This window comes from Procambarus clarkii, chromosome 17 (genome assembly GCF_040958095.1).
Source record: "Procambarus clarkii isolate CNS0578487 chromosome 17, FALCON_Pclarkii_2.0, whole genome shotgun sequence".
NCBI lineage: Eukaryota > Metazoa > Arthropoda > Malacostraca > Decapoda > Cambaridae > Procambarus > Procambarus clarkii.
Genome location: NC_091166.1, coordinates 4,244,494 through 4,316,582, shown reverse-complemented (window position 1 = coordinate 4,316,582; position 72,089 = coordinate 4,244,494). Strand labels below are relative to the sequence as shown.

The 72,089-nt window shown below is 41.0% G+C and overlaps 2 long non-coding RNA genes across 2 annotated transcripts; one reads left to right on the top strand and one right to left on the bottom strand.

Annotated features, from left to right (window-relative positions):
* Positions 1-33,885: 33,885 nt before the first annotated feature.
* On the top strand, positions 33,886-49,220 carry LOC138365727 (uncharacterized). The gene is made up of 3 exons (XR_011228958.1): positions 33,886-34,028; positions 44,149-44,265; positions 48,954-49,220. It is a non-coding gene; the product is annotated as an uncharacterized lncRNA (long non-coding RNA).
* A 6,224-nt stretch (positions 49,221-55,444) lies between these two features.
* LOC138365726 (uncharacterized) lies at positions 55,445-63,545 on the bottom strand. Its single transcript, XR_011228957.1, has 3 exons — positions 63,410-63,545; positions 60,408-60,524; positions 55,445-55,710 (listed from the first exon to the last, which is right to left on the bottom strand). It is a non-coding gene; the product is annotated as an uncharacterized lncRNA (long non-coding RNA).
* Between the last annotated feature and the right edge of the window lie 8,544 nt (positions 63,546-72,089).

Sequence of the window (72,089 nt, the reverse complement as noted above, 5' to 3'; positions counted from 1 at the left end):
ATTAGGTGGGTTGGTTAGGTTAGGTTGGTTAGGGTAGGTTGGTTAGGTTGGTTGATTAGGGGTGGTTGATTAGATTGGTTGGTTGGTTGGTTAGGTTGGTTGGGTTGGTTGGATTAATTGGATTGGTTGGTTGGATTGGTTGGTTAGGTTAGGTTGGTTAGGTTAGGTTGGTTGATTAGGGGTGGTTGATTAGGTGGGTTGGTTAGGTTAGGTCAGTTAGGTTAGGTTGGTTAGGTTGGTTGATTAGGGGTGGTTGATTAGATTGGTTGGTTGGTTAGGTTGGTTGGTTAAGTTAGATAGCTTAGGTTGGTTGGTTAGGTTGGTTGGTTAAGTTAGATAGCTTAGGTTGGTTGGTTAGGTTGGTTGGTTTGGTTAGATAGCTTAGGTTGGTTGGTTGGGTTGGTTGGTTAGCCTGGTTGGTTGGTTAGATTAGGTTGCCTAGGTTGGTTGGTTGATTAGATTGGTTAGTTAGGTGGGTTGGTTAGGTTAGGTTGGTTAGGTTGGTTGGTTAGGTTGGTTAGGTTGGTTGGTTGGTTAGGTTGGTTGGTTAAGTTAGATAGCTTAGGTTCGTTGGTTAGGTTGGTTGGTTGGTTGGGTTGGTTGGTTAAGTTAGATAGCTTTGGTTGGTTGGTTAGGTTGGTTGGTTTGGTTAGGTTGGTTGTTTGGGTTGGTTGGTTGGGTTGGTTGGTTGGGTAGTTGGATAGATTAGGTTGCCTAGGTTGGTTGGTTGGTTAGGTTGGTTAGGTGGGTTGGTTAGGTTGGGTTGGTTAGGTTAGGTTGGTTGGGTTGGTTAGGTTGGTTGGTTAGGTAGGTTACTTAGGTTGGTTGGTTGGTTAGGTTAGGTTTAAACAAGCTGTTTAAATCATAGCATAAGTAAGAACTCTGTTTAGTGTTTGTAGGTAATAGTTGTGTGTGTGTACATACACATACAACTCTTTGAAAATGTAATAAGTTATTACGAAACGCGTTCAAGTGTCACGTCAGACTAGTGAATAAAAATAAATAAAAATAAAAATATATAAAAATAAAAATAAAAGAATAAAAATGAATTTTGGAGAATGGATTTTTCAATTACCATCAACAGTGAAAAGAAACAAGATCGAGAAAATTCGTGTTAGAATTATTTATCTTACTTATTCGGTCATATTAAATAAAATAATATAATTATATATATATGTACACATATATATACATATATATATATGTCGAACCTAGTAGCCAGAACGCACTTCTTGGCCAACTATGCAAGGCCCGATTTGCCTAATAAGCCAAGTTTTCATGAATTAATGTTTTTTCGTCTACCTAACCTACCTAACCTAACCTAACCTAGCTTTTTTTGGCTACCTAACCTAACCTTTACCTATATATATAGGTTAGGTTTGGTTAGGTATGGTTGGTTAGGTTCGGTCATATAGCTACGTTAATTCTAACTCCAATAAAAAAAAATTGACCTCATACATAGTGAAAAGGGTAGCTTTATCATTTCATAAGAAAAAAATTATAGTAAATATATTAATTCATGAAAACTTGGCTTATTAGGCAAATCGGGCTTTGAATAGTAGGCTGAGAAGTGAGTTCTGGCTACTAGGTACGACATATATATATATGTATATATATATATATATATATGTCGTACCTAGTAGCCAGAACTCACTTCTCAGCCTACTATTCAAGGCCCGATTTGCCTAATAAGCCAAGTTTTCCTGAATTAATATATTTACTATAATTTTTTTCTTATGAAATGATAAAGCAACCCTTTCCTCTATGTATGAGGTCAATTTTTTTTATTGGAGTTAAAATTAACGTAGATATATGACCGAACCTAACCAACCTTACCTAACCTAACCTAACCTATATTTATAGGTAAGGTTAGGTTAGGTACCCATAAAAGCTAGGTTAGGTTAGGTTAGGTAGGTTAGGTAGACGAAAAAACATTAATTCATGAAAACTTGGCTTATTAGGCAAATCGGGCCTTGAATAGTAGGCTGAGAAGTGCGTTCTGGCTATTAGGTACGACATATATATATATATATATATATATATATATATATATATATATATATATATATATATATATATATATATATATATATATGTACACATATATATCTATATATATATATATGTACACATATATATATATATATATATATATATATATATATATATATATATATATATGTCGTACCTAATAGCCAGAACGCACTTCTCAGCCTACTATTCAAGGCCCGATTTGCCTAATAAGCCAAGTTTTCATGAATTAATGTTTTTTCGTCTACCTAACCTACCTAACCTAACCTAACCTAGCTTTTTTTGGCTACCTAACCTAACCTTACCTATAAATATAGGTTAGGTTAGGTTAGGTAGGGTTGGTTAGGTTCGGTCATATATCTACGTTAATTTTAACTCAAATAACAAAAAATTGACCTCATACATAGAGAAAAGGGTTGCTTTATCATTTCATAAGAAAAAAATTATAGTAAATATATTAATTCAGGAAAACTTGGCTTATTAGGCAAATCGGGCCTTGAATAGTAGGCTGAGAAGTGAGTTCTGGCTACTAGGTACGACATATATATATATATATATATATATATATATATATATATATATATATATATATATATATATATATATATATATTGTGACGGTAACGCGTTGGTGTTCGGCTGTTCAAAGCTAGGGGTATGGCCTCGTCACATAGAATTCAAAAAAATAGAAAATCTGGAACTTCGTCTGTGGTAAGGTAAGGAGAAGACACACAAAACACAAGTAAATTTTAACAATGGAATTTTAATTACGTTAGATAAACAAAACATGAATAAAATGGACATACAAATTCATATAATAAAATCAATCAAACAAAATAATAAGAATAATTAAATGACAAAATGAGAAGTTACGTTAAGACAAGTGAGCAATAACAAGCTGTGCAATATACAATAAAATGAGAGGTGCAGGAATATTGGCTTTAAGCTATCACCTCTCTTAGTACACGTAAGCCAAAGCTTAGTCTACCAGGAAGACGTGTTAACCATATGAAAACACTGAATATTCTGAAGACTGAGGTCGTGGCGGCCCCAGACTTCAAGTAGTATGGTGGGTGGAGTGCAGTTGCAGCCAGACCGGCGGCCAATCAGCGAGAAGCCGGCAACAAGACAGGTAGTTTGGCGGTTTGAGGTGAAGCAGGTGTTCCTGGCTGCATACGTTTTGCGCTCTGGCAAACCTTGGAGATGTTGTTGTCGTTGTTGGATTTTTCTTCCATAGTAGTTTTATATAGATGTATCGACGTATTTTTGGAGGGAAGAGCAGGCTCAATCTCTTGAAGGAGATTATCGTCACAATATATATATATATATATATATATATATATATATATATATATATATATATATATATATATATATATATATATATATATATATATATATATATACATATATAGGAAGGGAGTACCACCTCTAGCTGGAAGGGGGACCCATAGCCTCGGAGGAAACCACGCATAACGCATTAGAGGGAATGTTTAGATCCCCTCCAATACACACATATATATATATATATATATATATATATATATATATATATATATATATATATATATAAATATGTACATATATATATATATATATATATATATATATATATATATATATATATATATATATATATATATATATATATATATGTACACATATATATATATATATATATATATATATATATATATTAGTATATTTTGGTAGCAGTCTTTCCTGTAGACATATATTATTAAATATGACCGAAAAAGTAAGATTAATAATTCTAACACGAATTTTCTCAATCTTTCGTACATTACGCTTCACTGTTGGAGGTAAATAAAAAATCACTTCTCCAAAATTCATTTTTATTTCTAGTCTGACGCGACACGGGCGCGTTTCGTAAAACTTATTACATTTTCAAAGACTTCACAAATACACAACTGATTAGAACTTACGTCTCTCTGATATTATATCTACATTTGAGTGAGGTGGGAAGGGTGATGTGGCATTAACACAAGACAGAACAGGAGGGGATATTAATAGGGTATTAAAAGTATCAACACAAGACAGAACAGAAACAATGGGTATTGAATAGAAGTGTTTGTAGAAAGCCTATTGGTCCATATTTCTTGATGCTTCTATATTGGAGCGGAGTCTTGAGGTGGGTAGAATATAGTTGTGCAATAATTGGCTTTTGATTGCTGGTGTTGACTTCTTGATGTGTAGTGCCTCCGGACTCCACCTGCCAAAGATCATTGGGGAATATAAACCTGGATATGCGTATGGAAATGTCAAGACGCACAAGCCTGGAAACCCACTTCGGCCAATCATTAGCCAGATACCCACACCCACGTACAGACTGGCGAAGCGACTCAACGGCCTGCTGACTCCTTATGTTCCTTGCGCCTTCAGCCTGAAGTCTCCAAAGGAATTTGTGGACTTACTGCGGGGCACACGGGCCACAGGGATAAGAGCCTCGTTGGACGTAGAATCGCTGTTTACCAACGTACCTGTGGACGAGACAATCGGAATGATAGCCGACAGAGTGTATCGTGATCCAGCCTGTACTCCTCTTGACATGCCAGAAAGTATTCTGAGGAAACTACTCCAAGCTTGTACTAAAGAGGCACCCTTCTTGAGCCCGGATGGGCACATGTATAAGCAAGTAGATGGGGTCGCCATGGGTTCTCCCCTAGGTGTCCTGTTTGCAAACTTCTACATGGGTACCATCGAGCAAAAAGTCTTAGTCGACATGAACTTGAAACCGGCCATATACTGCAGGTATGTTGACGACATTTTTACACAGGTACCTGATGTCAGACATCTGCAGGAGCTGAAGGAGGCATTTGAGCAGAGTTCCGTGCTGCGTTTCACTTACGAGACGGAAAAGGATGGGAAGCTGCCTTTTCTAGATGTAACAGTCATGGAAAAGGGCGGAGGTTTCCACACTGCAGTCTACACTAAGGAAACAAACATAGGAATGTGCCTAAATGCCAACAGCGACTGCCCCGACAGGTACAAGAGGAGTGTTGTTAACGCATACTTCGACCGTGCTCTCAGCCACAGCTCAGAATGGAAGCAAGTCGACGAAGAACTCTGTAGGGTAAGGCAGGTCCTAGTCAATAACGGCTTCTCCAATGGTTTCATCGAAGACATCATAAGAAGGAAAGTGAAAAGCCAAGCAACCTCTGAAGAGACAACTAACACAACACCTATACCCCCTATTAGACTATTTTACAGGAACTTCTTTTCCACAGCTCATAAAACGGAGGAAAGGGTCCTGAAAGATATTATTAATAGAAACGTTATCCCTACAGACAAAAATCAGAGGATACAACTGACGATTTACTATAAAACCAGAAAAACGGCCAGCCTACTCATGAGAAACTCTCCAGACACAAAACAGAACGCTTTAAAAGAGACTAACGTCGTCTATGCCTTCAAATGCCCACTTGGGGACTGTAAGCTCCAAAAAACCCAGTATATAGGCAAGACAACAACATCTCTTTCTAGGCGTTTAACGATGCATAAGCAACAGGGCTCCATTAAGGAACATATAATCTCTTCCCATAACCAAACCATCGCCAGAGAAATCCTAGTAAACAACACAGAAATCATCGATAGATACAGCGATAGCAGGCGGCTTGACGTTTGTGAGGCACTACACATCAAGAAGTCAACACCAGCAATCAACAGCCAATTATTGCACAACTATATTCTACCCACCTCAAGACTCCGCTCCAATATAGAAGCATCAAGAAATATGGACCAATAGGCTTTCTACAAACACTTCTATTCAATACCCATTGTTTCTGTTCTGTCTTGTGTTGATACTTTTAATACCCTATTAATATCCCCTCCTGTTCTGTCTTGTGTTAATGCCACATCACCCTTCCCACCTCACTCAAATGTAGATATAATATCAGAGAGACGTAAGTTCTAATCAGTTGTGTATTTGTGAAGTCTTTGAAAATGTAATAAGTTTTACGAAACGCGCCCGTGTCGCGTCAGACTAGAAATAAAAATGAATTTTGGAGAAGTGATTTTTGATTTACCTCCAACAGTGAAGCGTAATGTACGAAAGATTGAGAAAATTCGTGTTAGAATTATTAATCTTACTTTTTCGGTCATATTTAATAATATATATATATATATATATATATATATATATATATATATATATATATATATATATATATATATATATATATATATATATATATATATATATATATATATATATATATACTATACTGGCAGCAGGTGTATACTGGCAGCAGGTTTTCTTTCAAACATGTTTCATTGAATATGACCGCATATTCTGTATTTATTATTTTCTGGTTTAGGGCTTCTATCCCTCTAACTATTTTCTTAGCATCAGGGCTTAATTGAAATAGGAGTTCTCCAAAACTCATTTTCGTACTTTTAAGGTGAAGAAAAGAAGTGATTTACTATAGAGTGTATTACACTTATTTGTATAATTTGCACGACGTTTCGAACCTCCATGGTTCATTCTCAAGTGAACAGATCTTACAATACTAGTTGATTTTATACCCGCATTAGGTCAGGTGATAATACAATGAAGGTGAAAACATGGGGGGATACATAAGGGATAAACATAGGGTCCGCAGAAGGCTTATTGGCCCATACGAGGCATCTCCTATCTAAACACAAAGATTAATAATATATATATATATATATATATATATATATATATATATATATATATATATATATATATATATATATATATATATATATATATATATATATATATATATATATATATATATATATATATATATATGTACACACATATATATATATATATACAGTCGGGGCACTCAGGTTGATCACAAGTGAGGACAAAATTTTGCCCAGGGATGAGACCACAGCCCAAGCACTGAGAGAAAAACACCCCCTCAGTGCCGTAGGTGAACCTCCCCCACAGGTCAGGCTCGCCCCTAACCAGGAACCTCTCGTCCTCCGGGAGTCAGAGGTTTATAAAGCTATCGTTTCATTTCCCCCGGGCTCCTCAGGAGGCTACACAGGGGTAAGACCTCAACATGTGAAGGAAATGGTGAACCCTGTTCTTGGCCCAGCTGCAGAAGCGCTCCTGACAGAAATCACAACGTTTGTCAACAACTGCCTCGCCGGGTTAATCCCTGATGAAATCAAACCATTCTTCTTTGGTGCATCCCTATGTGCCCTGAAAAAGAAGGGGGGAGGGATCAGACCCATTGCCGTTGGTAATACCCTTCGCCGCCTAGTTGCAAGGGCTGCTGTCAGAAGTATCCGAACGGAAGCAGCCACCATGCTGCAACCCAACCAGCTGGGGTTTGGAGTCCCCCAAGGCTGTGAAGCAGCGGCTCATGCTGCACGAGCCTACATTAGCTCTCTTACTGAAGACCAGGCAGTAGTAAAATTAGATTTTAAAAACGCTTTCAACACGGTCAAAAGGGAAGCAATCCTCACTGCAGTCCAGGAACATTGCCCAAGCATTCTCCCGTTTGTGTCAGCAGGCTACAGCAAAGACTCAACCCTCCTGTTTGGCAAACATGAAGTCACCTCAGCAGAGGGAATTCAACAGGGTGACCCACTTGCACCGTTCCTCTTTTGCATAGCGGTTCGAGAAATTACAACCAGACTGTCCAGCGAGCTCAACATCTGGTTCCTGGATGATGGCACTCTGGCAGGCACACAAGATTCCCTGCTAGAAGACCTACAGCTGGTGAAGACACGGGGGGAGTCCATGGGTCTCGTTCTTAACCCCTCCAAGTGCGAAATTATTGCATCTAGTGAAGTAATCATTAGAGCAGTGAAATCAGTTCTACCAGAAGCCTCAGTCGTTAAACCTACCGACAGTACACTACTCGGAGCACCTCTGGGCCACAATGCTATTGCTGCGGTCCTTGACGAAAAGTTTAGAGACCTAAAGAGGATGGAAGAGAGAATTGGGGACTTGGACTCCCACGATGCCCTCTACCTTCTCACAAAGTGCCTTACCTTGCCCAGGCTAACATACTTCTTAAGGTGTGCACCAACTTTTGGCAACCCACTTCTAAATCAATATGATGAGCTCCTCAGGTTAATATTCAGGAAGGCGCTCAACCTAGATTTAGATGACAGTCAGTGGGACCAAGCAACACTACCAGTGAGATTTGGAGGGATAGGCATACGAAAGGCAACTGAGGTAGCACTTCCAGCATTCTTATCCTCATGTACAGCAGCCAACGAATTGGTAGGGCAGATCCTACCAGAGCGTATGAGAGAGACAGCGGGAACTCATGATCAAACGTTCATCGAAGCAGCCAGACAATGGGACACCATTGCACACCCTCAACCCCGACCACAAGTCCCAAAAGACCACAAGCAGGCCCACTGGGATAGCCCCATAATGGAAAAGACTGTCACAGCAATGATTGACAACGCTGATGCTGAAAACAAAGCCCGCCTCCTAGCAGTAACAGCACCCCACGCCGGGGATTTCTTATTTGCTGTGCCCAATGCAGCCCTGGGAACTCGCCTCAGTCATGACGCTCTCCGCATTGGAGTTGCTCTTCGCCTTGCCGCCCCCATCCTCACCGAACATAGGTGTATCTGCGGAACTGCGATGGCAGACCAATATGGTCGTCATGGTCTGGTATGTCGTAAATCACAGGGTAAAATTGCAAGACATGAAGAAGACAACGACATCATCAAGAGGAGCCACGCCACAGCCCGCTGCCCGACACAAAGAGAACCACACTTATCCAGACCTAACGACCCTCAGAAGCGCCATGATGGGGTCACCTTGCTACCTTGGAAGGATGGTAAGCAAGTGGTATGGGACTACACGTGCGCTGCCACACTGGCCAGTACCTACCTCCACTACAGCACACGTGAAAGCGGTGGTGCTGCTTCTTTCAGGGAATCGCAGAAAATTATTAAATATAGAGGTCTAGCACACTGCTACAGCTTTGTTCCGATCGGCTCGGAGACCCTCGGTTCGTGGGGAAAATGTGCATTGAAGTTCCTGAAGGAATTGGGGGACAAATTGATCAGCGCTGCAAAAGACCAGAGAGCAAAAAGTTTCTTGTTCCAGCGCCTCAGTGTTGCGATTCAGAGGGAAAATGCCTGTTGCGTCTTGGGCACTAGTCCAACTTCAGAGGAATTCGAAGAAGTGTTTGACTTGCAACAATGATCGAACCCGTCTGTGACATATATCAATGTTTCCCAGTGTTGTGTTTTTCAAGAGATCCATAACCTTTAAGCACCTTTTTGCATTATTATTTTTGTATCAACCCATGTATATCTTGTAACCATCAAATGCATAATAAAGCACAAAAAATATATGTGCATATATATATATATATATATATATATATATATATATATATATATATATATGTGTGTACATATATATGTACACATATATATATATATATATATATATATATATATATATATATATATATATATATATATATATATATATATATATATATATGTACACATATATGTGTACACATATATATGTACACATATATATATGTGTACATATATATATATATGTGTACATATATATATATGTGTGTACATATATATGTATATATATATATATATATATATATATATATATATATATATATATATATATATATATATATATATATATATATATATATTAGTATATTTTGGTAGCAGTCTTTCCTGTAGACATATATTATTAAATATGACCGAAAAAGTAAGATTAATAATTCTAACACGAATTTTCTCAATCTTTCGTACATTACGCTTCACTGTTGGAGGTAAATCAAAAATCAATTCTCCAAAATTCATTTTTATTTCTAGTCTGACGCGACACGGGCGCGTTTCGTAAAACTTATTACATTTTCAAAGACTTTAGTTCACAAATACACAACTGAATAGAACTTACGTATCTCCGATTTTATATCTACATTTGAGTGAGGTGGAAGGGGTGATGTGGCATTAACACAAGACAGAACAAAATGTGGTATTAATAGGGTATTAATTTCATCAACACAAGACAGAACAAGGGTATTAATAGGATATTAATTTCATCAACACAAGACAGAACACGAAACAATGGATATTGAATAGAAGTGTTTGTAGAAAGCCTATTGGTCCATATTTCTTGATGCTTCTATATTGGAGTGGAGTCTTGAGGTGGGTAAAATATAGTTGTGCAATAATTGGCTATTGATTGCTGGCCTATTAATACCACATTTTGTTCTGTCTTGTAGGTAACCTACCTAATCTAACCTAGATTAGGTAGGTTAGGTTGTCGATAAACAATTATTTCATGAAACTTGGTTTATTAGGCAAATCGGGCCTTGCATAGTAGGCTGAGAAGTGCGTTCTGGCTACTAGGTACGACATATATATATATATATATATATATATATATATATATATATATATATATATATATATATATATATATATATATATATATATATATATATATATGCACAAATTTAAATAGCTTAAATTTTATATTTTGATTACTTTGGGCTCGACAGCCCTCGTCTTAACTACTTTCATTGTTTTTTAGAGGGTTAGTGTTTTTGGTAAGAATTAAATAGGATTCCAAAAAGCTAAACTGTGACTATTTAAGATTTATGTGGTGTAAACATTAGGATTTATGTGGTGTACACATTAGGATTTATGTGGAGTAAACATTAGGATTCATGTGGTGTAAACATTAGGATTTATGTGGTGTACACATTAGGATTTATGTGGTGTACACATTAGGATTTATGTGGTGTAAACATTAGGATTTATGTGGTGTAAACATTAGGATTTATGTGGTGTAAACATTAGGATTTATGTGGTGTAAACATTAGGATTTATATGGTGTAAACATTAGGATTTATGTGGTGTAAACATTAGGATTTATGTGGTGTAAACATTAGGATTTATGTGGTGTAAACATTAGGATTTATGTGGTGTAAACATTAGGATTTATGTGGTGTAAACATTAGGATTTATGTGGTGTAAACATTAGCATTTATGTGGTGTAAACATTAGGATTTATGTGGTGTAAACATTAGGATTGATGTGGTGTAAACATTAGGATTTATGTGGTGTAAACAGAGACGGGACTGGTGGCGACAGTGAAGGCGTCAATATAGGCTTGATGCATTGCGTTTATGCTTTTTGTTGTCACTGCTTCTCCTCTTCTCTATTATTATAAACAATCCTACACCTTAATAACAATAACGAGGCACAAGCACTTGTTACAAAATTAATATTAATAGTTTCTGGCTTATAAACTTCCGTTTAAGCACAAGGGACGTCTTCGCTTGGCAATGTTTACAATCTCTCTGGCTAGCGTCGTCTCCCCCGGTGTTCGTGAGACAAGTAGCCGTCTACACCTCTGGCTAGCGTCGTCTCCCCCGGTGTTCGTGAGACAAGTAGCCGTCTACACCTCTGGCTAGCGTCGTCTCCCCCGGTGTTCGTGAAACAAGTAGCCGTCTACACCTCTGGCTAGCGTCGTCTCCCCCGGTGTTCGTGAGACAAGTAGCCGTCTACACCTCTGGCTAGCGTCGTCTCCCCCGGTGTTCGTGAGACAAGTAGCCGTCTACACCTCTGGCTAGCGTCGTCTCCCCCGGTGTTCGTGAGACAAGTAGCCGTCTACACCTCTGCCTAGCGTCGTCTCCCCCGGTGTTCGTGAGACAAGTAGCCGTCTACACCTCTGGCTAGCGTCGTCTCCCCCGGTGTTCGTGAGACAAGTAGCCGTCTACACCGGATTCACGAAATATTTATATTTTCGACACGCTATTCTTAATTTTTATAGATAATATTTAGCGGTATGCAGTTATTATTCCTTTCTTTAGGATCATGTTGTCTTTCTTGAATAGTGGTTATATCTTAGTGTTCTTATGAGAATGTGGATTTTCTCATGTTTGGATTCAGACGCCTATAGTGTCGAAAACGGCTCGGATTGCAGTTGTTGTTGTTGTTAGAGGAGGAAGCCTCGTGGATCTGTTCTATATATACAGCTTAGGTCTACTGCTAGCAGCCGTGGAGTGAGGACGTTTACCGACCCTCCGTGGCTGTTGGAGTTGTTTGCTGTTTTGGTCGCCAGGTGTTGTGGGCGTCTCTGCCCTACCAGTTTTGTTGCCTGCCTGGCTGCGTTGACGTGGCAGTTCTGACATGGGGGGCCATCTTCCACCTGTTCAGCATGTGAACTCCGTGGGCCTGGAGTTCACTTGTAAGGCTGGTTATCCGACCATCGAGATGGTGATGTGTGACATGCTTCGTGTCCCGGTGGAAGCTGTTTACGGTGTGGAGCTAGTTATGGCCCATCGGGTTGTTATTAAGTTCGTGGGGGAGGAAGAGTACCGGGACTTCCTCCGTCGGTACGGGGGGGCGTACGTTGCCGTTGCCAGATGATGCCGACTCTGTGGCGATTTCGGACCGCAGTGGTGCCCTGACTTATGTCAGTGTCCATGGTGCGCCCCTGGAGTTCCCTGATGACCTCCTCCGGCGTTACTTCGGGGGTTTTGGTACTGTTGTCAGCGTGCGGGTGAACACGCTCTCCTCGGGGCGGTATGCTGGGAGGCGTACAAACATTCGCACGTTGGGGATGCGCCTGCGGTCGGATATACCTTCTTCTGTCCGGCTTATGGGGTACTACGTCCGGGTGTATTATGGCCGGCAGCCTCGTACCTGTTTCCGGTGTGGCCTGTTGGGGCATCAGGCTGCCGGGTGCTCTGAGGCCCCTGCTGCTCCTGTCAACTTGTTCCGCGACGAGGATTTCCCGCCGCTCCCTCTGGCGGCAGTCTCCGGTGATGTTGATGAGGTGGTGCGCGTCCCGTTTGCTGCTGCAGCTTCCCCGGCGGCGCCTGCCGTTCCTCCGGTTGTTGTCGTCCCTCCTCCGGTTCTTGAGGTACCGTCGGTTGGTCTGCCTGATCCTGTCGCTGTTCCAGCTGCTCCCGTGGGCCTTCCTGGAGCTCCCTGTGTGACGTCGCTGTCTTCTCCCTCGTCTTCTGATGCTGCGCCTGGCCCTGTGTCCGTGACACGGGTCCCGGATGTGCTTGGTGCTGGGGTGGCTGCGGAGCCTCCTGCTGTGTGTGGCCCGGTTCCCCCTGTGGTAGAGGCTGCTGCCGTCCTGGCGTCGGTTCCTTCGGCTCGTGGTACCCGTGTTTCTGGGTCACTTACCGGCTCGGACGATATCCGGCCGGTGCCCAAACGTTCCCGGCGTTCGTCTTCTTCCTGGGCCTACGTTGGTGACTTCAGTGACTGTGGGGCTTCGGGTGTTGACAGTGTGGGTACGGATGGGTCGATGTCTCCGCGGTTCGTGGTGGCGGAGGTCCATGTTCCTGCCGGTGCTGGTGCCTGTGTCTCGGACGTGTCTTCGGTTCTTTCTCCGCCGGGGGACTCTCCACAGTGGAGGGTGGTGGCTTCCGCTGCCAGGGATGGTGTGGACTCTGGCGCTGGGCGTGGCCTGGTGGTGACGTTACGGAAGGACGCGCGCCGTCCGGGTTCCCTGCTGTCGTCTGGTGGTGTGCTCGGGGCCGCGGGTACCCCTGTGGTGCGGGTGCGCGTTGGGGCCCTGGGGGACGTGTTGCCGGCGTCTGTGATGCCACCGGGTCACTGGTCGAAGATTGCCGAGTTACTGCTGTCTGACGGACCAGAGTGCTTTCGTGGGGGGCAAGTTCCCTTCCTGTGGGGGCGAGTGGCGACTTCTCGCCTCATGAGTACTACCATCTGGGTCCCCAGTTTGCAGGTGTTTGTTGCCCCGGTTCCGGATGTTATTGCGTCCCCGGTGGATGGACGAGACCCTTGGCAATGGGTGCTCTGGGAGGCGTTCAATGTAAGGTTCCCGCGGGCCAAGTTCCCGGGCAAGTTTGTGCTCTGATTTCTTGTGTATTTGCTCTGACATGCTGTGTGCCCTTCTGGCTGTTTGTTTGCCCTGTTCTATTATGTGCTTCTGCCTCTCCCTTTGTGCGTCGCTTTGCCGTGTGGCATATTAGTTTCTAGTGCTTGGCGCCACTCGTTTCGCGTTTTGGCTTGGCATTTCGCCTTTTCTGGCTTTGCGATTCACCCTTCACGGGTACGCCGGGGCGCATCCGATTCCACGATCGTCGTCGCCCCTAACTCAACAACAACAACATATATACAGCTTAAACCACGTGGTCTCTTTTCCTTCCAGTCATCTGTAGATATAAACCTACAATTCCTGTATAACAGGCTATGTGTTTTGTTTACATATATGTGTGTGTGCGTAACTACATAAATGTACTTACATGACGAGAGCTTCGCTCGTGGTGTCCCGTCTGGATTTATATTACAATAAATGTATAACTTGAGAATAATTTCTGTTTAGGCCAAAGGTTCATTTCCCTGTTTGTCAGTAGGCTATCACTGAAACCGTAATATGCTTTCGGACCATCGCAAATACTTAGATAACTACCGAGGTGGTCTGAGAGGGAGGTTCGTGTATGCTTCCCAGTGTGTACGTGTGGGCGTACATATGTGCGGACGTACGTACGTGCGGGTGTACGTATGTGCGGGCGTACATATGTGCTGGAATGCGTCTATTACGCCCGAGTGTTTATTGATGAACACTCATGGGTTTGGCGGTGCTATGAGTCCATGGAAGGCATGAGTATGTGGGCGGCATGAGTGTGTGTGCATGTGTACCTCACGAGTGTCATGAGGCATAGGAGCGTGGGTGACACAGGCTCGCAGACTGCACATGTGCCTGTGCAGCATACTCATATGGGAAGCATAGACGTGAGGGCAGCATACATGAGGGCTTCATACACACGTCACACACACACACACCTGCTAGCGGCATACAAGTGTGTGTGAGGCACTCAGATGTAGGGGGGGGGGGGGAGGTGAGTGCCACTGGTATCAGATGGCAGATGAGGAGTTATGAGGAAAGGACAGATGAGTGGGGGGGTCCTGGAGTGAAGAGGCAGGTGGATGAGGGGGTGAGGGGAAACTACTGTGGACCCTCTCACCTGCTGACATTTCACACCAACCTCCACCCACTCACTCACCCCTCTCACAGTCCATTCACTCTCACTCACCCTCTCTTACAGTCCAATCACTCTCACTCACCCTCTCTCACAGTCACTCACTCTCACCCTCACAGTTCACTCACTCTCACTCACCCTCTCTTGCAGTCCAATCACTCTCACTCACCCTCTCTCACAAACACTCACTCTCACCCTCACAGTTCACTCACCCCCCAAAACCACATATTTCTAAACACGCAGCCTCATATGTACCAATATCACATTCCACACCCGTCATCTCACACATCATCGTCATTTCCCCCCCCCCCTAGTATCTGTGGTCCTCGACACCTACATGGTCTCCCACACCTGCACCAACACCCACACCTGTGTCTCCTCCCACACCTGGGTGACCCACACTAACCTGAGACAAAGCCTTTAACAGCCGCGTGGTGAGACAGTCGGAGTGGCTGTAGGCGGCCCAGCTCCTCCCTCCCCCCCCCCTCCCCACACTCATGACAGACAGCTCAGTAATCTCAACATATCCACCAAAATAATAATTTATTGCAAATAAGGAAAGCAATTGATAATTAGAAATAATCAACAGGACCAGCAAAAAACGAAATTGGTTTGCTGTTTATGCAAATGGTAGGCACCCACAAACCTTCACGCCGTTTTCTATGACACGGAGTAAAGTAATGAGTAATTTATAGTCTATAGATTCTAAGTACAACATTATGAAAAGTCTTGTTACTTCTGATGAGATAACTACGCCTTTTTATGAGGGAAAATGGGTAAGGGTAGAACTAATTATTTTGAAAAGTTCATTGGGCGGAGTTGTTAGAATAGTGTTGTGAGGGGGAAGAGGCTACTGGAGACATTCTCCATGTCTGCTACAAGTACATCTGTGGCTGCACATGTCATCCTTACATTGACGCTTGTCTTTAAGGCCTAAGGCCTATCTGCAAGGTTCTTAAGGTGACCACAAGTATACTGGACTAAAGTATACTCTCAGTATACAGCAAAAAAGGGGAGTTACACTTCTCAGTGTATATATATATCCACGTCTATCGTTGTGGTGTATTTTTAGACCGTTAAATAATTAAATTTTAAATCCCTCCCTCCTTTCAAATTTGAACCATGACGGTTAACGGTATTGTCAACCGTCAAATAATTCAATTTCAAATGTCTTCCCGCTACTTGTTCTATTTGGGTGTTGGTGTCCATGCTTCTAATACTGCTGGGTTTGGTTCATACAGTTTAGCCACTACACCAAAATAAAAGTGGTTTGGAAGAGCTACAGTTGTATTTTAAACTTTATCTTATATATATTTTAAGGTGTGGAGTCTCTTGGGGCCTCTATCTCTTTCACTCTTCACGCTGAAGCTGTTTTTGTTCCTTCATGTTAAAGCTGTCTTTGTTTCTTGACGCTGAAGCTGTTTTTGTTCCTTCATGCTAAAGCTGTTTTTGTTCCTTCACGCTAAAGCTGTTTTTGCTCCTTCATGCTAAAGCTGTTTTTGTTCCTTCATGCTAAAGCTGTTTTTGTTCCTTCACGCTAAAGCTGTTTTTGCTCCTTCACGCTAAAGCTGTTTTTGTTTCTTGGCGCTGAAGATGTTTTTGTTTCTTGACGCTGAAGCTGGTTTTGTTTCTTGGCGCTGATGCTGTCTTTGTTTCTTGACGCTGAAGCTGTTTTTGTTCTTTCATGCTAAAGCTGTTTTTGTTTCTTGGCGCTGAAGCTGTTTTTGTTCTTTCATGCTAAAGCTGTTTTTGTTTCTTGACGCTAAAGCTGTTTTTGTTTCTTGACGCTGAAGCTGTTTTTGTTCTGTCATGCTAAAGCTGTTTTTGTTTCTTGACGCTGAAGCTGTTTTTGTTTCTTCACGCTGAAGCTGTCTTTGTTTCTTGACGCTGAAGCTGTTTTTGTTTCTTGGCGCTGAAGCTGTCTTTGTTTCTTGACGCTGAAGCTGTTTTTGTTTCTTGACGCTGAAGCTGTTTTTGTTTCTTGGCGCTGAAGCTGTCTTTGTTTCTTGACGCTGAAGCTGTCTTTGTTTCTTGACGCTGAAGCTGTTTTTGTTTCTTGGCGCTGAAGCTGTCTTTGTTTCTTGACGCTGAAGCTGTTTTTGTTTCTTGACGCTGAAGCTGTTTTTGTTTCTTGGCGCTGAAGCTGTCTTTGTTTCTTGACGCTGAAGCTGTTTCTTCACGCTAAAACAGTCTGTCTTTCACGCTATTATTTGTTTTGTATAACCTTTTACTTGCAAATGCTACCAATAATTAAGTCTTAATTTCCTTCAAATACATGTTTTTAAGCAATGATTATTATGCATGGCAATGGGGAAAAAAGTATGGCAATGGGGGTAAAAAAGTATGGCAATAGGGTAAAAAAAGTATGGCAATAGGGTAAAAAAGTATGGCAATAGGGTAAAAAAAGTATGGCAATAGGGTAAAAAAAGTATGGCAATAGGGTAAAAAAAGTATGGCAATAGGGTAAAAAATGTATGGCAATAGGGTAAAAAAAGTATGGCAATAGGGTAAAAAAAAGTATGGCAATAGGGTAAACAAGTATGGCAATAGGGTAAAAAAAGTATGGCAATAGGGTAAACAAGTATGGCAATAGGGTAAAAAAAAGTATGGCAATAGGGTAAACAAGTATGGCAATAGGGTAAAAAAGTATGGCAATAGGGTAAAAAAAGTATGGCAATAGGGTAAAAAAAGTATGGCAATGGGGTTCAAAATGCATGTGAATGGGTAAAACAGTGTTGCTAAACCCATGGCAATGTTGCAAACAATTATACTAAGATGGTTTTATGCTGTTGCATCTGCCACGAGCTGTGTTGCCCTCAGCCTGGACCTGCGGGGGGGAGGGGGTCTTTAAGATCACTAAGACAGTCTTTACTAAGTCTTGGATGGACGGTGTCCAGTTCAGCCTTAAGTGAGTCAGCCTTTTGGATGACGCCAGCAGCCAGTGAGTCATATTAGAGTCGTAGATTAACGCCCATACGCACACACACACAGCCGGTGGCCGAGTGGACAGCACGCTGGGCACGTGATCGTGTGGTTACGGGTTCGATCCCGGGCGCCGGCGAGAAACGATGGGCAGAGTTTCTTTTACCCTGAATGCCTCTGTAACCTAGCAGTAAATAGGTACCTGGGAGTTAGACAGCTGCTACGGGCTGCTTCCTGTGTGTGTGTACTCACCTAGTACTCACCTACTTGTGTTTGCGGGGGTTGAGCTCTGGCTCTTTGGTCCCGCCTCTCAACCGTCAATCAACAGGTGTACAGATTCATGAGCCTATCGGGCTCTGTCATATCTACACTTGAAACTGTGTATGGAGTCAGCCTCCACCACATCACTTCCTAATGCATTCCATTTGTCAACCACTCTGACACTAAAAAAGTTCTTTCTAATATCTCTGTGGCTCATTTGGGCACTCAGTTTCCACCTGTGTCCCCTTGTGCGTGTTCCCCTTGTGTTAAATAGACTGTCTTTATCTACCCTATCAATCCCCTTCAGAATCTTGAATGTGGTGATCATGTCCCCCCTAACTCTTCTGTCTTCCAGCGAAGTGAGGTTTAATTCCCGTAGTCTCTCCTCGTAGCTCATACCTCTCAGCTCGGGTACTAGTCTGGTGGCAAATCTTTGAACCTTTTCCAGTTTAGTCTTATCCTTGACTAGATATGGACTCCATGCTGGGGCTGCATACTCCAGGATTGGCCTGACATATGTGGTATACAAAGTTCTGAATGATTCTTTACACAAGTTTCTGAATGCCGTTCGTATGTTGGCCAGCCTGGCATATGCCGCTGATGTTATCCGCTTGATATGTGCTGCAGGAGACAGGTCTGGCGTGATATCAACCCCCAAGTCTTTTTCCTTCTCTGACTCCTGAAGAATTTCCTCTCCCAGATGATACCTTGTATCTGGCTTCCTGCTCCCTACACCTATCTTCATTACATTACATTTGGTTGGGTTAAACTCTAACAACCATTTGTTCGACCATTCCTTCAGCTTGTCTAGGTCTTCTTGAAGCCTCAAACAGTCCTCTTCTGTTTTAATCCTTCTCATAATTTTAGCATCGTCCGCAAACATTGAGAGAAATGAAGCGATGTGTGTGTGTGTGTGTGTGTGTGTGTGTGTGTGTGTGTGTGTGTGTACTCACCTAGTTGTGTTTGCGGGGGTTGAGCTCTGGCTCTTTGGTCCCGCCTCTCAACCGTCAATCAACAGGTGTACAGATTCCTGAGCCTATTGGGCTCTATCATATCTACACTTGAAACTGTGTATGGAGTCAGCCTCCACCACATCACTTCCTAATGCATTCCATTTGTCAACCACTCTGACACTAAAAAAGTTCTTTCAAATATCTCTGTGGCTCATTTGGGCACTCAGTTTCCACCTGTGTCTCCTTGTGCTAAATAGACTGTCTTTATCTACCCTATCAATTCCCTTCAGAATCTTAAATGTGGTGATCATGTCCCCCCTAACTCTTCTGTCTTCCAGCGAAGTGAGGTTAAATTCCCATAGTCTCTCCTCGTAGCTCATACCTCACAGCTCGGGTACTAGTCTGGTGGCAAACCTTTGAACCTTTTCCAGTTTAGTCTTATCCTTTACTAGATATGGACTCCATGCTGGGGCTGCATACTCCAGGATTGGCCTGACTTATGTGGTATACAAAATTCTGAATGATTCTTTACACAAGTTTCTGAATGCCGTTCGTATGTTGGCCAGCCTGGCATATGCCGCTGATGTTATCCTCTTGATATGTGCTGCAGGAGACAGGTCTGGCGTGATATCAACCCCTAAGTCTTTTTCCTTCTTTGACTTCTGAAGAATTTCCTCTCCCAGATGATACCTTGTATCTGGCCTCCTGCTCCCTACACCTATCTCCATTACATTACATTTGGTTGGGTTAAACTCTAACAACCATTTGTTCGACCATTCCTTCAGCTTGTCTAGGTCTTCTTGAAACCTCAAACAGTCCTCTTCGGTTTTAATCCTTCTCATAATTTTAGCAGCGTCCGCAAACATTGAGAGAAATGAATCGATACCCTCCGGGAGATCATTTACATATATCAGAAACAAGATAGGACCGAGTACAGAGCCCTGTGGGACTCCACTGGTGACTTCACGCCAATCGGAGGTCTCACCCCCTCACCGTAACTCTCTGCTTCCTATTGCTTAGATACTCCCTTATCCACTGGAGCACCTTACCAGCTACACCTGCCTGTCTCTCCAGCTTATGTACCAGCCTCTTATGCGCACACACACACACACAGTGTTGGAAGACAGAAGAGTTAGGGGGGACATGATCACCACATTCAAGATTCTGAAGGGAATTGATAAGGTAGATAAAGACGGTCTATTTAGCACAAGGGGAACAAGCACAAGGGGACACAGGTGGAAACTGAGTGCCCAAATGAGCCACAGAGATATTTGAAAGAACTTGTTTAGTGTCAGAGTGGTTGACAAATGGAATGCATTAGGGGGTGATGTGGTGGAGGCTGACTCCATACACAGTTTCAAGTGTAGATATGATAGAGCCCAATAGGCTCAGGAATCTGTACACCTGTTGATTGACGGTTGAGAGGCGGGACCAAAGAGCCAGAGCTCAACCCCCGCAAACACAACTAGGTGAGTACACACACACACACACACACACACACACACACACACACACACACACACACACGTCAGTTAGCCTAAATTCTCCAATATTCATTCATAAAACTGCCTCACGGGACTGCAACCTTATCAAACAAAGCTGTCTGGTATTTCTAACTGTCAACACAAATTAACAACTTCACATATCAATCATTGCAACTGTTGATAAATAGACACTAACCAACCTTGCTATGAGATATAAATACAAGTGCCAAATTTGATTCAGAAGGCAACTCCAGCGTGGCCTAGTCGGATAGAACAAGTTCCTAATCCGGACAGATCTGCGTTCGAGCCTGTCGGAACGGTTGCAAGTACAGGGCACAGATTTCTCTGTGTGTCCCCTCCTGTAGGAGCATCAGTTTCGATAGATTCTCTGGATAGCCGAAGATTGATTGACCGACTCCTTGGAATGTGGGGAAGGGTTGAAGTCCGGGGGGCCACGGACGGATACCTGGATCCACTGACCTCGGGCAGGTCTTTCAATCCACCTGGATTTCAGGTGGGGAGAAGGGAGGCAATTTGGGTCGACACAAATAGCTTCCTGGACCCAAAACCCCTTGGATACACCGACACGGACACTCACACGGACACGCACACGGACACTCATGGACTCTGACACGAACCGAAGGTTCGTGTCAGATAATAAGAAGGGAGTTGATAATATAATAAGGTTGTATAATAATAATATAATATAATATATAATAATAATAATATAATATATAATAATAATAATAATAATATAATAATAATAATAATATAATAATAATAATAATATAATAACATAATTAGGTTGGTTAGTTTGGTTGGTTAGGTTGCTCAGGTTCAGTTGCTCAGGTTAGGTTGCTCAGGTTAGGTTGCTCAGGTTAGGTTGCTCAGGTTCAGTTGCTCAGGTTAGGTTGCTCAGGTTCGGTTGCTCAGGTTCGGTTGCTCAGGTTAGGTTGCTCAGGTTCGGTTGCTCAGGTTAGGTTGCTCAGGTTAGGTTGCTCAGGTTACGTTGCTCAGGTTAGGTTGCTCAGGTTCGGTTGCTCAGGTTAGGTTGCTGAGGTTCGGTTGCTGAGGTTCGGTTGCTCAGGTTAGGTTGCTCAGGTTAGGTTGCTCAGGTTAGGTTGCTCAGGTTAGGTTACAGGTTACTTAGGTTGATTGGTTACGTTGGTTAGGTTGGTTGGTTGGTTAGGTTGGTTGATTAGGTTAGATAGCTTAGGTTGGTTGGTTGGGTTGGTTAGGTTGCTTAGGTTAGGTTGCTCAACCTTTGGTTAGGTTAGGTTACATTGCTTAGGTTGGTTGGTTGCTTAGGTTCCTTGGTTAGGTTGGTTGGTTGGTTGGTTAGGTTCCTTGGTTAGGTTGGTTGGTTAGGTTAGTTAGGTTGGTTGGTTAGGTTGGTTAGTTGGTTGGATAGCTTAGGTTGGTTGGTTAGTTGGTTAGGTTCCTTGGTTAGGTTGGTTGGTTGGTTAGGTTCCTTGGTTAGGTTGGTTGGTTGGTTAGGTTGCTTGGTTAGGTTACATAGCTTAGGTTGGTTGGTTAGGTTAGATAGCTTAGGTTGGTTAGGTTGGTTGGTCAGTTAGGTTGGTTACGTTGGTTAGGTTGGTTGGTTAGGTAGTTAGGTTGGTAATCAATCAATCTTCAGCTATCCAGAGAATCTATCGAAACTGATGCTCCTACAGGAGGGGACACACAGATAAATCTGTGCCCTGTACCGTTCGGTTGGTTGGTTAGGTTACTTTGGTTAGGTTGGTTAGTTAGGTTGGTTAGTTAGATAGCTTAGGTTGGTTGATTAGGTTGGTTGGTTGGTTAGGTTCCTTGGTTAGGTTGGTTGGTTAGGTTGGTTGATTAGGTTGCTTGGTTCGGTTGCTTGGTTAGGTTGGTTGGTTAGGTTGCTTGGTTAGGTTAGATAGCTTAGGTTGGTTGGTTATGTTAGATAGCTTAGGTTGGTTGGTTAGGTTAGATAGCTTAGGTTGGTTAGATAGCTTAGGTTGGTTGGTTAGTTAGGTTGGTTGGTTGGTTAGGTTGGTTGATTACGTTGGTTAGGTTAGATAGCTTAGGTTGGTGGATTAGGTAGCTTAGGTTGGTTGGTTAGTTAGGTTGGTTAGGTTAGATAGCTTAGGTTGGTGGATTAGATAGGTTAGGTTGGTAGGTTAGGTTAGGTTGGTTGGTTAGATTAGGTTGGTTAGGTTAGGTTGGTTAGATTAGGTTGGTTAGGTTAGGTTGGTTAGGTTAGGTTGCTTAGGTTGGTTAGGTTAGGTTGGTTAGGTTAGGTTTGTTAGGTTAGGTTAGGTTGGTTATGTTAGGTTGGTTAGGTTAGGTAGGTTGGTTGGGTTAGGTTAGTTGGGTTGGTTAGGTTGGTTGGTTAGGTTACTTGGTTGGTTAGGTTAGGTTTGGTTGGTTAGGTAAGGTTAGGTTACTTGGTTGGTTAGGTTGGTTAGGTAAGGTTAGGTTACTTGGTTGGTTAGGTTGGTTAGGTTAGGTTGGTTAGGTTAGGTTGGTTACATTGGTTGATTAGGTTGGTTGATTAAGTTGGTTGGTTAGGTTAGGTTGGTTGATTAGGTTGGTTGGTTAGGTTTGGTTGGTTAGGTTAGGTTGGTTGGTTAGGTTGGTTGGGTTGGTTGGTTGGGTTGGTTGGTTGGGTTGGTTGGTTGGTTGGGTTGGTTGGTTAGGTTGGTTGGTTTGGTTGGTTGATTAGGATGGTTTAATAAGTTGGTTGGTTGGGTTGGTTGATTAAGTTGGTTGGTTATGTTGGTTGGTTAGGTTGGTTTGTTAAGTTGGTTGGTTAGGTTGGTTGGTTAGGTTGGTTTGTTAAGTTGGTTGGTTAGGTTGGTTGGTTGGGTTGGTTGATTAAGTTGGTTGGTTATGTTAGGTTGGTTGGTTGGTTAGGTTACTTGGTTGGTTAGGTTGGTTGGTTAGGTTAGGTTGGTTGGTTAGGTTAGGTTGGTTAGGTTAGTTGGTTGGTTAGGTTAGGTTGGTTACATTGGTTGATTATGTTGGTTGATTAAGTTGGTTGGTTAAGTTGGTTGGTTAGGTTGGTTAGGTTAGGTTGGTTAGGTTAGGTTTGTTTGGTTAGGTTGGTTGGTTGGTTAGGTTGGTTAGGTTAGGATGGTTAGGTTGGTTGGTTGGTTAGGTTGGTTGGTTGGTTAGGTTGGTTGATTAGGTTGGTTGATTAGGTTGGTTGGTTAGGTAAGGTTGGTTGGTTAGGTTGGTTGGGTTGGTTGGTTGGTTAGGTTAGGTTGGTTGATTAGGGGTGGTTGATTAGGTTGGTTGGTTGGTTGGTTAGGTTGGTTGGGTTGGTTGGATTGGTTTGATTGGTTGGTTGGATTGGTTGGTTAGGTTAGGTTGGTTAGGTTAGGTTGGTTAGGTTGGTTGATTAGGGGTGGTTGATTAGGTGGGTTGGTTAGGTTGGGTCAGTTAGGTTAGGTTGGTTAGGTTGGTTGATTAGGGGTGGTTGATTAGATTGGTTGGTTGGTTAGGTTGGTTGGTTAAGTGAGATAGCTTAGGTTGGTTGGTTAGGTTGGTTGGTTAAGTTAGATAGCTTAGGTTGGTTGGTTAGGTTGGTTGGTTTGGTTAGATAGCTTAGGTTGGTTGGTTAGGTTGGTTGGTTGGGTTGGTTGGTTAGCCTGGTTGGTTGGTTAGATTAGGTTGCCTAGGTTGGTTGGTTGATTAGATTGGTTAGTTAGGAGGGTTGGTTAGGTTAGGTTGATTAGGTTGGTTGGTTAGGTTGGTTGGTTGGTTAGGTTGGTTGGTTAAGTTAGATAGCTTAGGTTCGTTGGTTAGGTTGGTTGGTTTGGTTGGTTGGTTGGGTTGGTTGGTTAAGTTAGATAGCTTTGGTTGGTTGGTTAGGTTGGTTGGTTTGGTTAGGTTGGTTGTTTGGGTTGGTTGGTTGGGTTGGTTGGTTGGTTGGTTGGATAGATTAGGTTGCCTAGGTTGGTTGGTTGGTTAGGTTGGTTAGGTGGGTTGGTTAGAATGGGTTGGTTAGGTTAGGTTGGTTGGGTTGGTTAGGTTGGTTGGTTAGGTAGGTTACTTAGGTTGGTTGGTTGGTTGGTTGGTTAGGTTAGGTTTAAACAAGCTGTTTAAATCATAGCATAAGTAAGAACTCTGTTTAGTGTTTGTAGGTAATAGTTGTGTGTGTGTACACACACATACAACTCTTTGAAAATGTAATAAGTTATTACGAAACGCGTTCAAGTGTCACGTCAGACTAGTGAATAAAAATAAATAAAAATAAAAATATATAAAAATAAAAATAAAAGAATAAAAATGAATTTTGGAGAATGGATTTTTCAATTACCATCAACAGTGAAAAGAAACAAGATCGAGAAAATTCGTGTTAGAATTATTTATCTTACTTATTCGGTCATATTAAATAAAATAATATAATTATATATATATGTACACATATATATACATATATATATATGTCGAACCTAGTAGCCAGAACGCACTTCTTGGCCAACTATGCAAGGCCCGATTTGCCTAATAAGCCAAGTTTTCATGAATTAATGTTTTTTCGTCTACCTAACCTAACATAACCTAGCTTTTTTTGGCTACCTAACCTAACCTTACCTATATATATAGGTAATATTGGTCCATATTGGACGCGACACGAGCGCGTTTCGTAAAACTTATTACATTTTCAAAGACTTTAGTTCACAAATACACAACTGAATAGAACTTACGCATCTCCGATTTTATATCTACATTTGAGTGAGGTGGAAGGGGTGATGTGGCATTAACACAAGACAGAACAAGATGTGGTATTAATAGGGTATTAATTTCATCAACACAAGACAGAACAAGAGTATTAATAGGATATTAATTTCATCAACACAAGACAGAACACGAAACAATGGATATTGTTATGATCTCAGCCTGCAGGAGAAACGAGTCTCCCTCCTTGAGAGTTATTCACCAAGCCTGACCTGATTAGAAGGTCTAGCAAATATTGAGGTGATAACCCATATGTAAAATGGCTGGTTGGGTATGTATAACAGTTTGAGATTATGGGCAATGCAGAAGAAAATAAATAAATGACTGGCTAGGAGATGTGGACATTTTGCTGGAGGCGTGAGGCTCGCTTCCGGAGGACCTTGACCTCACTTGAGTGCCAGACATCGCAGGGGAAAGCTGCGCTCCGTGAGCTCCCGTCAGAAGGGAACCCCTAGTGATATATCTCGAAGAGAAGAGAAGTGTGTAGACGTGCCAGCTGTGGAACCGAGCTGGGAACGTTGTGGTATCAAGTCCTGGTCGACGAGCAGAGTTTAATAAGCTACTCAGAGGCATTTTCGTGGGCTGTGTGGAGCGCCCTGACCAGACGCCGTCAGAGGGAAAGCGCCCTCGATCAGTTAATCTGTGGTAAGCACGATATACGCCAGTTCATAGTGATTGCTTGTAGTTGGTCGTGTGCCCAGCGACAGTAGCAATGTTTGTTTATAAGTTAGACATGTTTTAATAAGGCAGAAGGCCTGAAATAGGAGAGTGAAGAGGGAGGAACACGGAGCGACGTCCGTCCTCTCTGAGCTCTGACGGACGACTGAGGGAGGAAGACCCTCCCAGCGAGTGAGGACCGCCGCCAGGCGAGGTGGAGTATGGACCCGCCCAAAATGGGGGAGTCCACTCTCACTGTATGTAGAGGACAGATAGAGGTTTGAGGCAAGCATATTGTGTGGTTATTTTTGTTTGTGTTAAAGGGGAACATTTTATTGGAGTGTCGATGGGTTGCAGGTTTGTCTTTTGGGGAAGAAGTTGCTGAGAACTTCGAAGCCAGCAGATGAAGTAGCTGATGAGACTCCAAGGTAGTGGAGCAGAGGACCTCGAGCTGTGAGGAGAAGCAGCAGTGAAGAGGAGTGTCACGTGCTTCTGTAGAGGTGGAGAAGCACCATAGTTGCTCGGGGAAACTTCGTGGTGTAGCAGCCAAGAGAGCTGTGGAGGATCCTAGCAGAAGGGTGAAGCACCGTAGTTGCTCAAGGAAACTTCATGATAGCAGCCTGGAGGAGCTGCAGAGGATCCTGGTAGTGAAGCCCGGAAGAACCTAAGGATATTAGGGTAGTGAACTTCCAGAGGTGGAAGGGAAGTTCTGGTGGATTACTTGTAGGGAGTTGATAGTGTTTGGTTGTCATTAGCGTGCAAGACGCAGTGAGAGGTGAGTGGCTGTTTGCATTCTTATGTCAAGGAGTGTTTTGTACTGAAGTTTAGAGTTACAGTCGTAGGCTGGATTACCTACAGATGTATGCGTTCCAGGACTGACAGTGATCGATTGATCATTGTTGTGTATCAATGAACATTTATACTGATATATGTTATTGCATTCAAATGCTGATATTCTATATATATATTATCTTGCTGATGGTGCAACAGTGTATGTAGACTTGATCAACTTGAGGAGGTTGATAGTATCAGGTGGTGAACCAGGAGATAGGATACCACTTGATGAGCTGGTGATAGAGTTCTGATGGTGTTGGAGTGCAACCTGATTGTAATATTATAGAGTATAGGATTCATTATTATTATATGTGTGTATGTGCTTTGTCCAGCAAATGTATCCCAATTTGCTGGTGTTTGCCCTTGTCCTAGTGAGGCTTCCCAGGAAGTAGTAAAGAAGGAGAGAGAGAGAGAAAGAACCAAGAACCACTGCTGTGGACAGGGTAGGAGGTAATACTAGTAAGTCATAGGGGAGTGAGGAGATCATATCTCATAAGGAGAGAGTGGGGAGTCACAGCGGCTCGAGTGGGTGTGTGCACGTGACAACGAGGCTAAGTGTTGGAGCCGCATCCCCTAAACGTGTGACGTTGAGCCCCTCTCCAAGAGCCAGAAGCGCCAAGGGTGATCTCCTAGTGAAGTAAAAGCACTCTGCCGAGTTGTGGGTTGGGTTGTCCGTAGAGAAGGATCAACGACGACAACACCAACCAACCCACAGTCTATAATAATATTGAATAGAAGTGTTTGTAGAAAGCCTATTGGTACATATTTCTTGATGCTTCTATATTGGAGCGGAGTCTTGAGGTGGGTAGAATATAATTTCCTCAGAATATTTTCTGGTATGTCAAGAGGAGTACAGGCTGGATCACGATACACTCTGTCGGCTATCATCTCGATTGTCTCGTCCACAGGTACGTTGGTAAACAGCGATTCTACGTCCAACGAGGCTCTTATCCCTGTGGCCCGTGTGCCCCGCAGTAAGTCAACAAATTCCTTTGGAGACTTCAGGCTGAAGGCGCAAGGAACATAAGGAGTCAGCAGGCCGTTGAGTCGCTTCGCCAGTCTGTACGTGGGTGTGGGTATCTGGCTAATGATTGGCCGAAGTGGGTTTCCAGGCTTGTACGTCTTGACATTTCCATACGCATATCCAGGTTTATATTCCCCAATGATCTTTGGCAGGTGGAGTCCGGATTTGAAACTGTGAACGCCGAGAAATCCGGACTCCACCTGCCAAAGATCATTGGGGAATATAAACCTGGATATGCGTATGGAAATGTCAAGACGCACAAGCCTGGAAACCCACTTCGGCCAATCATTAGCCAGATACCCACACCCACGTACAGACTGGCGAAGCGACTCAACGGCCTGCTGACTCCTTATGTTCCTTGCGCCTTCAGCCTGAAGTCTCCAAAGGAATTTGTTGACTTACTGCGGGGCACACGGGCCACAGGGATAAGAGCCTCGTTGGACGTAGAATCGCTGTTTACCAACGTACCTGTGGACGAGACAATCGGGATGAAAGCCGACAGAGTGTATCGTGATCCAGCCTGTACTCCTCTTGACATACCAGAAAATATTCTGAGGAAACTACTCCAAGCTTGTACTAAAGAGGCACCCTTCTTGAGCCCGGATGGGCACATGTATAAGCAAGTAGATGGGGTCGCCATGGGTTCTCCCCTAGGTGTCCTGTTTGCAAACTTCTACATGGGTACCATCGAGCAAAAAGTCTTAGTCGACATGAACTTGAAACCGGCCATATACTGCAGGTATGTTGACGACATTTTTACACAGGTACCTGATGTCAGACATCTGCAGGAGCTGAAGGAGGCATTTGAGCAGAGTTCCGTGCTGCGTTTCACTTACGAGATGGAAAAAGATGGGAAGCTGCCCTTTCTAGATGTAACAGTCATGGAAAAGAGCGGAGGTTTCCACACTGCAGTCTACACTAAGGAAACGAACATAGGAATGTGCCTAAATGCCAACAGCGACTGCCCAGACAGGTACAAGAGGAGTGTTGTTAACGCATATGTCGACCGTGCTCTCAGCCACAGCTCAGAACGGAAGCAAGTCGACGAAGAACTCTGTAGGGTAAGGCAGGTCCTAGTCAACAACGGCTTCTCCAATGGTTTCGTCGAAGACATCATAAGAAGGAAAGTGAAACGCCATGCAACCTCTGAAGAGACAACTAACACAACACCTATACCCCCTATTAGACTATTTTACAGGAACTTCTTTTCCACAGCTCATAAAACGGAGGAAAGGGTCCTGAAAGATATTGTTAATAGAAACGTTATCCCTACAGACAAAAATCAGAGGATACAACTGACGATTTACTATAAAACCAGAAAAACGGCCAGCCTACTCATGAGAAACTCTCCAGACACAAAGCAGAACACTTTAAAAGAGACCAACGTCGTCTATGCCTTCAAATGCCCACTTGGGGACTGTAAGCTCCAAAAAACCCAGTATATAGGCAAGACAACAACATCTCTTTCTAGGCGTTTAACGATGCATAAGCAACAGGGCTCTATTAAGGAACATATAATCTCTTCCCACAACCAAACCATCGCCAGAGAAATCCTAGTAAACAACACAGAAATCATCGATAGATACAGCGATAGCAGGCGGCTTGACGTTTGCGAGGCACTACACATCAAGAAGTCAACACCAGCAATCAACAGCTAATTAATGCACAACTATATTCTACCCACCTCAAGACTTCGCTCCAATATAGAAGCATCAAGAAATATGGACCAATAGGCTTTCTACAAACACGTCTATTCAATACCCATTGTTTCGTGTTCTGTCTTGTGTTGATGAAATTAATACCCTATTAATGCCACCTCTTGTTCTGTCTTGTGTTAATGCCACATCACTCCTTCCACCTCACTCAAATGTAGATATAAAATCGGAGATGCGTAAGTTCTATTCAGTTGTGTATTTGTGAACTAAAGTCTTTGAAAATGTAATAAGTTTTACGAAACGCGCTCGTGTCGCGTCAGACTTGAAATAAAAATGAATTTTGGAGAATTGATTTTTGATTTACCTCCAACAGTGAAAAGAAATGTTCGAAAGATTGAGAAAATTCGTGTTAGAATTATTAATCTTACTTTTTCGGTCATATTTAATAATATATGTCTACAGGAAAGACTGCTACCAAAATATACTAATATATATATATATTTTTTTTTTGAATAATAGGGAAGGGAGTACCACCTCTGGCTGGAAGAAGGGGGACCCATAGCCTCGGAGGAAACCACACATCACGCATTGGAGGGAATGTAGGTCCCCTCCAATACAGTTTCTGTGTGCTTTTCTCCTACCACCCCCTTCCCTTTTTTTTTTTTCCTTTATTGTGTATTTAAAGGTTACAAACATACAAGACAAATGCCTTAAGGTTATGGATCTCTTGAAGCTCCTCCGCTTCTGGACAGGAACCGAGGACGCAGCAAGCATTTCCCCCTCTGGATCGCCACACTGAGACGCTGAAATAAAAAACTGGAAGCCCTTGGGTCTCTTGTGACGTCAATGAGCTTGGAACCCAATTCCTTGAGAAATCCCAAGGCACTCTTGCCCCAGGAGCCATGCGTCTCAGACGCTATTGGAACAAAGAGGTATTGACCTTCCAGTCGCCTGTACTTGAGTGATTTTGCTGTTTCCCTGTGGTTGGCCGCCCCACCTGCTTGATCAGCTCCGAAGTGTTTTTTAGGGGGGTTATATATATATTATATATATATATATATATATATATATATATATATATATATATATATATATATATATATATATATATATATATATATATATATATATATATATATATATATATATATATATATATATTTATATATATATATATATATATATATATATATATTTATATATATATATATATATATATATATATATAAATATATATATATATATATATATATATTTATATTATCCTGGAGTTTTGGTTGTCAACCCAAACGACCAAAATTAATGTGGTATTTACCCTCGATATAAAAAAATTAAACCAATACAAAAATTACAAAATAACATTACAATAATTGGTCGAGTCTTAACTGTTGTAGTTGATGAAGTCAGGCCCGGCGTGTCGAGTACCAGGCTTCTTTCTAGAGGAGTTATAATGGGTTACTTGCAGCGGCTGATGTGCACACCATTCACCAGCCTGGAATGTAACCTCGCATTAGCACTCTTTGATAATAATACAAATGTGTGCCGTAATTAGGTACTGCCACTTTTATTATAAGCTTCGGCCTAGCTTATTTATCACTAAGTATATATATATATATATATATATATATATATATATATATATATATATATATATATATATATATATATATATATATATATATATATATATTTATATATATATATATATATATATATATATATATATATATATATATATATATATATATATATATATATATACACAAATTTAAATAGCTTAAATTTTATATTTTGATTACTTTGGGCTCGACAGCCCTCGTCTTAACTACTTTCATTGTTTTTTAGAGGGTTAGTGTTTTTGGTAAGAATTAAATAGGATTCCAAAAAGCTAAACTGTGACTATTTAAGATTTATGTGGTGTAAACATTAGGATTTATGTGGTGTACACATTAGGATTTATGTGGAGTAAACATTAGGATTAATGTGGTGTAAACATTAGGATTTATGTGGTGTACACATTAGGATTTATGTGGTGTACACATTAGGATTTATGTGGTGTAAACATTAGGATTTATGTGGTGTAAACATTAGGATTTATTTGGTGTAAACATTAGGATTTATGTGGTGTAAACATTAGGATTTATGTGGTGTAAACATTAGGATTTATGTGGTGTAAACATTAGGATTTATGTGGTGTAAACATTAGGATTTATGTGGTGTAAACATTAGGATTTATGTGGTGTAAACATTAGCATTTATGTGGTGTAAACATTAGGATTTATGTGGTGTAAACATTAGCATTTATGTGGTGTAAACATTAGCATTTATGTGGTGTAAACATTAGCATTTATGTGGTGTAAACATTAGGATTTATGTGGTGTAAACATTAGGATTAATGTGGTGTAAACATTAGGATTTATGTGGTGTAAACATTTGGATTGATGTGGTGTAAACATTAGGATTTATGTGGTGTAAACATTAGGATTTATGTGGTATAAAGATTAGGATTTATGTGGTGTAAACATTAGGATTTATGTGGTGTAAACATTAGGATTTATGTGGTGTACACATTACGATTTATGTGGTGTAAACATTAGGATTTATGTGGTGTAAACATTAGGATTTATGTGGTGTAAACATTAGGATTTATGTGGTGTAAACATTAGGATTTATGTGGTGTAAACATTAGGATTTATGTGGTGTAAACATTAGGATTTATGTGGTGTAAACAGAGACGGGACTGATGACGACAGTGAAGGCGTCAGTATAGGCTTGATGCATCAACCTGTCCTCTTAAAAAGAACGTCAACATTTGCCGTTTGACTCTACGGCTGTTTTTGGACGTTATTTTGTGTAAAACTACGTCTATTTTCGCTTCCATGGACTATCTCTTGTTATACAATGAAATACCACACTCTTATTATTCTATAACTCACAGACTATGCTCTGATATTTGTTCTTCAAGTAAAAATATATATATTTTTGCCTTAATTAGGCAATAATCCAGAAAATTCCAGCCTATCGATCTTTATATTTAGGAAAACATCTAATAAATTTGGAAATGAATTTTTCGTTCGCCGACAGTTGCCTGTTACTATTTAACCCTCTATGCTTTAATGTCGCTGGTCATTGTGACTTTCCCAGGATTTATATAGGTTTCGTAGTAGCATTTAGTCAGACTACAGTAATTTAACTAATGGGAAACCTCTATAGTTGTCGTAAATTAATAATAATCATTTATCAAATAATAAATTAGCAAACATATGCAACATTTTATGTTACGACTTTTCGGGTAGGCCGTTCTGTTTGTTTACAACCTCAATGGTTCAAAATACACAATACTTTTAATATATAAGTGACTAAGTATGCTCTAATATATGGTCCTCAATGAAAATTATCGTTTTTTTTTGTTAATTTGTCCATAATGAATAAGATTCCTTACTGTTGATCTTTATATTAAGAAAAACATCTAAACAAATTGGTATTGTGTTTTCGTTCAGATAAAGTTTCCAGGTACTATTTCCTAGTTATCAATTAATGTAGGTGGTTATTTTAATTCGCGGCTACCAGGGGCTTTCTCCCATTATACAATATAAATGTACTCACTAACTATTCTCTGGTATCTGTTCTTCAAGTAAAATTACCTATTTTTTTGTTTAATTAGTCCATAATTCATAAAATTCCTTCAGGTCGATCTTTATATTTAGAAAAACATCTAATCAATTTGGAATTAATTTTTCGTTCAGCTACAGTTACCAGCTACTATTTCATTGTTATATTTTATGTCGCTGGTCATTACAATTTTCCAAGAATTTAAACAGCTAAACAGCAAGTAGCATCTTGTTAGAGTACAGGAATTTACCTATGGAGAACCTCGATAGCTGCCGAATATTATTAATGATTATATATGTAATTTAAAATAATGAATTATATACCATTTCTTATGTTACGTCTTTGGCGGGTAGGCGGTTCTGCGGGTTTACAACCGAATTGTTTAAAAATCACACTATTTTAAATGTATGAGTCACTAGTATGCTCTGATATATGTTCTGCAATGAAAATAAAGATTGTTTTGTTGTTAATTACTCCATAAATGTATAATGTGTTAATTCAGTCTAAAATCTTTTTGCAACGTTTATATGCGATATACGTAGCTGGAAACTACCTAATATTTAAAAATAATAGTTACAACATTCTATTAATGTATAATGTTGAAATAAATATCACACAAAGTCTGTATATCTGTTTTTAGATGTCTTATAAATCTTTTTTTAAAATAGTATTAATGATTTTTATGAATCTTGAGTAAAAATTATGTTAATTATTATTAATCTAATTGTTATTATTTTAAGTAAAAGAATTGCAAGTATTCGCATAACCACGGGATCTCTGTTTGTGTATGAATGCACGGATTTGTTTTTGTTATGAGAGGGACGCCTTAGAAAGCATGGTGTAGGCCACCTGTGGCTCGCATCCGATCCCACGATCGTCGTCGCCCCTAAATCAACACAACAGGTATTTAGTATTTACGATTATAATAAGTAATATTTCTTTTATAATAATATTGCAGCAGGTGGTGTAGTGGTAGGACACTCGCCTGGCGTTCCGCGAGCGCTATGTCATGGGTTCGTATCCTGGCCGGGGAGGATTTACTGGGCGCAATTCCTTAACTGTAGCCTCTGTTTACCGCAACAGTAAAATGTGTACTTGGATGAAAAAACGATTCTTCGCGGCGGGGATCGTATTCCAGGGACCTGCCCGAAACGCTACTCGTACTAGTGGCTGTACAAGAATGTAACAACTCTTGTATATATCTCAGGTTAGGGGCTAGGCATTTACACTCTTAGGTCAGCAAACTAGCTAGAAGATTAGACTATTAGACTCCACTGGTCAATCGGGGCCCTGCATGACTCAGCTTATCCTAACCTAGCCCAGCTTAAGCCATCTTAGCATAGTTCATTCTAGCTGTGCATAGTGCTTGCACAGCCTTGCTTATCCTAGTTTACCTCTTCCTAGCCTACCGTAGCCAAGCCTATCCCAGTATACTCTTACCTAGTCTTGCCTAGCCTAACCCTGCCTTGCTTTTAAACATGACCAGTCCTTCCTACCCTAGCCAAGCCCTGACCAGCTTAGCCAAGCCAATCCCTGCCAAGATTTAGCATAGCCTTGCCTTTTTATTAATATATAGAGGGTACCACCTCTGGTTGAGTATGTAGGAACCCTCCACTTATAGGGTTGAGAGTTCCATATATATATATATATATATATATATATATATATATATATATATATATATATATATATGTATGTATGTATGTATGTATGTATGTATGTATGCGGAAAATCCACAGAGAAATATGAAATGAGGTGAACGTTTCGGCTTTGTTAAAGCCTTTGTCAACACCAGACTGACCACGGGATCAGTTAGATCAGTTGCGTTAGGTCAGTCTGGTGTTGACAAAGGCTTTAACAAAGCCGAAACGTTCACCTCATTTCATATTTCTCTGTGGATTTTCCGCATAAAATGATCAGTGTTTTGTGATCGTCAATTGCATATATATATATATATATATATATATATATATATATATATATATATATATATATATATATATATATATATATATATATATATATATATATATATTATTAAATATGACCGAAAAAGTAAGATTAATAATTCTAACACGAATTTTCTCAATCTTTCGTACATTACGCTTCACTGTTGGAGGTAAATCAAAAATCACTTCTCCAAAATTCATTTTTATTTCTAGTCTGACGCGACACGGGCGCGTTTCGTAAAACTTATTACATTTTCAAAGACTTCACAAATACACAACTGATTAGAACTTGCGTTTCCCTGATTTTATATCTACATTTGAGTGAGGTGGGAAGGGTGATGTGGCATTAACACAAGACAGAACACTAGGGGATATTAATAGGGTATTAAAAGTATCAACACAAGACAGAACAGAAACAATGGGTATTGAATAGAAGTGTTTGTAGAAAGCCTATTGGTCCATATTTCTTGATGCTTCTATATTGGAGCGGAGTCTTGAGGTGGGTAGAATATAGTTGTGCAATAATTGGCTGTTGATTGATGGTGTTGACTTCTTGATGTGTAGTGCCTCGCAAACGTCAAGCCGCCTGCTATCGCTGTATCTATCGATGATTTCTGTGTTGTTTACTAGGATTTCTCTGGCGATGGTTTGGTTATGGGAAGAGATTATATGTTCCTTAATGGAGCCCTGTTGCTTATGCATCGTTAAACGCCTAGAAAGAGATGTTGTTGTCTTGCCTATATACTGGGTTTTTTGGAGCTTACAGTCCCCAAGTGGGCATTTGAAGGCATAGACGACGTTAGTCTCTTTTAAAGCGTTCTGTTTTGTGTCTGGAGAGTTTCTCATGAGTAGGCTGGCCGTTTTTCTGGTTTTATAGTAGATCGTCAGTTGTATCCTCTGATTTTTGTCTGTAGGGATAACGTTTCTATTAACAATAACTTTCAGGACCCTTTCCTCCGTTTTATGAGCTGTGGAAAAGAAGTTCCTGTAAAATAGTCTAATAGGGGGTATAGGTGTTGTGTTAGTTGTCTCTTCGGAGGTTGCATGGCTTTTCACTTTCCTTCTTATGATGTCTTCGATGAAACCATTGGAGAAGCCGTTATTGACTAGGACCTGCCTTACCCTACAGAGTTCTTCGTCGACTTGCTTCCATTCTGAGCTGTGGCTGAGAGCACGGTCGACGTATGCGTTAACAACACTCCTCTTGTACCTGTCAGGGCAGTCGCTGTTGGCATTTAGGCACATTCCTATGTTTGTTTCCTTTGTGTAGACTGCAGTGTGGAAACCTCCGCCCTTTTCCATGACTGTTACATCTAGAAAAGGCAGCTTCCCATCCTTTTCCGTCTCGTAAGTGAAACGCAGCACGGAACTCTGCTCAAATGCCTCCTTCAGCTCCTGCAGATGTCTGACATCAGGTACCTGTGTAAAAATATCGTCAACATACCTGCAGTATATGGCCGGTTTCAAGTTCATGTCGACTAAGACTTTTTGCTCGATGGTACCCATGTAGAAGTTTGCAAACAGGACACCTAGGGGAGAACCCATGGCGACCCCATCTACTTGCTTATACATGTGCCCATCCGGGCTCAAGAAGGGTGCCTCTTTAGTACAAGCTTGGAGTAGTTTCCTCAGAATACTTTCTGGCATGTCAAGAGGAGTACAGGCTGGATCACGATACACTCTGTCGGCTATCATTCCGATTGTCTCGTCCACAGGTACGTTGGTAAACAGCGATTCTACGTCCAACGAGGCTCTTATCCCTGTGGCCCGTGTGCCCCGCAGTAAGTCCACAAATTCCTTTGGAGACTTCAGGCTGAAGGCGCAAGGAACATAAGGAGTCAGCAGGCCGTTGAGTCGCTTCGCCAGTCTGTACGTGGGTGTGGGTATCTGGCTAATGATTGGCCGAAGTGGGTTTCCAGGCTTGTGCGTCTTGACATTTCCATACGCATATCCAGGTTTATATTCCCCAATGATCTTTGGCAGGTGGAGTCCGGATTTCTTGGCGTTCACAGTTTCGATCAGTTTGTTGACCTTTGCTTTTAATTCGGCTGTAGTGTCCTTCGTTACCCTTTGGAACTTAGTTTGGTCAGAGAGTATGATGTTCATTTTCGCCAGATATTCGTCTTTTTTAAGAATGACATATATTGGCGACTTGTCACCTCTCCTGACAACTATCTCCTTGTTCTCACGAAGGCTTTTAGCTGCCGCTTTAAGCTCGGGGGACAGTATGGTGCTTCTGTAGTTGCCTCGATTCTTTCCTCCTTCTGCAATAAGTTCTGCTTGTAAGGTATCTTTGGTAGTGACCTTCTTTTGTGTCTCGAGGTCGAATATGTCGTCCAACAGAATTTCCAACTCTACTTTCCGGGCCATTTCACTCGGTCTGGACATAACATGACAGTTTATGCCCAGATTTAGGAGAGTGACTTGGTCCTCAGTGAGGTTAATTCCTGCAAGGTTCAGGAAGCCATCTCTTGGTCGTGGAATTGCCATAGGTCCTCCATATAATGTTGTTAGTTTCTTGATAATCCTTGTTTCAGTGCTGAGGTGATGTTGGTCTGTGAGGATGTCGAGGTGTTGTTCAATGCGGGTACGGATACTATGGTCGATGTTGCTATTTCTCCACTCGTTTGTAGCATGAAGTAGTTGCGTTTTGTTGTCTTTGATTTCATTCTCTGCCTTGTATATCTGATCACGAATCAGATCCTGGCGATATTTAATCGTGAAGGCTTGATTCCTTGCTGCTGGGTCGTGCACTTTAACATTAGTATATTTTGGTAGCAGTCTTTCCTGTAGACATATATTATTAAATATGACCGAAAAAGTAAGATTAATAATTCTAACACGAATTTTCTCAATCTTTCGTACATTACGCTTCACTGTTGGAGGTAAATCAAAAATCACTTCTCCAAAATTCATTTTTATTTCTAGTCTGACGCGACACGGGCGCGTTTCGTAAAACTTATTACATTTTCAAAGACTTCACAAATACACAACTGATTAGAACTTGCGTTTCCCTGATTTTATATCTACATTTGAGTGAGGTGGGAAGGGTGATGTGGCATTAACACAAGACAGAACACTAGGGGATATTAATAGGGTATTAAAAGTATCAACACAAGACAGAACAGAAACAATGGGTATTGAATAGAAGTGTTTGTAGAAAGCCTATTGGTCCATATTTCTTGATGCTTCTATATTGGAGCGGAGTCTTGAGGTGGGTAGAATATAGTTGTGCAATAATTGGCTGTTGATTGCTGGTGTTGACTTCTTGATGTGTAGTGCCTCGCAAACGTCAAGCCGCCTGCTATCGCTGTATCTATCGATGATTTCTGTGTTGTTTACTAGGATTTCTCTGGCGATGGTTTGGTTATGGGAAGAGATTATATGTTCCTTAATGGAGCCCTGTTGCTTATGCATCGTTAAACGCCTAGAAAGAGATGTTGTTGTCTTGCCTATATACTGGGTTTTTTGGAGCTTACAGTCCCCAAGTGGGCATTTGAAGGCATAGACGACGTTAGTCTCTTTTAAAGCGTTCTGTTTTGTGTCTGGAGAGTTTCTCATGAGTAGGCTGGCCGTTTTTCTGGTTTTATAGTAAATCGTCAGTTGTATCCTCTGATTTTTGTCTGTAGGGATACCAAAGATACCTTACAAGCAGAACTTATTGCAGAAGGAGGAAAGAATCGAGGCAACTACAGAAGCACCATACTGTCCCCCGAGCTTAAAGCGGCAGCTAAAAGCCTTCGTGAGAACAAGGAGATAGTTGTCAGGAGAGGTGACAAGTCGCCAATATATGTCATTCTTAAAAAAGACGAATATCTGACGAAAATGAACATCATACTCTCTGACCAAACTAAGTTCCAAAGGGTAACGAAGGACACTACAGCCGAATTAAAAGCAAAGGTCAACAAACTGATCGAAACTGTGAACGCCAAGAAATCCGGACTCCACCTGCCAAAGATCATTGGGGAATATAAACCTGGATATGCGTATGGAAATGTCAAGACGCACAAGCCTGGAAACCCACTTCGGCCAATCATTAGCCAGATACCCACACCCACGTACAGACTGGCGAAGCGACTCAACGGCCTGCTGACTCCTTATGTTCCTTGCGCCTTCAGCCTGAAGTCTCCAAAGGAATTTGTGGACTTACTGCGGGGCGCACGGGCCACAGGGATAAGAGCCTCGTTGGACGTAGAATCGCTGTTTACCAACGTACCTGTGGACGAGACAATCGGAATGATAGCCGACAGAGTGTATCGTGATCCAGCCTGTACTCCTCTTGACATGCCAGAAAGTATTCTGAGGAAACTACTACAAGCTTGTACTAAAGAGGCACCCTTCTTGAGCCCGGATGGGCACATGTATAAGCAAGTAGATGGGGTCGCCATGGGTTCTCCCCTAGGTGTCCTGTTTGCAAACTTCTACATGGGTACCATCGAGCAAAAAGTCTTAGTCGACATGAACTTGAAACCGGCCATATACTGCAGGTATGTTGACGACATTTTTACACAGGTACCTGATGTCAGACATCTGCAGGAGCTGAAGGAGGCATTTGAGCAGAGTTCCGTGCTGCGTTTCACTTACGAGACGGAAAAGGATGGGAAGCTGCCTTTTCTAGATGTAACAGTCATGGAAAAGGGCGGAGGTTTCCACACTGCAGTCTACACAAAGGAAACTAACATAGGAATGTGCCTAAATGCCAACAGCGACTGCCCTGACAGGTACAAGAGGAGTGTTGTTAACGCATACGTCGACCGTGCTCTCAGCCACAGCTCAGAATGGAAGCAAGTCGACGAAGAACTCTGTAGGGTAAGGCAGGTCCTAGTCAATAACGGCTTCTCCAATGGTTTCATCGAAGACATCATAAGAAGGAAAGTGAAAAGCCATGCAACCTCCGAAGAGACAACTAACACAACACCTATACCCCCTATTAGACTATTTTACAGGAACTTCTTTTCCACAGCTCATAAAACGGAGGAAAGGGTCCTGAAAGATATTGTTAATAGAAACGTTATCCCTACAGACAAAAATCAGAGGATACAACTGACGATCTACTATAAAACCAGAAAAACGGCCAGCCTACTCATGAGAAACTCTCCAGACACAAAACAGAACGCTTTAAAAGAGACTAACGTCGTCTATGCCTTCAAATGCCCACTTGGGGACTGTAAGCTCCAAAAAACCCAGTATATAGGCAAGACAACAACATCTCTTTCTAGGCGTTTAACGATGCATAAGCAACAGGGCTCCATTAAGGAACATATAATCTCTTCCCATAACCAAACCATCGCCAGAGAAATCCTAGTAAACAACACAGAAATCATCGATAGATACAGCGATAGCAGGCGGCTTGACGTTTGCGAGGCACTACACATCAAGAAGTCAACACCAGCAATCAACAGCCAATTATTGCACAACTATATTCTACCCACCTCAAGACTCCGCTCCAATATAGAAGCATCAAGAAATATGGACCAATAGGCTTTCTACAAACACTTCTATTCAATACCCATTGTTTCTGTTCTGTCTTGTGTTGATACTTTTAATACCCTATTAATATCCCCTAGTGTTCTGTCTTGTGTTAATGCCACATCACCCTTCCCACCTCACTCAAATGTAGATATAAAATCAGGGAAACGCAAGTTCTAATCAGTTGTGTATTTGTGAAGTCTTTGAAAATGTAATAAGTTTTACGAAACGCGCCCGTGTCGCGTCAGACTAGAAATAAAAATGAATTTTGGAGAAGTGATTTTTGATTTACCTCCAACAGTGAAGCGTAATGTACGAAAGATTGAGAAAATTCGTGTTAGAATTATTAATCTTACTTTTTCGGTCATATTTAATAATATATGTCTACAGGAAAGACTGCTACCAAAATATACTAATATATATATATATATATATATATATATATATATATATATATATATATATATATATATATATATATATATATATATATATATATATATATATATATATATTGGTGGGGTGGTTCAAATAGCCTCGGCTATCACCTCATTTTGTCCGGTCGTGATGGTCAAGTGGATTAAGGCGTCTTGTACATACCAGTTGCGTTGCTTCTGGGAGTATGGGTTCGAGTCACTTCTGGGGTGTGAGTTTTCAGTTGCATATTGTCCAGGGGACCATTCTGGCTTGTTCGCATTTGTGTTCCTCACGTGTGCCCCTAAGAATGAGGTGATTTGGTAAAATGCTATGCCCAAGATAACTATCCGAGTGCCGGCGGTGGGGTGGTTCAAATAGCCTCGGCTATCACCTCATTTTGTCCGGTCGTGATGGTCAAGTGGATTAAGGCGTCTTGTACATACCAGTTGCGTTGCTTCTGGGAGTATGGGTTCGAGTCACTTCTGGGGTGTGAGTTTTCAGTTGCATATTGTCCAGGGGACCATTCTGGCTTGTTCGCATTTGTGTTCCTCACGTGTGCCCCTAAGAATGAGGTGATTTGGTAAAATGCTATGCCCAAGATAACTATCCGAGTGCCGGCGGTGGGGTGGTTCAAATAGCCTCGGCTATCACCTCATTTTGTCCGGTCGTGATGGTCAAGTGGATTAAGGCGTCTTGTACATACCAGTTGCGTTGCTTCTGGGAGTATGGGTTCGAGTCACTTCTGGGGTGTGAGTTTTCAGTTGCATATTGTCCAGGGGACCATTCTGGCTTGTTCGCATTTGTGTTCCTCACGTGTGCCCCTAAGAATGAGGTGATTTGATATAATGCTATGCCCAAGATAACTATCCGAGTGCCGGCGGTGGGGTGGTTCAAATAGCCTCGGCTATCACCTCATTTTGTCCGGTCGTGATGGTCAAGTGGATTAAGGCGTCTTGTACATACCAGTTGCGTTGCTTCTGGGAGTATGGGTTCGAGTCACTTCTGGGGTGTGAGTTTTCAGTTATATATATATAAAATGCTATGGTAAAATGCTATTGGTAAAATGCTATGCCCAAGATAACTATCCGAGTGCCGGCGGTGGGGTGGTTCAAATAGCCTCGGCTATCACCTCATTATGTCCGGTCGTGATGGTCAAGTGGATTAAGGCGTCTTGTACATACCAGATGCGTTGCTTCTGGGAGTATGGGTTCGAGTCACTTCTGGGGTATATATAAATATAAAATGTGTTCCTCACGTGTGCCCCTAAGAATGAGGTGATTTGATATAATGCTATGCCCAAGATAACTATCCGAGTGCCGGCGGTGGGGTGGTTCAAATAGCCTCGGCTATCACCTCATTTTGTCCGGTCGTGATGGTCAAGTGGATTTTCAGTTGCATATGTCCTGGGGACCATTCAGGCTTGTTCGCATTTGTGTTCCTCACGTGTTGCCCCAAAGAATGAGGTGATTTGGTAAAATGCTATGCCCAAGATAACTATCCGAGTGCCGGCGGTGGGGTGGTTCAAATAGCCTCGGCTATCACCTCATTATGTCCGGTCGTGATGGTCAAGTGGATTAAGGCGTCTTGTACATACCAGATGCGTTGCTTCTGGGAGTATGGGTTCGAGTCACTTCTGGGGTGTGAGTTTTCAGTTGCATATGTCCTGGGGACCATTCAGGCTTGTTCGCATTTGTGTTCCTCACGTGTTGCCCCAAAGAATGAGGTGATTTGGTAAAATGCTATGCCCAAGATAACTATCCGAGTGCCGGCGGTGGGGTGGTTCAAATAGCCTCGGCTATCACCTCATTATGTCCGGTCGTGATGGTCAAGTGGATTAAGGCGTCTTGTACATACCAGATGCGTTGCTTCTGGGAGTATGGGTTCGAGTCACTTCTGGGGTGTGAGTTTTCAGTTGCATATGTCCTGGGGACCATTCAGGCTTGTTCGCATTTGTGTTCCTCACGTGTTGCCCCAAAGAATGAGGTGATTTGGTAAAATGCTATGCCCAAGATAACTATCCGAGTGCCGGCGGTGGGGTGGTTCAAATAGCCTCGGCTATCACCTCATTATGTCCGGTCGTGATGGTCAAGTGGATTAAGGCGTCTTGTACATACCAGATGCGTTGCTTCTGGGAGTATGGGTTCGAGTCACTTCTGGGGTGTGAGTTTTCAGTTGCATATGTCCTGGGGACCATTCAGGCTTGTTCGCGCTTATATATATATATATATATATATATATATATATATATATATATATATATATATATATATATATATATATATATATATATATATATATATATAATGTGTGTGTGTGTGTGTGTGTGTACTCACCTAGTTGTGCTTGCGGTGGTTGAGCTCTGGCTCTTTGTCCCGTATGTATGTATTCATATATATATATATATATTATATATATATATATATATATATATATATATATATATATATATATATATATATATATATATATATATAATATTTTATATATCCTGCCTGAAATGCTGCGTGTACTAGTGGCTTTACAAGATAGTTCTTATAAAGATAGCATTTTGTGGTTATTCTCTATATCTGGTTCACCTAACAGTAAATAAGTACCTGGGAGTTAGACAGCTGCTATGGGCTGCTTCCTAGGGATGTGTGTGTGTGTTTGTATTCATGTTGAATTTTACAAAGTAGGAAGAGATGTTTGTAAAAAAAAAATCAAATATTTTTGAAAGTATAAGTAGATTTGATATTTTTCTTTAATTGTTTATGTCTGCTGTCTTGCCTCCTTTATAAAATGGCATCATTCTTGCTTCTTTAAGGATATCAGGAAAAGTAAGGCACTCCAGAGATTTGTTGACTCCTTCCTAGTGTTGCCTAGCCCAGCCCAGCCTAGACAAGGCAGGCTGGGCATCCTAGCCTCACGCAGCTTAGCCCCCACCTACATGTAGCATCCCAGTCCATCCTAAGTGATCATTACCTTACTGGCTGTGTTTTCTCTTCAGCCCTGAATGTAATGTGGTGGAACATAAGCAGATACATATCAGGTCTTAGAGAATCTGTACTTCATACATTTCTTAATAATGTCTCACAAATATTTAAATAATTAAAAAAAAATTGTATAATAACTTCATATTATTCTTGCAATTTATTTTTGCATTTTTTTTATACAAAATTTACATTTTAAAAGATTACCTCTATTTTTAGATTGATGACTTGAAGACTACAGTGCCATCCACAGCAAATCATGGTCTTAAAATATCTCCTAGCAATGACGAGACCAATTTTCACAGAGATCAAATTTTTGCTAAGCAGTATTCACAGGTAAATATATATTATATATATAATATTATATATAAAATTAACTACTTCATTGCTCAAAGCACCTTTAGACATTCTGAGAGTTGTGCTATTTTATTAAAAAATTAATTAGGCTATATTTTAATGTTTTGTAATGTTTTCATTACTTTTTTTGTTGTGAAATATAAATTGTTGAGTTTTGAAACATTTTGATATTAACTATACCTGAATATTTATAAACAAAAAAATACCAGAACTATGTCCTTGACAATTGCACTAAGAAGTCTTTGCCAAAATCAGGTGCTCAGTGCAGTAGTTAAAAACTTAAAAGTTGTACCACCTCTGGTGCAAGATTAGGGACCCATAGCCTCAGAGAAGAAAATAGAGAGTACTCAGAGAAGGCCTTGAATAATAGGCAGGCTGTTTGTGTGTGTTTCGACGGTAAGCTTGCTGACACCAAATGTAATTACCTAAGTGTAGTTACAGGATTAGAGCTACGCTCGTGGTGTCCCGTCTACCCAGCACTCTTTGTCACATAATGCTTTGAAACTACTGACGGTCTTGGCCGCCACCACCTTCTCACTTAACTTGTTCCAACCGTGTACCACTCTGTATGCGAAAGGAAATTTTTATATATTTCTTTGGCATCTTTGTTTAGTTAGTTTAAATCTATGACCTTTTGTTCTTGAAGTTCCAGGTCTCGGGAAATCTTCCCTATCGATTTTATCAATTCCTGTTACTATTTTGTACATAGTGATTTTATCACCTCTTTTTGTTGTCTTCTAGTTTTGGCATATATAATGCCTCTGACCTCTCCACATAGCTCTTGCCCTTTAGTTCTGGGAGCCACTTAGTAGCATGTCTTTGCACCTTTTCCAGTTTGTTGATGTGCTTCTTAAGATATGGGCACCACACAACCGCTGCATATTCTAGCCTTGGCCGAACAAAACTCGTGAACAATTTCTTTAGTATTTCGCCATCCATGTATTTAAACGAAATTCTGAAGTTAGAAAGCGTGGCATAGGCTCCTCACACAACGTTCTTTATGTGGGCCTCAAGTGATAGTTTTCTATCTAGAATCAAACCCTAGACCTCTTTCTTTAATCAGAATTATATAAAGATTTCTCACATAATTTGTAGGTTGTGTGGGATCTATGTTCTATTCCACATTCCATAACATGGCATTTATTCACATTAAATTTCATTTGCCAAGTGGTGCTCCATATACTTATTTTGTCCAGGTCTTCTTGAAGGGCATGACAATCATCTAAATTTCTTATCCATCCCATTATCTTAGCATCATCAGCAAACATGTTTATATAATTCTGTATTCCAACTGGTAGATCATTTATGTAGACAATGAACATTTCTGGTGCATGTACTGTGGTACTCCACTTGTGACACTTCTCCAGTCCGATTGCCTCTGATTACTGCCCTCATTTTTCTATCAGTCAGAAAATTTTTCATCCATGTTAGAAGCTTACCTGTCACCCATCCAAAATTTTCTAGTTTCCAGAACAACCTCTTATGTGGAACTCTGTCGAAAGCCTTTTTTATGTCTAGATAGATGCAGTCGACCCAACTACCTTTTTCCTTTAAAATCTCTGTGGCTCAATCATAGAAACTGAGTAAATTTGATACACAGGATCTTCCAGATAGAAAACAATACTGTCTGTGTGATATTATATAATTTCTCTCCAGGTGTTCTACCCATTTAGTTTTTATTATTATTTTTTTTTCAATCTTTTCACTGTTACACTTGTCAATGATTCAGGTCTATAACTGAGAGAGGTGGGGTCTTCCCTGTTGCCACTTTTGTAGATTGGAACTATGTTAGCCTTTTTCCACATGTTTGCTATGACTCCTGTACACAGGGATGCCTGAAAGATCAGGTGAAGTAGAAGGCTGAGCTCAGATGCACATTCTCTCAGAACCCATGGTGAAACTCCATCTGGACCAACTGCTTTGTTCTTACTTAGCTCCTTTAGCATATTTTCCACTTCATCTCTAGACACCTCTATACGCTCTATGATGTTCTCAGAAATTCTTATTGTGTCTGGTTCTCTTAAGATTTCATTTTGTATAAACACACTTTGGAACTTTTGGTTTAATGTTTCACACATTGCATTATCATTTTCTGTGAATCTGTTTCCTATTTTCAACCTCTGGATATTATCCTTTACCTGCAATTTGTTGTTTATGAATTTGTAGAATAGGCCCAGTTCTGTTTTACATTTATCCATTATCCCTTTTTAAAAATTTCTTTCTGCCTCTCCCCTTACTGCTGTATAGTTGTTTCTCGCATCTTTGTATCGCTGGTATGATTGGGGGTTTGGCTTCTTTCTATGTTGATACCTGCTTGATGGGGTTCTGCTCTTCTACTCCCCAAGCCCGGCCCGAGGCCATGCTCGACTTGTGAGAGTTTGGTCCACCAGGCTGTTGCTTGGAGCGGCCCGCAGGGCCACATACCCACCACAGCCCGGCTGATCCGGAACTTCTCTTAGAAAACAGTCCAGTTTTCTCCTGAAGATGTCCACGGTTGTTCTGGCAATATTTCTTATAGTCGCTGGGAGGACGTTGAACAACCGCGGACCTCTGATGTTTATACAGTGCTCTCTGATTGTGCCTGTGGCACCTCTGCTCTTCACTGGTTCAATCTTGCATTTTTTTCCATATCGTTCACTCCAGTACGTTGTTATTTTACTGTGTAGATTTGGGACCTGGCCCTCCAGTATCTTCCATGTGTATATTATTTGGTATCTCTCTCGTCTCCTTTCTAGAGAGTACATTTGGAGAGCTTTGAGACGATCCCAATAATTTAGGTGTTTTATCTCGTCTATGCGTGCCGTATATGTTCTCTGTATTCCCTCTATTTCAGCAATCTCTCCTGCTCTGAAGGGGGAAGTGAATACTGAGCAGTACTCGAGACGGGACAACATAAGTGACTTGAAGAGTACAACCATTGTGATGGGATCCCTGGATTTGAAAGTTCTCATAATCCATCCGATCATTTTTCTGGCTGACGCAATATTTGCTTGGTTATGCTCCCTAAACATTAGATCGTCGGACATCATTATTCCCAAATCCTTGACATGCTGTTTTTCTACTATGGGAAGATTCGATTGTGTTTTGTACCCTGTATTATGTTTCAGATCCTCATTTTTGCCATACCTGAAATTTATCACTGTTAAACAACATGTTATTTTCTGCTGCCCAATCGAAAACTTTGTTGACATCTGCTTGTAGTTTTTCAATGTCTTTCATTCCATTTTTGTGTCTTTTGGTCTGTGGCCCTCTCTCAATTTCTGTTGAACCAATCCTGTTTTCTGGCCCTGCATCTCTGTTTTGGTATGAATGTTTGTGTGCCTTCATTGTAAATTTTGCAAAATTTGGCATACATTTAATTTACTTCCCTGTCTAGCAACAAGTCTGCCTAATTACTTATTAAAAAAAATTTGAAGTTCCCCATAGTGACCTCTCTTTCCCTTGAAATCAAGTTTATCAACTGTTTCAATGTCCCCATTTTCTGTGTGTGTGTGTTTGGAGGCTAAGCTTGCTGATACCATGTGTGTGTGTGTTTGGAGGCTAAGCTTGCTGATACCATGTGTGTGTGTGTGTGTGTGTTTGGAGGCTAAGCTTGCTGATACCATGTGTGTGTGTGTTTGGAGGCTAAGCTTGCTGATACCATGTGTGTGTGTGTTTGGAGGCTAAGCTTGCTGATACCATGTGTGTGTGTGTTTGGAGGCTAAGCTTGCTGATACCATGTGTGTGTGTGTGTGTGTGTGTGTGTGTGTTTGGAGGCTAAGCTTGCTGATACCGTGTGTGTCTGTGTTTGGAGGCTAAGCTTGCTGATACCATGTATGTGTGTGTGTGTGTGTGTGTGTGTTTGGAGGCTAAGCTTGCTGATACCGTTTGTGTGTGTGTGTGTGTGTTTAGAGGCTAAGCTTGATGATACCATGTGTGTATTTGGAGGCTAAGCTTGCTGATACCATGTGTGTGTGTGTGTTTGGAGGCTAAGCTTGCTGATACCATGTGTGTGTGTGTGTTTGGAGGATAAGCTTGCTGATACCATGTGTGTGTGTGTGTGTGTTTGGAGGCTAAGCTTGCTGATACCATGTGTGTGTGTTTAGAGGCTAAGCTTGCTGATACCATGTGTGTGTGTGTATTTGGAGGCTAAGCTTGCTGATACCATTTGTGTGTGTGTGTTTAGAGGCTAAGCTTGCTGATACCATGTGTGTATTTGGAGGCTAAGCTTGCTGATACCATGTGTGTATTTGGAGGCTAAGCTTGCTGATACCATGTGTGTGTGTGTTTGGAGGCTAAGCTTGCTGATACCATGTGTGTGTGTGTGTTTGGAGGCTAAGTTTGCTAACACCGTGTGTGTACTCACCTATTTTTACTCACCTGTTTAAATAATAATAGGGGTGTGTACCACCTCTGGTGCAATTGTAGGGACCCACAGCCTTGAAGAAAATAAAGAGTATTCAGAGAAGACCTTGTGGATTCTCACTGAACACTAATCTTTTCTTCTCCTATCACCCCTCTTATTTTGTTTTATGCTGTATTCTATTATATATCATATAAATACATAGCCAAATGGCAATATTTATTATGTCTATACAAAAAAAAGACATCCACTTTATTTTTTTTCTCTCCTTTGTTTCTATGTGGATTTTGTTGTGACTAATGATTCTCCTCCTTCCCATCAACAGGTCTTCCTCACTGGGCTTGCTCGGCTTTTGTGTTACTGTGAGGGTGCCATCATCGTTTACCCTTCAAGACTGACTCATGCTGGCATTGCATTTGTGGACTTCCCTTCACAGTACACAGTCCTTCTCCATATGGTGATTGTCCAGGGCAAGCAGGGTGTGACTGCCATCTTGGAGAAGCAGGGTCTTTTAATATGAAGAATCTTCCGTCTTCTCTACTTATGCCAGCTTGTGACAGCCTTGCATTCTTGTTACTTCATGGCCCTTGGGCCTTTTTTATTTATTTTACATAATAATTTTTTTTTATTAATACCCGTGTTTCACAAGAGATCCTTAACATTTTAAGCACTAATTGTATTGACTAATGTACGTCTTGTAACCTTTAAGACATAAATAGACAAGACATAGATAAATGAGTGAATAATACTGAGTGACTAGGTTAGGGCGAGGAACATAGTACAGTGTCTGACTTTGGAAGAATGCCTACTGTTTTAGAAACCTTATTGCCATGATCATAATCGTATGGGTTAAAAAGCATTTGTTGTCACTCCTACACTGTGGCTTGTTGAGCTTGAAATCTTTGCTCCTTGTTCGTGTTACATCTGACCTTTTGAAGAAATTGTATGAATCAATATCCTCCAAATTGTTCAGTATTTTAAAGGTTTCGCTCTATTACTCTCTCATTTGCATATATCTAAGCATATAGATTAGATATAGATTTAGATTAGATTTTTTAGTCAGGTAAAGGTACATACATTGCAGATGAGTTACAAAGGGACAGACAATGACTAGAGTTCACTAGCTCTATTGGAAGAGAAACGTCTGCAAGACAAGTGTGGGCAAAAATTAAGGTAGCTAAGGGGAGCAGAGCCCGGCCTGCGGCTCACAACGACCCCCAGGGTAAGGCTGAAGAACTAATTCACAAGTGGAGTGATGCAGCATCATCCTCCTCCCTCCCTGCAGAAGTAAGCAGGGAACAGCTCCTCCGACATAATGACAGAAGGATTAGGATAACAAGAGCACAATCTAGTGATGACGAGTATGGGGAACCAATTACAGCCAAGGAAGTAAAGGGGGCTATGAAAAGGGTAAAAGTACAGCACCTGGTGAAGATGGCGTCACCTACGACATACTCAATGCACTGTGTGAAGTGTCTGGCAATCCACTACTACACCTGTTTAACAAGTCATTCCTATGTGGAGTGTTGCCCACACAATGGAAACATGCAATAATGGTCCCAATACCGAAACCCAATGACCCTGGCAATTATAGACCTATCAGTCTCATGTTATGCACTTGGAAGATGCTTGAAAGGATCATCCTAAACCGACTATTGCACAAAATAGGCAGGTTAGGGGAGGGGTCAATGGATTTGTTAAAGGACGGAGGACAGCAAACTATAGTTAATTACCTTGCTAATGATACAGCTAAGTACTCCCAATAAACTCGCACCTCGGGGCAAAATTTTAAAATTTAAAATACAATACCTAAAGCCACTAATACGCATAGCGTTTCGGGCAAATATATACGAAGTAAAACCCAAACAGAGAACTGACTCCGTAGGACCCATAAAAGATGAGACTAACAATTTTAAGTTGTATGATAAAAGGGCGGCAAACACTCTCAATGAATACCTAACATCAGTGTTCACACTAGAAAGCTTGAATGACATCCCATCACCAACACAAATGTTTGTCGGAGGTAAGGAGAATGAATTAAGAGAAATACCAATTACACGCGACACAATCAGGAAGAGCATTGACAAACTAAAAGACTCAGAACCCCAAAGTGTAAATGGATTTAAGTCCCAAGTCGTAAAGGAACTGGCAAATTAATTGGGTGGTTGTAGGTAGGAGCTGCCTCGTATGGGCCGGTGGGCCTTCTGCAGTTGCCTTTGTTCTTGTGTTCTTGTGTTCTTATGTTGAGTAGCAACATTTGCAAATTTGCAGATGATACAAAAATAGGCAGGGAAATTAACACGGAAGAAGACTCACTATCACTTCAAGTTGATCTAAATAGGGTTTTGAAATGGTCAAAAGATTGACAGATGCAGTTTAATGCTGATAAATGTAAAGTTTTGAGACTAGGTAATGATGATAGTTACAAGATACGAGCTAGATGGTGTTGAGATTGCGAAGTCGGATTGTGAAAGGGATCTGGGAGTTATGATTAGTAAGAATTTAAAACAAAAGGATCAATGCATGAATGCTCGTAATAAGGCAAATAGGACACTGGGATTTATTAATCGAAGTGTTAGTAACAAGACACCTGGTGTGGTTCTTCAGCTATATCTTGCTCTGGTTAGGCCCCATTTACATTATGCAGTTCAGTTTTGGTCGCCATATTATAGAATGAATATAAATTCACTTGAACGTGTCTAGAGTAGGGTGACTAAGTTAATTCCCCAAAATAGAAATCTTTTATATGAAGAAAGATTAACAAAGCTTAAATTGCATTCACTGGAAAAGCGAAGAGTTAGGGGTGATATGATAGAGGTTTACAAGTGGATGAATGGACATAACAAAGGGGATATTAGTAGGGTATTAAAAGTATCAACACATGACAGAACACAAAACAATGGGTATAAATTGGATAAATTTAGATTTAGGAAAGACTTGGGTAAATACTGGTTTGGCAACAGGGTTGTTGATTTGTGGAACCAATTACCGCGTAACGTGGTGGAGGTGGGGTCCCTCGATTGTTTCAAGCGTGGGTTGGACATGTATATGAGTGGGTTTGGGTGGTTATAGATAGGAGCTGCCTCGTATGGGCCAATAGGCCTTCTGCAGTTACCTTTATTCTTATGCTCTTAATTCACTATGCTTGCCAGTGAAACTCCTTTTCAGAAAATCGCTGGACCATGGAATAGTTCCCCTAGTAATAGTTGAAGGTGATGTAGTGATCGAGTAATCCTTATACTCCATTATCTCATCATCATAATGGCATAACTAATTACACAAGCATTAATCCTATCCCTATTTACAGGTAACGGTTTTCCACCCTTCTATATCTTACTGTGAGGTGTCGTCACCGTACATAAGCAAGCGACTTGAGAATAGCACATTACGGGCTATTCATGCCCGTGCCACCTCTTGGGTGGCTTAATCTTTATAAATAAATCAGAATAGCACACACCACACGGGAGACATCTCCCGTCACGCAGGGTGCAGTCGCACCTCCACAGATCAGATTCAGATTCAGATTCAGATTCAGATGTTTATTCAGGTAAGGTAAATACATACAAGTGATGTTACATTAATGGATTGATATATAGATAGAGCTAGTACATTCAATGCCTAAAGCCACTATTACGCAATGCGTTTCGGGCAATCTCCAGTATCATCTCCAGTATCATCTTTTCAAACTGGTAATGGCTCAAAAGGGCCACCACTTACGGGGTATTCATGCCCGTGTCACCTCTTGGGTGGCTTAATCTTCATCAATCAATCGAATAGCACACAGTACAATCTCCAGTCAAGAATGTAGCACTCGGCGTGTACAGTTCTAATCGACCCAAGACGCTACAGCCTCGACACAGAGCAGACAGCAGACTACGACCGTTGTTCAGGTCCATGTAAACTACATCTACCCGAAGTCCTTCGTCTGAATAGCCAGTTACCAGTTACAGGAGATACTTTTTCACCCACAGAGTTATTAACTCATGGAACCGCCTACCCACCGAAGCGGTACGTGGCAAAACGATGCTGATTTTCAAAATATACCTGGAAAAGATCATTCCTCCCTACACCTGGGGGGTACCTTCGTTAAAGTAAAAAGGTATACAGAAATAACAAAGAAAATAGATATGAATACTATTACCTTCGATGTTAGTAGTAGTTGTGCAAGTGAGGAGAAAGAAAAAATATTACGGAGTTGGAAGGAAGTTTCTAAGGTACTCTCGTATCTCATGGAATGTGACGGACAGGGCAAAGGTAGTTTTATTATTAATCATGGATGAAAGTAGATTGATAATATTATCTTGGAACGTTAATGGATTAAAAACTAGAGCGGTGGATGTACACTATTATACTCTTAGAGAGAATATTAACATAGTAGCACTCCAGGAAACTGGGGATAGGGATGGTAACATTCTGAACATGAAGATGAACATGTTGAACATGAAGATGTTCAACTGCTGGGCGAGCCCTCTCCTACTCATCTGAGGGGAGGGAGATTAGATTATGCTTGTTTGATAAATGCTGAGGGCATAGAGGAGAATTGTCTTACTGTGGATGAAATGCTAAGAGATTTTGCATTACAAATACAGCTTAAACTAGATAAAAAGCATGCCTGCCTTCAGAGGAAAAGCTTAAAGTTTAATAAGTGAGAATTAAGGGGTCTTGTTGGTCATATTAAGTCTTGGTATGATACTTATAAGCCAGTTTCGGCAGAAGCATTTTATTAAGATTTAATTAAGGAGGTAGATGTATTTAATGCAACATTGAACCGGAAAACATCTGGTATAGAAAAGCATCCCCCCCATAAAAGTGTGCGGAGAAGAGAAAGGAAATTTGGAGCAGGTATTGGCAGGAGTTTGCAGAGAAAGTTAGGAGTAACAAACTTGAAGGAAATCTGGCAAGACATAAATGAAATAAGGGGTAAAAAGCATAATTTTGTTGCACATCCTGACCCGTAAGGATTTGCAAAAGGTCTCGTAAATAAATGGGCGGAAGCTGCCAAACTTAGTTCATTTAATTACCCGCTGTAACGAGAGTCGTTTGATTCTTGGAAAGATCTAAGAAAGGATTTTATACTTACAGCAGGTAACAGTGGTGATGTCACTTGCACAGGTATTACCAGAGAAGAACTAATAACGGCGATTAAAGTTGGGAAATCTACCGCCCCCTGGGGAGGATGGAGTAACTTATGAAATACTTAATGAACTTGCCATTATGACGAGAAGCCCGCTGTTAGACCTCTAATATTAATTATAAAGAGGGCAGAATTCCCAGTAAATGAAAAAGAACTATGATCATCCTTATCCCTAAAGCCAATGGAGAGTACAGACCTGTGTCTTTAACCTCGTGTTTTTGTAAAATGATGGAGAGGATCATTTTAAATAAACTTTTGTATATAATAGGTGATCAGCTGTATAATAATTTTTCGGGTTCCTCAGAGGAAAAAGTACCTCTGACTGTATTATTAAATGTCTAGCTAATGGTAATGATTATTATAGAATTTTTATTGATTCATAAGGAGCTTTTGATAAAGCCAACAAAGAGGTTATTTTATATGAATTAGCTGGTCTTGGTGTTGAAGGGAGATTATTGCGCTGGATAGGGGGATTATCTTCAGGAAAGGAAGGCTCAGGTGTGGTATCAAGGTTGTATGGTTCAAGGTTCAAGGTATCAAGGTCAAGAACTCTGCACACCTCAGGGAGGAGTGTTGAGTCTCACCCTGTTTAATGTACTAATGAATAAGATAGCATCTGAGAAATACTCAAATTGGGTAACTCCAATCATATATGCCGATGATATTTTGTTTCAGGGCAAAGATATTTCAAAGGTTCAAACAGTGTTGGACAATTTCGGAAACCTGTGTCACCACATGGGACTGGTGGTTAATGAAGACAAAACTAAAGTTTGAATGTAGAAGTCGGAGGCCCATTATATTGGAAATAAACGGTAAAAATATAGAGAGAGTTAATATATATAAATATTTGGGCATATATGTTGGATATACCCGTGAGAGTTTGGAAACTGAGATGAACAGACTGTTGAGTCAATGTCGGAAGAGATTACAACCTCTGAAGGCCTTGGCATGCTGTGGAAAGGAGTGGGAGTCCAAGTGCTACGAATGATGTACTTGAGTACTGTGAGATTTCTTATTGATTATGCTGCACCTGTCATTTCTTGTTTTGGTAAAGGTAGGATGGGCAAGTTGGAGAAGATACAAAATGAAGCCGTTGGGGGTCGTTGTGAGCCGCTGCTACCTGAATTTTTGCCCACACTTGTCTTGCAGACGTTTCTCTTCCAATAGAGCTAGTGAACTCTAGTCATTGTCTTTCCCTTTGTAACTCATCTGCAATGTATGTACCTTTACCTGAATAAAACATCTAATCTAAATCTAGATATATGTAAATGAGAAAGTAATAGAGCGAAACCTTTAAAATACTGAACAATTTGGAGGATATTGATTCATACAATTTCTTCAAAAGGTCAGATGTAACACGAACAAGGAGCAAAGGTTTCAAGCTCAACAAGCCACAGTGTAGGAGTGACAACAAATGCTTTTTAACCCATACGATTATGATCATGGCAATAAGGTTTCTAAAACAGTAGGCATTCTTCCAAAGTCAGACACTGTACTATGTTCCTCGCCCTAACCTAGTCACTCAGTATTATTCACTCATTTATCTATGTCTTGTCTATTTATGTCTTAAAGGTTACAAGACGTACATTAGTCAATACAATTGGTGCTTAAAATGTTAAGGATCTCTTGTGAAACACGGGTATTAATAAAAAAAATTATTATGTAAAATAAATAAAAAAGGCCCAAGGGCCATGAAGTAACAAGAATGCAAGGCTGTCACAAGCTGGCATAAGTAGAGAAGACGGAAGATTCTTCATATTAAAAGACCCTGCTTCTCCAAGATGGCAGTCACACCCTGCTTGCCCTGGACAATCACCATATGGAGAAGGACTGTGTACTGTGAAGGGAAGTCCACAAATGCAATGCCAGCATGAGTCAGTCTTGAAGGGTAAACGATGATGGCACCCTCACAGTAACACAAAAGCCGAGCAAGCCCAGTGAGGAAGACCTGTTGATGGGAAGGAGGAGAATCATTAGTCACAACAAAATCCACATAGAAACAAAGGAGAGAAAAAAAATAAAGTGGATGTCTTTTTTTTGTATAGACATAATAAATATTGCCATTTGGCTATGTATTTATATGATATATAATAGAATACAGCATAAAACAAAATAAGAGGGGTGGTAGGAGAAGAAAAGATTAGTGTTCAGTGAGAATCCACAAGGTCTTCTCTGAATACTCTTTATTTTCTTCAAGGCTGTGGGTCCCTACAATTGCACCAGAGATGGTACACACCCCTATTATTATTTAAACAGGTGAGTAAAAATAGGTGAGTACACATATGGTGTCAGCAAACTTAGCCTCCAAACACACACACACACATGGTATCAGCAAGCTTAGCCTCCAAACACACACATACACACATGGTATCAGCAAGCTTAGCCTCCAAACACACACACACACACACATGGTATCAGCAAGCTTAGCCTCCAAACACACACACACACACACACACATGGTATCAGCAAGCTTAGCCTCCAAACACACACACACACACATGGTATCAGCAAGCTTAGCCTCCAAACACACACACACACACACACACGTGGTATCAGCAAGCTTAGCCTCCAAACACACACACACACACATGGTATCAGCAAGCTTAGCCTCCAAACACACACACACACATGGTATCAGCAAGCTTAGCCTCCAAATACACACATGGTATCAGCAAGCTTAGCCTCTAAACACACACACACACACAAACGGTATCAGCAAGCTTAGCCTCCAAACACACACACACACACATGGTATCAGCAAGCTTAGCCTCCAAACACACACACACATGGTATCAGCAAGCTTAGCCTCCAAACACACACACACATGGTATCAGCAAGCTTAGCCTCCAAATACACACATGGTATCAGCAAGCTTAGCCTCTAAACACACACACACATACACAAACGGTATCAGCAAGCTTAGCCTCTAAACACACACACACAAATGGTATCAGCAAGCTTAGCCTCCAAACACACACACACACACACGGTATCAGCAAGCTTAGCCTCCAAACACACACACACACATGGTATCAGCAAGCTTAGCCTCCAAACACACACACACACACATGGTATCAGCAAGCTTAGCCTCCAAACACACACACACACACAGAAAATGGGGACATTGAAACAGTTAGCCTCCAAACACACACACACACACATCAAGTTGATAAACTTGATTTCAAGAGAGAGAGAGGTCACTATGGGGAACTTCAAAATTTTTTTAATAAGTAATTAGGCAGACTTGTTGCTAGACAGGGAAGTAAATTAAATGTATGCCAAATTTTGCAAAATATACAATGAAGGCACACAAACATTCATACCAAAACAGAGATGCAGGGCCAGAAAATAGGATTGGTTCAACAGAAATTGAGAGAGGGCCACAGACCAAAAGACACAAAAATGGAATGAAAGACATTGAAAAACTACAAGCAGATGTCAACAAAGTTTTCGATTGGGCAGCAGAAAATAACATGATGTTTAACAGTGATAAATTTCAGGTATGGCAAAAATGAGGATCTGAAACATAATGCAGGGTACAAAACACAATCGAATCTTCCCATAGTAGAAAAACAGCATGTCAAGGATTTGGGAATAATGATGTCCGACGATCTAATGTTTAGGGAGCATAACCAAGCAAATATTGCGTCGGCCAGAAAAATGATCGGATGGATTATGAGAACTTTCAAATCCAGGGATCCCATCACAATGATTGTACTCTTCAAGTCACTTATGTTGTCCCGTCTCGAGTACTGCTCAGTATTCACTTCCCCCTTCAGAGCAGGAGAGATTGCTGAAATAGAGGGAATACAGAGAACATATACGGCACGCATAGAAGAGATAAAACACCTAAATTATTGGGATCGTCTAAAAGCTCTCCAAATGTACTCTCTAGAAAGGAGATGAGAGAGATACCAAATAATATACACATGGAAGATACTGGAGGGCCAGGTCCCAAATCTACACAGTAAAATAACAACGTACTGGAGTGAACGATATGGAAAAAAATGCAAGATTGAACCAGTGAAGAGCAGAGGTGCCACAGGCACAATCAGAGAGCACTGTATAAACATCAGAGGTCCGCGGTTGTTCAACGTCCTCCCAGCGACTATAAGAAATATTGCCGGAACAACCGTGGACATCTTCAGGAGAAAACTGGACTGTTTTCTAAGAGAAGTTCCGGATCAGCCGGGATGTGGTGGGTATGTGGCCCTGCGGGCCGCTCCAAGCAACAGCCTGGTGGACCAAACTCTCACAAGTCGAGCCTGGCCTCGGGCCGGGCTTGGGGAGTAGAAGAGCAGAACCCCATCAAGCAGGTATCAATATAGAAAGAAGCCAAACCCCCAATCATACCAGCGATACAAAGATGCGAGAAACAACTATACAGCAGTAAGGGAAGAGGCAGAAAGAAATTTTTAAAAAGGGATAATGGATAAATGTAAAACAGAACTGGGCCTATTCTACAAATTCATAAACAACAAATTGCAGGTAAAGGATAATATCCAGAGGTTGAAAATAGGAAACAGATTCACAGAAAATGATAATGCAATGTGTGAAACATTAAACCAAAAGTTCCAAAGTGTGTTTATACAAAATGAAATCTTAAGAGAACCAGACACAATAAGAATTTCTGAGAACATCATAGAGCGTATAGAGGTGTCTAGAGATGAAGTGGAAAATATGCTAAAGGAGCTAAGTAAGAACAAAGCAGTTGGTCCAGATGGAGTTTCACCATGGGTTCTGAGAGAATGTGCATCTGAGCTCAGCCTTCCACTTCACCTGATCTTTCAGGCATCCCTGTGTACAGGAGTTATAGCAAACATGTGGAAAAAGGCTAACATAGTTCCAATCTACAAAAGTGGCAACAGGGAAGACCCCACCTCTCTCAGTTATAGACCTGAATCATTGACAAGTGTAACAGTGAAAAGATTGAAAAAAAAATAATAAAAACTAAATGGGTAGAACACCTGGAGAGAAATTATATAATATCACACAGACAGTATTGTTTTCGATCTGGAAGATCCTGTGTATCGAATTTACTCAGTTTCTATGATTGAGCCACAGAGATTTTAAAGGAAAAAGGTAGTTGGGTTGACTGCATCTATCTAGACATAAAAAAGGCTTTCGACAGAGTTCCACATAAGAGGTTGTTCTGGAAACTAGAAAATTTTGGATGGGTGACAGGTAAGCTTCTAACAGGGATGAAAAATTTTCTGACTGATAGAAAAATGAGGGCAGTAATCAGAGGCAATCGGACTGGAGAAGTGTCACAAGTGGAGCACCACAGTACATGCACCAGAAATGTTCATTGTCTACATAAATGATCTACCAGTTGGAATACAGAATTATATAAACATGTTTGCTGATGATGCTAAGATAATGGGATGGATAAGAAATTTAGATGATTGTCATGCCCTTCAAGAAGACCTGGACAAAATAAGTATATGGAGCACCACTTGGCAAATGAAATTTAATGTGAATAAATGCCATGTTATGGAATGTGGAATAGAACATAGATCCCACACAACCTACAAATTATGTGAGAAATCTTTATATAATTCTGATAAAAGAAAGAGGTCTAGGGTTGATTCTAGATAGAAAACTATCACTTGAGGCCTACATAAAGAACGTTGTGTGAGGAGCCTATGCCACGCTTTCTAACTTCAGAATTTTGTTTAAATACATGGATGGCAAAATACTAAAGAAATTGTTCACGAGTTTTGTTCGGCCAAGGCTAGAATATGCAGCGGTTGTGTGGTGCAAGAATCTTAAGAAGCACATCAACAAACTGGAAAAGGTGCAAAGACATGCTACTAAGTGGCTCCCAGAACTAAAGGGCAAGAGCTATGTGGAGAGGTCAGAGGCATTAAATATGCCAAAACTAGAAGACAACAAAAAGAGGTGATAAAATCACTATGTACAAAATAGTAACAGGAATTGATAAAATCGATAGGGAAGATTTCCCGAGACCTGGAACTTCAAGAACAAAAGGTCATAGATTTAAACTAACTAAACAAAGATGCCAAAGAAATATATAAAAATTTCCTTTCGCATACAGAGTGGTACACGGTTGGAACAAGTTAAGTTAGAAGGTGGTGGCGGCCAAGACCGTCAGTAGTTTCAAAGCATTATGTGACAAAGAGTGCTGGGTAGACGGGACACCACGAGCGTAGCTCTCATCCTGTAACTACACTTAGGTAATTACATATGGTGTCAGCAAGCTTACCGTCGAAACACACACAAACAGCCTGCCTATTATTCAAGGCCTTCTCTGAGTACTCTCTATTTTCTTCTCTGAGGCTATGGGTCCCTAATCTTGCACCAGAGGTGGTACAACTTTTAAGTTTTTAACTACTGCACTGAGCACCTGATTTTGGCAAAGACTTCTTAGTGCAATTGTCAAGGACATAGTTCTGGTATTTTTTGGTTTATAAATATTCAGGTATAGTTAATGTCAAAATGTTTCAAAACTCAACAATTTATATTTCAAAACAAAAAAAGTAATGAAAACATTACAAAACATTAAAATATAGCCTAATTAATTAATTAATAAAATAGCACAACTCTCAGAATGTCTGAAGGTGCTTTGAGCAATGAAGTAGTTAATTTTATATATATAATATTATATATATAATATATATTTACCTGTGACTACTGCTTTGCAAAAATTTGATCTCTGTGAAAATTGGTCTCGTCATTGCTAGGAGATATTTTAAGACCATGATTTGCTGTGGATGGCACTGTAGTCTTCAAGTCATCAATCTAAAAATAGAGGTAATCTTTTAAAATGTAAATTTTGTATAAAAAAAATGCAAAAATAAATTGCAAGAATAATATGAAGTTATTATACAATTTTTTTAATTATTTAAATATTTGTGAGACATTATTAAGAAATGTATGAAGTACAGATTCTCTAAGACCTGATATGTATCTGCTTATGTTCCACCACATTACATTCAGGGCTGAAGAGAAAACACAGCCAGTAAGGTAATGATCACTTAGGATGGACTGGGATGCTACATGTAGGTGGGGGCTAAGCTGCGTTAGGCTAGGATGCCCAGCCTGCCTTGTCTAGGCTGGGCTGGGCTAGGCAACACTAGAAAGGAGTTAACAAATCTCTGGAGTGCCTTACTTTTCCTGATATCCTTAAAAAAGCAAGAATGATGCCATTTTATAAAGGAGGCGAGACAGCAGAAATAAACAATTAAAGAAAAATATCAAATCTATTTATACTTTCAAAAATATTTGATTTTTTTTTTTACAAACATCTCTTCCTACTTTGTAAAATTCAACATGAATACAAACACACACACACATCCCTAGGAAGCAGCCCATAGCAGCTGTCTAACTCCCAGGTACTTATTTACTGTTAGGTGAACCAGATATAGAGAATAACCACAAAATGCTATCTTTATAAGAACTATCTTGTAAAGCCACTAGTACATGCAGCATTTCAGGCATGATATATGATATATATATATATATATATATATATATATATATATATATATATATATATATATATATATATATATATATATATATATATATATATATATATATATGTCGTACCTAGTAGCCAGAACGCACTTCTCAGCCTACTATGCAAGGCCCGATTTGCCTAATAAGCCAAGTTTTCATGAATTAATTGTTTTTCGACTACCTAACCTAACCAAACCTAACTTTTTCGGCTACCTAACCAAACCTAACCTATAAAGATAGGTTAGGTTAGGTTAGGTAGGGTTGGTTAGGTTTGGTCATATATCTACTTTAATTTTAACTCCAATAAACAAAATTTACCTCATACATAATGAAATGGGTAGCTTTATCATTTCATAAGAAAAAAATTAGAGAAAATATATTAATTCAGGAAAACTTGGCTTATTAGGCAAATCGGGCCTTGCATAGTAGGCTGATAAGTGCGTTCTGGCTACTAGGTACGACATATATATATATATATATATATATATATATGTCGTACCTAGTAGCCAGAACTATATATATATATATATATATATATATATATATATATATATATATATATATATATAATATATATATATATATATATATATATATATATATATATATATATATATATATATATATATATATATATGTCGTACCTAGTAGCCAGAACGCACTTATCACTTATGGCTTACTAAGTACGACATATATATATATATATATATATATATATATATATATATATATATATATATATATATATATGTATATATATGTCGTACCTAGTAGCCAGAACTATATATATATATATATATATATATATATATATATATATATATATATATATATATATATATATATATATATATATATATATATATATATATATATATATATATATATATGTCGTACCTAGTAGCCAGAACGCACTTATCAGCCTACTATGCAAGGCCCGATTTGCCTAATAAGCCAAGTTTTCCTGAATTAATATATTTTCTCTAATTTTTTTCTTATGAAATGATAAAGCTACCCATTTCATTATGTATGAGGTAAATTTTGTTTATTGGAGTTAAAATTAAAGTAGATATATGACCAAACCTAACCAACCCTACCTAACCTAACCTAACCTATCTTTATAGGTTAGGTTCGGCTAGGTAGCCGAAAAAGTTAGGTTAGGTTAGGTAGGTTAGGTAGTCGAAAAACAATTAATTCATGAAAACTTGGCTTATTAGGCAAATCGGGCCTTGCATAGTAGGCTGAGAAGTGCGTTCTGGCTACTAGGTACGACATATATATATATATATATATATATATATATATATATATATATATATATATATATATATATATATATATATATAATATATATATATATATATATATATATATATATATATATATAATATATATATATATATAAATATATAGATATATTTTTTATATAAATTAAATTAAAAAAAATCATTTCTCTATGGTCTGACAAGTGGAGGGTTCCTACAAACTCAACCAGAGGTGGTACCCTCTATATATTAATAAAAAGGCAAGGCTATGCTAAATCTAGGCAGGGATTGGCTTGGCTAAGCTGGTCAGGGCTTGGCTAGGGTAGGAAGGACTGGTCATGTTTAAAAGCAAGGCAAGACTAGGCAAGGGTATACTGGGATAGGCTTGGCTACGGTAGGCTAGGAAGAGGTAAACTAGGATAAGCAAGGCTGTGCAAGCACTATGCACAGCTATAATGAACTATGCTAAGATGGTTTAAGCTGGGCTAGGTTAGGATAAGCTGAGTCATGCAGGGCCCCGATTGACCAGTGGAGTCTAATGGTCTAACCTTCTAGCTAGTTTGCTGACCTAAGAGTGTAAATGCCTAGCCCCTAACCTGAGATATATACAAGAGTTGTTACATTCTTGTACAGCCACTAGTACGAGTAGCGTTTCGGGCAGGACCCTGGAATACGATCCCCGCCGCGAAGAATCGTTTTTTCATCCAAGTACACATTTTACTGTTGCGTTAAACAGAGGCTACAGTTAAGGAATTGCGCCCAGTAAATCCTCCCCGGCCAGGATACGAACCCATGACATAGCGCTCGCGGAACGCCAGGCGAGTGTCCTACCACTACACCACCTGCTGCAATATTATTATAAAAGAAATATTACTTATTATAATCGTAAATACTAAATACCTGTTGTGTTGATTTAGGGGCGACGACGATCGTGGGATCGGATGCGAGCCACAGGTGGCCTACACCATGCTTTCTAAGGCGTCCATCTCATAACAAAAACAAATCCGTGCATTCATACACTAACAGAGACCCCGTGGTTATTCGAATACTTGCAATTCTTTTACTTAAAATAATAACAATTAGATTAATAATAATTAACATAATTTTTACTGAAGATTCATAAAAATCATTAATACTATTTTAAAAGAAAATTTGTAAGACATCTGAAAACAGATATACAGACTTTGTGTGATATTTATTTCAACATTATATATTAATAGAATGTTGTAACTATTATTTTTAAATATTAGGTAGTTTCCAGCTACGTATATCGCATATAAACGTTGCAAAAAGATTTTAGACTGAATTAACACATTACACATTTATGGAGTAATTAACAACAAAACAATCTTTATTTTCATTGCAGAACATATATCAGAGCATACTAGTGACTCATACATTTAAAATAGTGTGATTTTTAAACAATTCGGTTGTAAACCCGCAGAACCGCCTACCCGCCAAAGACGTAACATAAGAAATGGTATATAATTCATTATTTTAAATTACATATATAATCATTAATAATTTTCGGCAGCTATCGAGGTTCTCCATAGGTAAATTCCTGTACTCTAACAAGATGCTACTTGCTGTTTAGCTGTTTAAATTCTTGGAAAATTGTAATGACCAGCGACATAATATATAACAATGAAATAATAGCTGGTAACTGTAGGTGAACGAAAAATTAAATTCCAAATTGATTAGATGGTTTCCTAAATATAAAGATCGACCTGAAGGAATTTTATGAATTATGGACTAATTAAACAAAAAAATAGGTAATTTTACTTGAAGAACAGATACCAGAGAATAGTTAGTGAGTACATTTATATTGTATAATGGGAGAAAGCCCCTGGTAGCCGCGAATTAAAATAACCACCTACATTAATTGATAACTAGGAAATTGTATCTGGAAACTTTATCTGAACGAAAACACAATACCAATTTGTTTAGATGTTTTTCTTAATATAAAGATCAACAGTAAGGAATCTTATTCATTATGGACAAATTAACAAAAAAAACGATAATTTTCATTGAGGACCATATATTAGAGCATACTTAGTCACTTATATATTAAAAGTATTGTGTATTTTGAACCATTGGGGTTGTAAACAAACAGAACGGCCTACCCGAAAAGTCGTAACATAAAATGTTGCATATGTTTGCTAATTTATTATTTGATAAATGATTATTATTAATTTACGACAACTATAGAGGTTTCCCATTAGTTAAATTACTGTAGTCTGACTAAATGCTACTACGAAACCTATATAAATCCTGGGAAAGTCACAATGACCAGCGACATTAAAGCATAGAGGGTTAAATAGTAACAGGCAACTGTCGGCGAACGAAAAATTCATTTCCAAATTTATTAGATGTTTTCCTAAATATAAAGATCGATAGGCTGGAATTTTCTGGATTATGGCCTAATTAAGGCAAAAAAATATATATTTTTACTTGAAGAACAAATATCAGAGCATAGTCAGTGAGTTATAGAATAATAAGAGTGTGGTATTTCATTGTATAACAAGAGATAGTCCATGGAAGCGATAATAGACGTAGTTTTACACAAAATAACGTCCAAAAACAGCCGTAGAGTCAAACGGCAAATGTTGACGTTCTTTTTAAGAGGACAGGTTGGATGCATTGCGTTTATGCTTTTTGTTGTCACTGCTTCTCCTCTTCTCTATTATTATAAATAATCCTACACCTTAATAACAATAACGAGGCACAAGCAGTTGTTACAAAATTAATATTAATAGTTTCTGGCTTATAAACTTCCGTTTAAGCACAAGGGACGTCTTCGCTTGGCAATGTTTACAATCTCTCTGGCTAGCGTCGTCTCCCCCGGTGTTCGTGAGACAAGTAGCCGTCTACACCGGATTCGTGAAATATTTATATTTTCGACACGCTATTCTTAATTTTTATAGATAATATTTAGCGGTATGCAGTTATTATTCCTTTCTTTAGGATCATGTTGTCTTTCTTGAATAGTGGTTATATCTTAGTGTTCTTATGAGAATGTGGATTTTCTCATGTTTGGATTCAGACGCCTATAGTGTCGAAAACGGCTCGGATTGCAGTTGTTGTTGTTGTTGTTAGAAGAGGAAGCCTCGTGGATCTGTTCTATATATACAGCTTAGGTCGACTGCTAGCAGCCGTGGAGTGAGGACGTTTACCGACCCTCCGTGGCTGTTGGAGTTGTTTGCTGTTTTGGTCGTCAGGTGGTGTGGGCGTCCCTGCCCTACCAGTTTTGTTGCCTGCCTGGCTGCGTTGACGTGGCAGTTCTGACATGGGGGGCCATCTTCCTCCTGTTCAGCGTGTGAACTCCGTGGGCCTGGAGTTCACTTGTAAGGCTGGTTATCCGACCATCGAGATGGTGATGTGTGACATGCTTCGTGTCCCGGTGGAAGCTGTTTACGGTGTGGAGCTAGTTACGGCCCATCGGGTTGTTATAGTTCGTGGGGGAGGACGAGTACCGGAACTTCCTCCGTCGGTACGGGGGGGCGTACGTTGCCGTTGCCAGATGATGCCGGCTCTGTGGCGATTTCGGACCGCAGTGGTGCCCTGACTTATGTCAGTGTCCATGGTGCGCCCCTGGAGTTCCCTGATGACCTCCTCCGGCGTTACTTCGGGGGTTTTGGTACTGTTGTCAGCGTGCGGGTGAACACGCTCTCCTCGGGGCGGTATGCTGGGAGGCGTACAAACATTCGCACGTTGGGGATGCGCCTGCGGTCGGATATACCTTCTTCTGTCCGGCTTATGGGGTACTACGTCCGGGTGTATTATGGCCGGCAGTCTCGTACCTGTTTCCGGTGTGGCCTGTTGGGGCATCAGGCTGCCGGGTGCTCTGAGGCCCCTGCTGCTCCTGTCAACTTGGTCCGCGACGAGGATTTCCCGCCGCTCCCTCTGGCGGCAGTCTCCGGTGATGTTGATGAGGTGGTGCGTGTCCCGTTTGCTGCTGCAGCTTCCCCGGCGGCGCCTGCCGTTCCTCCGGTTGTTGTCGTCCCTCCTCCGGTTGTTGTCGTCCCTCCTCCGGTTCTTGAGGTAGCCTGATCCTGTCGCTGTCCCAGCTGCTCCCGTGGGCCTTCCTGGAGCTCCCTGTGTGACGTCGCTGTCTTCTCCCTCGTCTTCTGATGCTGCGCCTGGCCCTGTGTCCGTGACTCGGGTCCCGGATGTGCTGGGTGCTGGGGTGGCTGCGGAGCCTCCTGCTGTGTGTGGCCCAGTTCCCCCTGTGGTTGAGGCTGCTGCCGTCCTGGCGTCGGTTCCTTCGGCTCGTGGTACCCGTGTTTCTGGGTCACTTACCGGCTCGGACGATATCCGGCCGGTGCCCAAACGTTCCCGGCGTTCGTCTTCTTCCTGGGCCGACGCTGGTGACTTCAGTGACTATGGGGCTTCGGATGTTGACAGTGTGGATACGGATGCGTCGATGTCTCCGCGGTTCGTGGTGGCGGAGGTCCATGTTCCTGCCGGTGCTGGTGCCTGTGTCTCGGACGTGCCTTCGGTTCTTTCTCCGCCGGGGGACTCTCCACAGTGGGGGGTGGTGGCTCCCGCTGCCAGGGATGGTGTGGACTCTGGCGCTGGGCGTGGCCTGGTGGTGACGTTACGGAAGGACGCGCGCCGTCCGGGTTCCCTGCTGTCGTCTGGTGGTGTGCCCGGGGCCGCGGGTACCCCTGTGGTGCGGGTGCGCGTTGGGGCCCTGGGGGACGTGTTGCCGGCGTCTGTGATGCCACCGGGTCACTGGTCGAAGATTGCCGAGTTACTGCTGTCTGACGGACCGGAGTGCTTTCGTGGGGGGCAAGTTCCCTTCCTGTGGGGCGAGTAGCGACTTCTCGCCTCAAGAGTACTACCATCTGGGTCCCCAGTTTGCAGGTGTTTGTTGCCCCGGTTCCGGATGTTATGGCGTCCCCGGTGGATGGACGAGACCCTTGGCAATGGGTGCTCTGGGAGGAGTTCAATGTAAGGTTCCCGCGGGCCAAGTTCCCGGGCAAGTTTGTGCTCAGATTTCTTGTGTATTTGCTCTGACATGCTGTGTGCCCTTCTGGCTGTTTGTTTGCCCTGTTCTATTATGTGCTTCTGCCTCTCCCTTTGTGCGTAGCTTTGCCGTGTGGCATATTAGTTTCTAGTGCTTGGCGTCACTCGTTTCGCGTTTTGGCTTGGCGTTTCGCCTCTTCTGGCTTTTCTGCGATTCACCCATCACGGGTACGCCGGGGCGCATCCGATCCCACGATCGTCGTCGCCCCTAACTCAACAACAACAACATATATACAGCTTAAACCACGTGGTCTCTTTTCCTTCCAGTCATCTGTAGATATAAACCTACAATTCCTGTATAACAGGCTATGTGTTTTGTTTACATATATGTGTGTGTGCGTAACTACCTAAATGTACTTACATGACGAGAGCTTCGCTCGTGGTGTCCCGTCAGGATTTATATTACAATAAATGTATAACATGAGAATAATTTCTGTTTAGGACAAAGGTTCATTTCCCTGTTTGTCAGTAGGCTATCACTGAAACCGTAATATGCTTTCGGACCATCGCAAATACTTAGATAATTACCGAGGTGGTCTGAGAGGGCGGTTCGTGTATGCTTCCCAGTGTGTACGTGTGGGCGTACATATGTGCGGACGTACATATGTGCTGGAATGCGTCTATTACGCCCGAGTGTTTATTGATGAACACTCATGGGTTTGGCGGTGCTACGAGTCCATGGGCGGCATGAGTACGTGGGCGGCATGAGTGTGTTGGCCAAATATGAGTGTGTGTGTATGTGTACCTCACGAGTGTCATGAGGCATAGGAGCGTGGGTGACACAGGCTCGCAGACTGCACATGTGCCTGTGCAGCATACTCATATGGGAAGCATAGACGTGAGGGCAGCATACATGAGGGCTTCATACACACGTCACACACACACACACCTGCTAGCGGCATACAAGTGTGTGTGAGGCACTCAGATGTAGGGGGGGGGGGAGGTGAGTGCCACTGGCCTCAGATGGCAGATGAGGAGTTATGAGGAAAGGGCAGATGAGTGGGGGGGGTCCTGGAGTGAAGAGGCAGGTGGATGAGGATGAAAGTGTAGGTGGATGAGGGGGAAGGGGAGGGGGTGAGGGGAAACTACTGTGGACCCTCTCACCTGCTGACATTTCACACCAACCTCCACCCACTCACTCACCCCTCTCACAGTCCAATCACTCTCACTCACCCTCTCTCACAGTCACTCACTCTCACCCTCACAGTTCACTCACTCTCACTCACCCTCTCTTACAGTCCAATCACTCTCACTCACCCTCTCTCACAGTCACTCACTCTCACCCTCACAGTTCACTCACTCTCACTCACCCTCTCTCACAGTCACTCACTCTCACTGAGCCCTCTTACAGTTCACTCACTCTCACCCTCACAGTTCACTCACTCTCACTCACCCCCCAAAACCACATATTTCTAAACACCCAGCCTCATGTGTACCAATATCACATGCCACACCCATCATCTCACACATTATCGTCATTTCCCCCCCCCCCTAGTATCTGTGGTCCTCCACACCTACATGGTCTCCCACACCTGCACCAACACCCACACCTGTGTCTCCTCCCACACCTGGGTGACCCACACTAACCTGAGACAAAGCCTTTAACAGCCGCGTGGTGAGACAGTCGGAGTGGCTGTAGGCGGCCCAGCTCCTCCCTCCCCCCCTCCCCACACTCATGACAGACAGCTCAGTAATCTCAACATATCCACCAAAATAATAATTTATTGCAAATAAGGAAAGCAATTGAAAATTAGAAAGAATCAACAGGACCAGCAAAAAACGAAATTGGTTTGCTGTTTATGCAAATGGTAGGCACCCACAAACCTTCACGCCGTTTTCTATGACACGGAGTAAAGTAATGAGTAATTTATAGTCTATAGATTCTAAGTACAACATTATGAAAAGTCTTGTTACTTCTGATGAGATAACTAAGCCTTTTTATGAGGGAAAATGGGCAAGGGTAGAACTAATTATTTTGAAAAGTTCATTGGGCGGAGTTGTTAGAATAGTGTTGTGAGGGGGAAGAGGCTACTGGAGACATTCTCCATGTCTGCTACAAGTACCTCTGTGGCTGCACATGTCATCCTTACATTGACGCTTGTCTTTAAGGCCTAAGGCCTATCTGCAAGGTTCTTAAGGTGACCACAAGTATACTGGACTAAAGTATACTCTTAGTATACAGCAAAAAGGGGAGTTATACTTCTCAGTGTATATATACATCCACGTCTATCGTTGTGGTGTATTTTTAGACCGTTAAATAATTAAATTTTAAATCCATATCTCCTTTCAAATTTGAACCATGACGGTTAACGGTATTGTCAACCGTCAAATAATTCAATTTCAAATGTCTTCCCGCTACTTGCTCTATTTGGGTGTTGGTGTCCATGCTTCTAATATTGCTGGGTTTGGTTCATACAGTTTAGCCACTACACCAAAATAAAAGTGGTTTGGAAGAGCTACAGTTGTATTTTAAACTTTATCTTGTATATATTTTAAGGTGTGGAGTCTCTTGGGGCCTCTATCTCTTTCACTCTTCACGCTGAAGCTGTTTTTGTTCCTTCATGTTAAAGCTGTCTTTGTTTCTTGACGCTGAAGCTGTTTTTGTTCCTTCATGCTAAAGCTGTTTTTGTTCCTTCATGCTAAAGCTGTTTTTGTTCCTTCATGCTAAAGCTGTTTTTGTTCCTTCACGCTAAAGCTGTTTTTGCTCCTTCATGCTAAAGCTGTTTTTGTTCCTTCACGCTAAAGCTGTTTTTGTTCCTTCATGTTAAAGCTGTCTTTGTTTCTTGACGCTGAAGCTGTTTTTGTTCCTTCATGTTAAAGCTGTTTTTGTTCCTTCACGCTAAAGCTGTTTTTGCTCCTTCATGCTAAAGCTGTTTTTGTTCCTTCACGCTAAAGCTGTTTTTGTTCCTTCATGTTAAAGCTGTCTTTGTTTCTTGGCGCTGAAGCTATTTTTGTACCTTCATGTTAAAGCTGTCTTTGTTTCTTGACGCTGAAGCTGTTTTTGTTCCTTCATGTTAAAGCTGTTCTTGTTTCTTGGCGCTGAAGCTGTTTTTGTTCCTTCATGCTAAAGCTGTCTTTGTTCCTTCATGCTAAAGCTGTTTTTGTTCCTTCATGCTAAAGCTGTTTTTGTTCCTTCATGCTAAAGCTGTTTTTGTTCCTTCATGCTAAAGCTGTTTTTGTTCCTTCATGTTAAAGCTGTTTTTGTTTCTTGACGCTGAAGCTGTCTTTGTTTCTTGACGCTGAAGCTGTTTTTGTTTCTTGACGCTGAAGCTGTCTTTGTTTCTTGACGCTGAAGCTGTCTTTGTTTCTTGACGCTGAAGCTGTCTTTATTTCTTGACGCTGAAGCTGTTTTTGTTTCTTGACGCTGAAGCTGTTTTTGTTTCTTGACGCTGAAGCTGTCTTTGTTTCTTGACGCTGAAGCTATCTTTGTTTCTTGACGCTGAAGCTGTCTTTATTTCTTGACGCTGAAGCTGTTTTTGTTTCTTGACGCTGAAGCTGTTTTTGTTTCTTGACGCTGAAGCTGTTTTTGTTTCTTGACGCTGAAGCTGTTTTTGTTTCTTGACGCTGAAGCTGTTTTTGTTTCTTGACGCTGAAGCTGTTTTTGTTTCTTGACGCTGAAGCTGTTTTTGTTTCTTGACGCTGAAGCTGTCTTTGTTTCTTGACGCTGAAGCTGTTTCTTCACGCTAAAACAGTCTGTCTTTCACGCTATTATTTGTTTTGTATAACCTTTTACTTGCAAATGCTACCAATAATTAAGTCTTAATTTCCTTCAAATATATGTTTTTAAGCAATGATTATTATGCATGGCAATGGGGAAAAAAGTATGGCAATGGGGGTAAAAAAGTATGGCAATAGGGTAAACAAGTATGGCAATAGGGTAAAAAAAGTATGGCAATAGGGTAAAAAAAGTATGGCAATAGGGTAAAAAAAAGTATGGCAATAGGGTAAACAAGTATGGCAATAGGGTAAAAAAAGTATGGCAATAGGGTAAACAAGTATGGCAATAGGGTAAAAAAAGTATGGCAATAGGGTAAACAAGTATGGCAATAGGGTAAAAAAGTATGGCAATAGGGTAAAAAAAGTATGGCAATAGGGTAAAAAAAGTATGGCAATGGGGTTCAAAATGCATGTGAATGGGTAAAACAGTGTTGCTAAACTCATGGCAATGTTGCAAACAATTATACTAAGATGGTTTTATGCTGTTGCATCTGCCACGAGCTGTGTTGCCCTCAGCCTGGACCTGCGGGGGGGAGGGGGTCTTTAAGATCACTAAGACAGTCTTGGATGGACGGTGTCCAGTTCAGCCTTAAGTGAGTCAGCCTTTTGGATGACGCCAGCAGCCAGTGAGTCATATTAGAGTCGTAGATTAACGCCCATACGCACACACACACAGCCGGTGGCCGAGTGGACAGCACGCTGGACACGTGATCGTGTGGTTACGGGTTCGATCCCGGGCGCCGGCGAGAAACGATGGGCAGAGTTTCTTTTACCCTGAATGCCTCTGTTACCTAGCAGTAAATAGGTACCTGGGAGTTAGACAGCTGCTACGGGC